At 38.9% G+C, this 72,089-nt stretch overlaps 7 long non-coding RNA genes across 7 annotated transcripts; 6 read left to right on the forward strand and 1 right to left on the reverse strand.

The window, feature by feature from the left end:
* Positions 1–12,470: 12,470 nt before the first annotated feature.
* On the reverse strand, positions 12,471–13,334 carry LOC119647973. Its single transcript, XR_005248997.1, has 3 exons — positions 12,865–13,334; positions 12,607–12,798; positions 12,471–12,534 (listed from the first exon to the last, which is right to left on the reverse strand). It is a non-coding gene; the product is annotated as an uncharacterized LOC119647973 (long non-coding RNA).
* A 4,471-nt stretch (positions 13,335–17,805) lies between these two features.
* On the forward strand, positions 17,806–27,710 carry LOC119647955. Its single transcript, XR_005248973.1, has 6 exons — positions 17,806–18,057; positions 18,119–18,398; positions 18,470–18,598; positions 23,109–24,387; positions 24,504–26,162; positions 26,275–27,710. It is a non-coding gene; the product is annotated as an uncharacterized LOC119647955 (long non-coding RNA).
* Positions 27,711–29,166: 1,456 nt separating this feature from the next.
* LOC119647966 lies at positions 29,167–30,912 on the forward strand. Its single transcript, XR_005248991.1, has 3 exons — positions 29,167–29,327; positions 29,400–29,471; positions 29,524–30,912. It is a non-coding gene; the product is annotated as an uncharacterized LOC119647966 (long non-coding RNA).
* Positions 30,913–32,723: 1,811 nt separating this feature from the next.
* On the forward strand, positions 32,724–33,446 carry LOC119647970. The gene is made up of 3 exons (XR_005248995.1): positions 32,724–33,070; positions 33,143–33,214; positions 33,314–33,446. It is a non-coding gene; the product is annotated as an uncharacterized LOC119647970 (long non-coding RNA).
* Positions 33,447–55,723: 22,277 nt separating this feature from the next.
* On the forward strand, positions 55,724–64,814 carry LOC119647956. Its single transcript, XR_005248974.1, has 5 exons — positions 55,724–55,975; positions 56,037–56,316; positions 56,388–56,516; positions 61,028–64,081; positions 64,194–64,814. It is a non-coding gene; the product is annotated as an uncharacterized LOC119647956 (long non-coding RNA).
* A 951-nt stretch (positions 64,815–65,765) lies between these two features.
* LOC119647964 lies at positions 65,766–68,833 on the forward strand. The gene is made up of 4 exons (XR_005248989.1): positions 65,766–66,990; positions 67,057–67,248; positions 67,321–67,392; positions 67,445–68,833. It is a non-coding gene; the product is annotated as an uncharacterized LOC119647964 (long non-coding RNA).
* A 2,032-nt stretch (positions 68,834–70,865) lies between these two features.
* On the forward strand, positions 70,866–71,475 carry LOC119647968. Its single transcript, XR_005248993.1, has 3 exons — positions 70,866–70,992; positions 71,065–71,136; positions 71,189–71,475. It is a non-coding gene; the product is annotated as an uncharacterized LOC119647968 (long non-coding RNA).
* The last annotated feature ends 614 nt before the right edge of the window (positions 71,476–72,089 follow it).

Genomic DNA, 72,089 nt, shown 5'->3' on the forward strand with positions numbered 1-72,089 from the left:
ATTCAGTTATGAACCTGATAACGACGGTCTGCGGAGCCTCCATGCCCAGGAAGATATCGAGGCGCGGCAAACCTTCCATGTATTGGTGGACAGTGGAAATCGCAGAGCTCCGGAAGGAATGTCACAGGCTCCGCCGCTTAACACAACATCTAGGCGACCGGGAGGAGGCATGTACCGCAATGATGGAGAACAAATCAGCCAAAAGGAGACTCCGCAGCGCAATAAACAAGAGCAAAGCTCGCTGCTGGCAAGACCTGATCGACGAGGTGAATGGGGATCCGTAGGGACTCGGTTACAAACTTGTAACCCGAAAAATCGAGGCTCTGCGGAAACCCTGTTCACTTAAGGCCGAGCAGATGGACCGCATTGTGAGGGCACTCTTCCCTGCACACCCCGTATGGGATGGTGACGTCGGCGCGGAGAGCGCAGAGGACTGTCCACTTTTCTCTGTAAAAGAGTTGGAACAGGCAGTGCTCTCTATGAAAAACAAGAAGGCGCCAGGACCCGAAGGTATTCCAGCAGAGGTGTACAAACTGGTATTCCAACACCGGCCAGACCTACTGCTCGGCGCATTCAACGCTTGCCTGAAAGAGGGCATTTTCCCTGCTCGTTGGAAAGTTGCGAGGCTTGCGCTGATCCCTAAAGGGAAAGGCGATCCCGAACTGCCGTCTTCATACCGCCCGCTCTGTATGCTTGATACTGCTGGGAAAGTGCTCGAAAAGCTCATCAGAAGTAGACTCGCTGAAACGATACGCGCTGCCGGAGATTTATCTCCCCGGCAGTTTGGTTTTAGGGCAGGGAGATCGACAATTGATGCTGTCATGCAGGTCGTGGACGCCGTTCGACGAGCAGAGGCACATAGCCGCCGAACTTGACGGGTGGTGCTCCTCGTAACGCTTGACGTCAGAAACGCCTTCAATTCCGTAAGATGGAAAGACATTCTAGGCACACTAGAGAATACCTTCAACGTGCCGAACTATCTCTTACGGATATTGAGGGACTATCTGAGGAACCGCTCCCTGCTCTATGAAACATTAGAGGGTCAAAGGTGGATGGAGGTCACATCGGGGGTAGCACAGGGATCCATCCTAGGGCCGGACCTCTGGAACGCTACCTATGACAGATGATGTCGCAGCGCTTGTTGCTGGACGCACTGTCGAACAGGCGCAAAGTAGACTCGGCATATTGATGCGACGGGTAAGCGGATGGATAACTACTCATGGTTTTAACCTTGCACTGGAAAAAACCGAAGTAGTCATCCTGACTAAAAAGAGAATTCCGACCCTGCGTCCCATATCGTTCGGCGAGTCGATAATCGAGTCAAAATCGGCGGTAAAGTACCTCGGGTTGACTCTTGACTCAAAGATGAGTTTTTCTGAGCAAATCCAAGCAGCAGCGAACAAGGCTGCGGCTGGAGTTTCGGCGTTAAGTAGGCTAATGGCAAACATTGGGGGTCCTACGTCTAGTAGGCGACGTCTCCTGATGAGCTCAACGCAGTCTGCCCTGCTCTACGGCGCAGAGGTATGGGCTGGCGCTCTTAACAAGGAGGTATATCGTAGACGCCTCGCGCAAGTACAGAGACGGTGAGCTTTACGGGTGGCGGCTGCGTATCGCACAGTCTCTGAACCGGCCGTGATGGTGATCGCGGGAGTTATCCCCGTTGCCCTTCTTGCTGGGGAGCGTCAGGCCATATACAAGCGCAAGGGAGATGAGCCAAGGGAGGTGGTTGCTCGCGAAGAACGGCAACACACTCTAGACGAGTGGCAGCTCTCTTGGCAAAATGAAACTAGAGGCAGATGGACTGCGCGGCTCATCGGCAACTTAGGTGCGTGGCTGAATTGGAAGCATGGTGAGACTGACTATTTCCTTACCCAATTTTTAAGTGGGCATGGAAATTTTCAGTCTTACCTGCACAAGATTGGAAAGGCGCGTTCTCCGGATTGTGTGTTTTGCAATGGAGTTGTGGACGATGCCCACCACACTTTTTTTTCTTGTGGAAGGTGGGATGGGGTTCGTCAGCAGCTCTATTTAAACACAGGGGATCTCTCTCCAGACAACATTGTGGAAGAGATGCTGAGGACTGCTGATAGCTGGAACCGTGTTGCCCATTACGTTCGGGCCCTTCTCGTTGCTAAGAAGATAGAACTCGACCGTTCCTTGGGGTTCCTTGAACTGACAGTTCCCTTCCTCGTCTCCCCTCCCGTTGGTGAAAGGAATTCCCTGATTTGAAGGCTCCGCAAAGCGGGAGAGTTCGGGGGCTGGCCCGAAGTAATGTGACAAACGGTTCCAGGCTAGCTCTCCGACGATGGGGAGGTGTTTAGTTGGTAGTCCGATGACGTACCGAATCGGGAGTCCAACACTGTGTGCGTAAATGCATTCACCTACCCTACCCCCCAAAAAAAAAAACTATCATTGACTCTTACATGAACATTCTGTTTGATTACCTTTTGGCCCCAAGTTATAAAAACTATTTAGACTCTAACTTCCAAGTTAATTAAGATATTACTTTCGTTACGTTCCGCTTGCCGGTGATTGGCTGTGCATTCACCTCACTAGAGGACAAATATGATGTAGGAGCTGGCATTTCCTTGACTCTTACGATCGGTTTACAATAAGTGCAATACGTAAACTGACATCTCATTATGCGCATCGCAAATCCAGGATAAGAGTTTAGCATATGGGAACTCCAAGATCCTGTTATGGCTGCGTGTCGATATCACTCGCAAGCCATGCGGTGTGCACGCAGGACGAGCGCGATAAAAGTTGTTTCATTGGCTGCCAAAACGGAATTTTGAGGAGCTAATTATTTAGGAAATATTTTATGTAATTGTATGTATTGTTTGCAATGTGATTTCATGAAATATTTGCTTTGTTTTTTAGCTAATTTCAGATTTCGTCCCCGTGTTTTCAAGTCACAATGCGAAGGCGATCAAAAACTGACATAATGCTCGTGGTTCGTCCACACCGCGAGGTTTCCGAGATGGTGAATGGGCCCATAGGGCCCATTCTTTCACGTAAACCTTGCAACGTACTAACTTTTACGTAACATGACGTTTCCGTTTAGTGAGGTGAATTCAATAGCCAATCACAACATGTGTATGTGGTTGTATGCATGGAGTTGTTTATTGTATGGTGGGAAATAGGAAAGAAACTTTTTGAGAGAACTTATTAAAGGTGCTCTACGACAAATTGCACTTTGGTTTTAAAAATCCAGCAATTGAAAGTGTTTCGTGGATTCGAATGCCGTTACAATGGATAATACGTCGGGCTGTGTTTTTCTTGAATTTCTGAATTCGTTTGGTTTTCTGGAATCATAAAACTAGTTAACGATTACACAAATTTATCTTCATATATATCCTGTTTCAAGTTCGTTATACAAATCTATTGGGATAATATTCATCATAATAACGTTTACCCTTTGGTTTGTTGTATAAACTTGTGGCATCGAGTCATATTCCCAGAAGTTGAATTCGGCATAATTGTGAAATTAACGGAAGAAAGCTTTTAACAATGCCGTGAGGAGCTTCATATCCGACAAATGCTTAATATGAAATATACAAATTTATTTTATCCGGATCGTATAAACAGTGATAGTTGCCTCAAAAAATTCATCGCGATCCTGAAGAAGTACTTGAAAGAATATAATGAAAGTAAAAATGGTTCTACTGAAACAAGTGTTTATCACTCTTCAACTGTTGAAGTTTCGACGTCATTTGCAATCGTCTCAGATAATTTCAATTTTAATATTTGCAGTAATAGCAATGTAAAAGATAATGGTAATATTTGATGTTGCACATGTGAAAAGTGTTGTCACGTTCACAGCTTTAATTTTGCATTCACAGGTAGTAGTAATATAAAAGCACTCTACTCATTTATGTTATTAATGTGGTAAGAAATAATATTAATGATTATAATTGCCCGAAATTGACCCGCGATTTATTGTATAATATAATACACTGGTTATTGGGAGCTTGAAATATTCGATTTTGTGCTGAATGTTGAACAAGTCGGAAACGGGAAGCTCGGTGCGTCAGGTATGAATGATTTTGTTGATATTTTAAGTAATAATGTTTGGGTACACGATGCTTTCATTTCTATATAACTAGTAGTGGATATCCGCTGACATCTCCTAAGGGGTACCAATTTGACCCAAAAGAAGCAACTTTAACACCCGGCAGGTTTGTTAATAATAGTAAGATTTTAATTTAATTTGAATTATGATATTTGCAGTAATAACCACATTTTATGTAAAAGATTACCATTATCTTGATGTTGCAGACGCGAAAACACAGATTTAATTTGATATTCACAGCTAGCAGCCATATTGTTGCGAGAAGGTTGGCGGACATAACTAACTTCACTAATTTGATAAGCGCTCGACAGCGATGGGCAAGAAGTGGTTGAATAAGATCAACGCTAGTTTCTTATCTGTTTGACATTAGTGGATTAACAAAATTCATGATACCACTTCTAACTTGGAAAAACAAATAACTATAAGGTTTCACAATCTGGGCAAGTTACGGATTTCATATAATACTGCCACTAAGTGCCAAGCATTTAGGCTCTGACGCTGGTGGTGGTGGCCGGTGGTAGGTGAATGGAAGAATCCGTCGAGAACTCCCCGCAATCTCGAGCATGAATGTGGAATGGTATATTTTTGCATAGGTCCAGGACATCAGAGGAAGCCATGAGGGATTTTGGTATAATACATGCATTATGGCATCTACAACCAACCGCTCGAGACGCCAAATTTCTTTGATTTCCAAACAAGTGCCTCATAGTTCACCGTATTCTCCACGTACTTCCGTTCAATGTTGCTGTTTTGGGGTATAGCAATATCAATAATGTGCGCAGAACAACCCGTCTCTGAACTAAAAGGACATCGGGTTTGTTTTAACAATACATACTGTAAACAGGACGATTAGGTAGTGCCTGGGGCTCATATCAGTAAACCGGACATGTTCCCGTGATCATTCCATGTTTGTATGCAAAGCTTCGGTTAATCACTTTACATGCAGCATTGTGTATTGCACCGCCGCCATTATATTGCAACCAGAAATAAGATGGTCCAAAGTCTCCAGTGCCGAACCATATATTCTGCATTGGTCGTTCGCCACCCGTTTTTCATAAACTCGGGTGGCAACCACGCCGACCCGAATAGCACACATAAATCCCTTCGTCTCAGCAAAGAGCTCTCCAGCACACAGCCATCTGTTCGACAAATATAAATTGATAAATGGTTGCGAAAGACCATTGATGTGTTTACCATGCGTTGCCATCGAAATCATTCATCGATCTGTTTCTGGTCTGATTTCACCCCACTTAGGGAATGGAAAGATCGCTCCTTCAAGTAAGTCGGACAAATAAATGAAAATATCATTGTAACAAAAAATTTAAATGATAAAGACCAAAATATTATATTACCACGACATAATTTGATTAAATACGCAAATTCTCAAATAAATATAAATAACCTTACGTTTAAGAACCAAATACTACATTGAAAATAACGTCATACTACCCAATGTAATTAGAAATATAAGCTGTGGGGAATATAGTAATTTGACTTTGTAATATGTTCATCATAAACATTTGGAAAACCTAGAAGAGATAAATTTTAAATTCAAAACAATTACCTGGACAAGCATTATAACAGATATTGCCATCATTACCGCAATATTGATTATTTTGCCAATAATATACTTTTGTTGTAAAACAAAGATAAACAATGCAAATATCATGGTAGATATCAATGAGGATCACGAGGACGCGATTCCCATTATGGAAGGGCAAGTTACGTCATCCATCGTTCCTCACATTTCTAGACTGCTATTGATCCAATGAAGTGATCGTAAAATCTTTGAATAATCATTCCTCCCATCACTTTCTATTAATTGATTCTAATAATCTTTGAGATGAAGATTTCATTCCACATTTTGACCTAATTGATTTCTAATTGATCGGATATGATCCATATTTCGTTCTACTTAAGTGATTTCATTGTCACCCTCACCGATTGATCCATTTAAGTGATTTCACTATCGCTTCACTATCATTATTTAGGAAATATTTAGGAAATATTTATTATTTAGGAAATATTTTATGTAATTGTATGTATTGTTTGCAATGTGATTTTATGAAATATTTCCTTTGTTTTTTAGCTAATTTGAGATTTCGTCCCCGTGTTTTTAAGTCACAATGCGAAGGCTATCAAAAACTGACATAATGCTCGTGGTTCGATGCAAATCTCAAACGGTACGCCCTCCGTCCACACCGCGAGGTTTCCGAGTGATGGTGAATGGGCCTATAGGGCCCATTCCTTCACGTAAACCTTGCAACGTACTAACTTTTACGTAACATGACGTTTCCGTTTAGTGAGGTGAATTCAATAGCCAATCACAACATGTGTATGTGGTTGTATGCATGGAGTTGTTTATTGTATGGTGGGAAATAGGAAAGAAACCTTTTGAAAGAACTTATTAAAGGTGCTCTACGACAAATTGCACTTTGGTTTTAAAAATCCAGCAATTGAAAGTGTTTCGTGGATTCGAATGCCGTTACAATGAATAATACGTCGGGCTGTGTTTTTCTTGAATTTCTGAATTCGTTTGGTTTTCTGGAATCTTCGAACTAATTAACGATTACACATATTTATCTTCATATATATCCTGTTTCAAGTTCGTTATACAAATCTATTGGGATAATATTCATCATAATAACGTTTACCCTCCGGTTTGTTGTATAAACTTGTGGCATCGAGTCATATTCCCAGAAGTTGGATTCGGCATAATTGTGAAATTAACGGAAGAAAGCTTTTAACAATGCCGTGAGGAGCTTCATATCCGACAAATGCTTAATATGAAATATACAAATTTATTTTATCTGGATCGTATAACAGTGATAGTTGCCTCAAAAAATTCATCGCGATCCCGAAGAAATACTTGAAAGAATATTGAAAGTAAAAATGGTTCTACTGAAACAAGTGTTTATCACTCTTCAACTGTTGAAGTTTCGACGTCATTTGCAATCGTCTCAGATAATTTCAATTTTAATATTTGCAGTAATAGCAATGTAAAATAATGGTAATATTTGATGCTGCACATGTGAAAAGTGTTGTCACGTTCACAGCTTTAATTTTGCATTCACAGGTAGTAGTAATATAAAGCACTCTACTCATTTATGTTATTAATGTGGTAAGAAATAATAGAGGAGAAGGTCTAAATTTGGCCCCTGCTGGTATTTTGGTCCCCTACGATTCTACGCGACACAAAACAGCCACAGATAAAAACGCCACTGTGCAACAACCACAATCTTAACAGCTGTTGTTTCATGTATCCATATGTCATTTAAATGACAAATGGTAGAGACAAATTCTAGTTTCTGTTCTTTGTGTTCTTCTAACTTTCTTCCAAGAAGATATTTGTTGTCGGTATTCCTGTAAATGTGGCATGTTTAAATGGTGTTTTGTGCTAAAAAGTTTTTACAGGTTCAGCAGTATTACATATCAAGGTAATGCTGAAGCACGGCTTACTTTTCGTTTTATTTTTTGCTTTTTTTTTGTGTGATTGCATAAGTCTAATATGGCCCCCCGTTCAGTTTCAATTATGGCCTCCGGGGGCCATAATCGATGTTTGAAACACAAAAGTATTAAAGATTGCTGTATTGTTTCCTATAGATGCCCCGGAACAGCATTATGTTAACCGTAGCCAAAAAGAGGAAAACATGGGACCCGGAACAAATGAAAAAAGCTATAGATGCAGTCAGGAGTAAGACGATGGGTTACAAAAAAGCCGTAAAAATGTTTGGCGTACCGAGGACTACATTAAGAAGGTTAGTACACGATCTAGGAGAGTCTGAAAAAATTGTTGAAAAACCGCTAGGCAGGAAAACTGTACTTCCACCTAATATAGAAAAGAACTCGTGGTATATCCTTCTAATGGAAGCGAAATACTATGGTCTAACACGAATAGATGTTCGGCGAATGGCCTATCAGTTAGCTTTGAAAAATAACATACCCAATAATTTTACAAAGGAAATAGCAGGGCGTTCGTGGTTAGACCTTTTTCTACTAAGACACAAGCACGAACTTTCTTTAAGGAAACCATTAGGAACATCTTTTGCCCGTGTTCAAGGCTTTAACCGTGAGGCAGTAAAGGAATTTTTTGAGATTTTGAAGGCGGAAATGGAAAAAATTCGATACCCTCCTGATCGCATTTTCAACGTTGACGAGACCGGGCTGACAATCGTTCAATATAAAGTTCCTCAAATAATTGGGAAGAAAGGCAAAAAACAAATAGGTGCTTTAACTGCTGCGGAACGAGGATCATTGATGAGCGTGGTTTGCTGTATGAATGTTTCCGGGTTTCTTATACCACCCATGATGATTTTCCCCAGAAAAAATTATTCCGATATACTTATGAAAGGAGCTCCGCATGGTGCTATCGGCAAAGTCCACCCATCCGGCTGGATTCAAACGAATTTATTCACCGATTGGTTTCGTCATTTTCTTTCTAAAAAAATCCAACTAAGGAGTCGCCTGTACTGTTAATACTCGACGGGCATACAGCCACACTCGTAACATTGAACTTCTGGAGTTAGCTCATGAGAACTATGTAACAATAGTTACTCTTCCACCTCACACCACGCATAAATTGCAGCCCCTGGATAAAACCTTTATGGGGGCACTAAAAACCTATTATAGTGAAGAAATCCGAAATTTCTTGTTGCATTCCGATCGGTTGCTTAAACCCTACGATATCGCCGAATTTTTTGGTCGAGCCTATCTACGAAGCTCAAACAGGAGAAATCGCTGCAAATGGATTTCGCGCCACCGGAATCTACCCCTTTAATCCGCAGATTTTTTCTGACGCAGATTTTTTACCAGAAGCTCAAGTTTATAACGATGAAAACACTTCCGAAAACCGCCCAGGGAGCAACACACAGGAAAATTTGACTGCATCGCAAAGAGATGAGTTGTTGCATCATCAGTTAAACATCATAGTTTCACCAGAAATTATTCAACCAATACCAAAACCTAAAAATAAAACTTCGAATCGAGGGCGAAAACGTACCACACCAAAAGTACTCACTTCTTCTGCATATAGAACACACCTGGCAGGTACATCAAGTGCTTCAGATGGAAATCAGAATCCTGACAATATCCAAAGTCGTAGCCGTGGAGGGAAAACCACTGTCTCAGATGAAAATCATTTAGACACACAATCCGACAGCTTCGACGAAGGACCTTCAAATGATAAAATACCAACGAGCTTAGATGCAGAATGCTTATTTTGTGATGCAAGGTATTCAAATGACCAACAAGGGGAGGAGTGGATTCAATGCCAGGGATGCAATTTATGGGCTCATTGCGTTTGTGCGGGAAACGAAGGAGATTATTATATTTGCGATTTTTGCCGATAACTTTATTTTATATGTATTTTATCTTGATTTCGTTTTTATTATGTTCATTATTATTTTTTTATTAATGGATTTACTTAATTTTAAGAAAAGAAGGTAATTTATTGTTTATTTTTTACTTAATTGTTAAGTTTTGGAGAATATTTTTTAAAGAATTTTTCATACTTCCAATATGGTCCCCTGGGTGCCATATTACCCACACTTTACATCAAAACCAAAATTTTGAATACGTCGAAATATAGGATTTTGTTAAAAATATATGGAATATATGTTTTTTCCTTACGAATCAATGACCAGGAGAATATTGAAATGCATAGCACATGAAACTTGACATGCCGATCTTCATTTTTCTTTTCATGCTCGAAAAACAAAAGGGGGGGCCACATTTAGACCTTTTCCTCTATTGAATTCACCTCACTAAACGGAAACGTCATGTTACGTAAAAGTTAGTACGTTGCAAGGTTTACGTGAAGGAATGGGCCCTATAGGCCCATTCACCATCACTCGGAAACCTCGCGGTGTGGACGGAGGGCGTACCGTTTGAGATTTGCATCGAACCACGAGCATTATGTCAGTTTTTGATCGCCTTCGCATTGTGACTTAAAAACACGGGGACGAAATCTCAAATTAGCTAAAAAACACAGCAAATATTTCATGAAATCACATTGCAAACAATACATACAATTACATAAAATATTTCCTAAATAATTAGCTCCTCAAAGTTCCGTTTTGGCAGCCAATGGAAAAATTTTTAGCGCGGTCGTCGTGCGTGCACACCGCATGGCTTGCGAGTGATATCGACACGCAGCCATAACAGGATCTTGGAGTTCCCATATGCTAGACTCTTATCCTGGATTTGCGATGCGCATAATGAGATGTCAGTTTACGTATTGCACTTATTGTAAACCCATCGTAGGAGTCAACGAAATGCCAGCTACTACATCATATTTGTCCTCTAGTGAGGTGAATTCACAGCCAATCACAGGCAAGCGGAACGTAACGAGAGTAATCTCTTAATTAACTTGGAAGTTAGAGTCTAAATAGTTTTCATAACTTGGGGCCAAAAGGTAATCAAGCAGAATGTTCATGTAAAAGTCAATGATAGTGAAGCGATAGTGAAATCACTTAAATGGATCAATCGGTGAGGGTGACAATGAAATCACTTAAGTAGAACGAAATATTGATCATATCCGATCAATTAGAAATCAATTAGGTCAAAGTCTGGAATGAAATCTTCATCGCAAAGATTATTGGAATCAATTAATAGAAAGTGATGGGAGGAATGATTATTCAAAGATTTTACGATCACTTCATTGGATCAAGAACAGTCTAGAAATGTGAGGAACGATGGATGACGTAACTTGGCCTTCCATAATGGGAATCGCGTCCTCGTGATCCTCATTGATATCTACCATGATATTTGCATTGTTTATCTTTGTTTTACAACAAAAGTATATTATTGGCAAAATAATCAATATTGCGGTAATGATGGCAATATCTGTTATAATGCTTGTCCAGGTAATTGTTTTGGATTTAAAATTTATCTCTTCTAGGTTTTCCAAATGTTTATGATGAACATATTACAAAGTCAAATTACTATATTCCTCACAGCTTATATTCCTAACTATAATACATTGGGTAGTATGACGTTATTTTCAATGTAGTATATTTGGTTCTTAAAAGTAAGGTTATTTATATTTATTTGAGAATTTGTGTATTTAATCAAATTATGTCGTGGTAATATAATATTTTGGTCTTTATCATTTAAATTTTTTGTTACAATGATATTTTTCATTTATTTGTCCGACTTACTTGAAGGAGCGATCTTTCCATTCCCTAAGTGGGGTGAACTCAGACCAAACACGGATCGATGAATGATTTCGATGGCAACGCATGGTAAACACGTCAATGGTCTTTCGCAACCATTTATCAATTTATATTTGTCAAACAGATGGCTGTGCGCTGGAGAGCTCTTTCCTGAGACGAAGGGATTTATGTGTGCTATTCGGGTCGGCGTGGTCGCCACCCGAGTTTATGAAAAGCGGGTGGCGAACGACCAATGCAGAATATATGGTTCGGCACTGGAGACTTTGGACCATCTTATTTCTGGTTGCACTATAATGGCGGCGGTGCAATACACAATGCTGCGTGTAAAGTGATTAACCAAAGCTTTGCATACAAACATGGAATGATCACGGGAACATGTCCGGTTTACTGATATGAGCCCCAGGCACTACCTAATCGTCCTGTTTACAGTATGTATTGTTAAAACAAACCCGATGTCCTTTTAGTTCAGGGACGGGTCGTTCTGCGCACATTATTGATATTGCTATACCCAAAACAGCAACATTGAACGGAAGTACGTGGAGAATACGATGAACTATGAGGCGCTTGTTTGGAAATCAAAGAAATTTGCCGTCTCGAGCGGTTGGTTGTAGATGCCATAATGCATGTATTGTACCAAAATCCCTCATGGCTTCCTCTGATGTCCTGGAACTATGCAAAAATATACCATTCCACATTCATGCTCGAGATTGCGGGGAGTTCTCGACGGATTCTTCCATACACCTAGCACCGGCCACCACCACCAGCGCTCCCTTATCTTTGAAGTAGGTGGGATGGTCAGAGCCTAAATGCTTGGCACTTAGTGGCAGTATTATATGAAATCCGTAACTTACCCAGATTGTGAAACCTCTAAAAAATAAATAAATAATGAGAAGAGTCTTTTTATAGTTATTTGTTTTTGCAAGTTAGAAGCAGTATCATGAATTTTGTTAATCCACTAATGTCAAACACATAAGAACCTAGCGTTGATCTTATTCAACCACTTCTTGCCCATCGCTGTCGAGCACTTATCAAATTAGTGAAGTTAGTTATGTCCGCCAATCTTCTCGCAACAATATGGCTGCTAGCTGTAAATATCAAATTAAATCTGTGTTTTCGCGTCTGCAACATCAAGATAGTGGTAATCTTTTACATAAAATGTGGCTATTACTGCAAATATCATAATTCAAATTAAAGTAAAATCTTACTATTATTAACAAACCTGCCGGGTGTTAAAGTTGCTTTTTTGGGTCAAATTGGTACCCCTTAGGAGATGTCAACGGATATCCACTACTAGTTATGTAGAAATGAAAGCATCGTGTACCCAAACATTATTACTTAAAATATCAACAAAGTCATTCATACCTGACGTACCGAGCTTCCCGTTTCCGACTTGTTCAACATTCAGCACAAAATCGAATATTTCAAGCTCCCAATAACCAGTGTATTATATTATACAATAAATCGCGGGTCAATTTCGGGCAATTATAATTATTAATATTATTTCTTACCACATTAATAACATAAATGAGTAGAGTGCTTTTATAATACTACTACCTGTGAATGCAAAATTAAAGTTATGAATGTGACAACACTTTTCACATGTGCAACATCAAATATTACCATTATCTTTTACATTGCTATTACTGCAAATATTAAAATTGAAATTATCTGAGACGATTGCAAATGACGTCGAAACTTCAACAGTTGAAGAGTGATAAACACTTGTTTCAGTAGAACCATTTTTACTTTCATTATATTCTTTCAAGTACTTCTTCAGGATCGCGATGAATTTTTTGAGGCAACTATCACTGTTTATACGATCCGGATAAAATAAATTTGTATATTTCATATTAAGCATTTGTCGGATATGAAGCTCCTCACGGCATTGTTAAAAGCTTTCTTCCGTTAATTTCACAATTATGCCGAATTCAACTTCTGGGAATATGACTCGATGCCACAAGTTTATACAACAAACCGGAGGGTAAACGTTATTATGATGAATATTATCCCAATAGATTTGTATAACGAACTTGAAACAGGATATATATGAAGATAAATTTGTGTAATCGTTAATTAGTTTTAAGATTCCAAAAAACCAAACGAATTCAGAACTTCAAGAAAAACACAGCCCGACGTTATTATTGTAACGGCATTCGAATCCACGAAACACTTTCAATTGCTGGATTTTTAAAACCAAAGTGCAATTTGTCGTAGAGCACCTTTAATAAGTTCTCTCAAAAAGTTTCTTTCCTATTTCCCACCATACAATAAACAACTCCATGCATACAACCACATACACATGTTGTGATTGGCTCAATAGCCAGAACTCAATAATTCACCTCACTAAACGGAAACGTCATGTTACGTAAAAGTTAGTACGTTGCAAGGTTTACGTGAAGGAATGGGCCCTATAGGCCCATTCACCATCACTCGGAAACCTCGCGGTGTGGACGGAGGGCGTACCGTTTGAGATTTGCATCGAACCACGAGCATTATGTCAGTTTTTGATCGCCTTCGCATTGTGACTTAAAAACACGGGGACGAAATCTCAAATCAGCTGAGAAACAAAGCAAATATTTCATGAAATCACATTGCAAACAATACATACAATTACATAAAATATTTCCTAAATAATTAGGTCCTCAAAATTCCGTTTTGGCAGCCAATGGAACAACTTTTATCGCGCTCGTCGTGCGTGCACAAAGCATGGCTTGCGAGTGATATCGACACGCAGCCATAACAGGATCTTGGAGTTCCCATATGCTAAACTCTTATCCTGGATTTGCGATGCGCATAATGAGATGTCAGTTTAAGTATTGCACTTATTGTAAACCGGTCGTAAGAGTCAAGGAAATGCCAGCTCCTACATCATATTTGTCCTCTAGTGAGGTGAATTCACAGCCAATCACAGGCAAGCGGAGCGTAACGAGAGTAATCTCTTAATTAACTTGGAAGTTAGAGTCTAAATAGTTTTCATAACTTGGGGCCAAAAGGTAATCAAGCAGAATGTTCATGTAAAAGTCAATGATAGTGAAGCGATAGTGAAATCACTTAAATGGATCAATCGGTGAGGGTGACAATGAAATCACTTAAGTAGAACGAAATATTGATCATATCCGATCAATTAGAAATCAATTAGGTCAAAGTCTGGAATGAAATCTTCATCTCAAAGATTATTGGAATCAATTAATAGAAAGTGATGGGAGGAATGATTACTCAAAGATTTTACGATCACTTCATTGGATCAAGAGCAGTCTAGAAATGTGAGGAACGATGGATGACGTAACTTGCCCTTCCATAATGGGAATCGCGTCCTCGTGATCCTCATTGATATCTACCATGATATTTGCATTGTTTATCTTTGTTTTACAACAAATGTATATATATTGGCAAAATAATCAATATTGCGGTAATGATGGCAATATCTGTTATAATGCTTGTCCAGGTAATTGTTTTGGATTTAAAATTTATCTCTTCTAGGTTTTCCAAATGTTTATGATCAACATATTACAAAGTCAAATTACTATATTCCTCACAGCTTATATTCCTAATTACATTGGGTAGTATGACGTTATTTTCAATGTAGTATATTTGATTCTTAAACGTAAGGTTATTTATATTTATTTGAGAATTTGCGTATTTAATCAAATTATGTCGTGGTAATATAATATTTTGGTCTTTATCATTTAAATTTTTTGTTACAATGATATTTTTCATTTATTTGTCCGACTTACTTGAAGGAGCGATCTTTCCATTCCCTAAGTGGGGTGAACTCAGGCCAAAAACGGATCGATGAATGATTTCGATAGCAACGCATGGTAAACACGTCAATGGTCTTTCGCAACCATTTATCAATTTATATTTGTCGAACAGATGGCTGTGTGCTGGAGAGCTCTTTGCTGAGACGAAGGGGTTTATGTGTGCTATTCGGGTCGGCGTGGTCGCCACCCGAGTTTATGAAAAACGGGTGACGAACGACCAATGCAGAATATATGGTTCGGCACTGGAGACTTTGGACCATCTTATTTCTGGTTGCACTATAATGGCGGCGGTGCAATACACAATGCTGCATGTAAAGTGATTAACCAAAGCTTTGCATACAAACATGGAATGATCACGGGAACATGTCCGGTTTACTGATATGAGCCCCAGGCACTACCTAATCGTCCTGTTTACAGTATGTATTGTTAAAACAAACCCGATGTCCTGTTAGTTCAGAGACGGTCGTTCTGCGCACATTATTGATATTGCTATACCCAAAAACAGCAACATTGAACGGAAGTACGTGGAGAATACGGTGAACTATGAGGCACTTGTTTGGAAATCAAAGAAATTTGGCGTCTCGAGCGGTTGGTTGTAGATGCCATAATGCATGTATTGTACCAAAATCTCTCATGGCTTCCTCTGATGTCCTGGAACTATGCAAAAATATACCATTCCACATTCATGCTCGAGATTGCGGGGAGTTCTCGACGGATTCTTCCATACACCTACCACCGGCCACCACCACCAGCGCTCCTTTATCTTTGAAGTAGGTGGGATGGTCAGAGCCTAAATGCTTGGTACTTAGTGGCAGTATTATATGAAATCCGTAACTTGCCCAGATTGTGAAACCTATAGAAAATAAATAAATAATGAGAAGAGTCTTTTTATAGTTATTTGTTTTTCCAAGTTAGAAGTGGTATCATCAATTTTGTTAATCCACTAATGACAAGCAGATAAGAAACTAGCGTTGATCTTATTCAACCACTTCTTGCCCATCGCTGTCGAGCACTTATCAAATTAGTGAAGTTAGTTATGTCCGCCAATCTTCTCGCAACAATATGGCTGCTAGCTGTAAATATCAAATTAAATCTGTGTTTTCGCGTCTGCAACATCAAGATAGTGGTAATCTTTTACATAAAATGTGGCTATTACTGCAAATATCATAATTCAAATTAAAGTAAAATCTTACTATTATTAACAAACCTGCCGGGTGTCAAAGTTGCTTTTTTGGGTCAAATTGGTACCCCTTAGGAGATGTCAACGGATATCCACTACTAGTTATGTAGAAATGAAAGCATCGTGTACCCAAACATTATTACTTAAAATATCAACAAAATCATTCATACCTGACGTACCGAGCTTCCCGTTTCCGACTTGTTCAACATTCAGCACAAAATCGAATATTTCAAGCTCCCAATAACCAGTGTATTATATTATACAATAAATCGCGGGTCAATTTCGGGCAATTATAATTATTAATATTATTTCTTACCACATTAATAACATAAATGAGTAGAGTGCTTTTATAATACTACTACCTGTGAATGCAAAATTAAAGTTATGAATGTGACAACACTTTTCACATGTGCAACATCAAATATTACCATTATCTTTTACATTGCTATTACTGCAAATATTAAAATTGAAATTATCTGAGACGATTGCAAATGACGTCGAAACTTCAACAGTTGAAGAGTGATAAACACTTGTTTCAGTAGAACCATTTTTACTTTCATTATATTCTTTCAAGTACTTCTTCAGGATCGCGATGAATTTTTTGAGGCAACTATCACTGTTTATACGATCCGGATAAAATAAATTTGTATATTTCATATTAAGCATTTGTCGGATATGAAGCTCCTCACGGCATTGTTAAAAGCTTTCTTCCGTTAATTTCACAATTATGCCGAATTCAACTTCTGGGAATATGACTCGATGCCACAAGTTTATACAACAAACCGGAGGGTAAACGTTATTATGATGAATATTATCCCAATAGATTTGTATAACGAACTTGAAACAGGATATATATGAAGATAAATTTGTGTAATCGTTAATTAGTTTTAAGATTCCAAAAAACCAAACGAATTCAGAACTTCAAGAAAAACACAGCCCGATATTATTCATTGTAACGGCATTCGAATCCACGAAACACTTTCAATTGCTGGATTTTTAAAACCAAAGTGCAATTTGTCGTAGAGCACCTTTAATAAGTTCTCTCAAAAAGTTTCTTTCCTATTTCCCACCATACAATCAACAACTCCATGCATACAACCACATACACATGTTGTGATTGGCTTAATAGCCAGAATTCAATAATTCACCTCACTAAACGGAAACGTCATGTTACGTAAAAGTTAGTACGTTGCAAGGTTTACGTGAAGGAATGGGCCGTATAGGCCCATTCACCATCACTCGGAAACCTCGCGGTGTTGACGCAGGGCGTACCGTTTGAGATTTGCATCGAACCACGAGCATTATGTCAGTTTTTGATCGCCTTCGCATTGTGACTTAAAAACACGGGACGAAATCTCAAATCAGCTGAGAAACAAAGCAAATATTTCATGAAATCACATTGCAAACAATACATACAATTGCATAAAATATTTCCTAAATAATTAGCTCCTCAAAATTCCGTTTTGGCAGCCAATGGAACAACTTTTATCGCGCTCGTGCGTGCACACCGCATGGCTTGCGAGTGATATCGACACGCAGCCATAACAGGATCTTGGAGTTCCAATATGCTAAACTCTTATCCTGGATTTGCGATCCGGATAATGAGATGTCAGTTTACGTATTGCACTTATTGTAAACCGGTCGTAAGAGTCAAGGAAATGCCAGCTCCTACAACATATTTGTCCTCTAGTGAGGTGAATTCACAGCCAATCACAGGCAAGCGGAACGTAACGAGAGTAATCTCTTAATTAACTTGGAAGTTAGAGTCTAAATAGTTTTCATAACTTGGGGCCAAAAGGTAATCAAGCAGAATGTTCATGTAAAAGTCAATGATAGTGAAGCGATAGTGAAATCACTTAAATGGATCAATCGGTGAGGGTGACAATGAAATCACTTAAGTAGAACGAAATATTGATCATATCCGATCAATTAGAAATCAATTAGGTCAAAGTGTGGAATGAAATCTTCATCTCAAAGATTATTGGAATCAATTAATAGAAAGTGATGGGAGGAATGATTATTCAAAGATTTTACGATCACTTCATTGGATCAATAGCAGTCTAGAAATGTGAGGAAGGATGGATGACGTAACTTGCCCTTCCATAATGGGAATCGCGTCCTCGTGATCCTCATTGATATCTACCATGATATTTGCATTGTTTATCTTTGTTTTACAACAAAAGTATATTATTGGCAAAATAATCAATATTGCGGTAATGATGACAATATCTGTTATAATGCTTGTCCAGGTAATTGTTTTGGATTTAAAATTTATCTCTTCTAGGTTTTCCAAATGTTTATGATGAACATATTACAAAGTCAAATTACTATATTCCCCACAGCTTATATTCCTAATTACATTGGGTAGTATGACGTTATTTTCAATGTAGTATATTTGGTTCTTAAACGTAAGGTTATTTATAGAGGAGAAGGTCTAAATTTGGCCCCTGCTGGTATTTTGGTCCCCTACGATTCTACGCGACACAAAACAGCCACAGATAAAAACGCCACTGTGCAACAACCACAATCTTAACAGCTGTTGTTTCATGTATCCATATGTCATTTAAATGACAAATGGTAGAGACAAATTCTAGTTTCTGTTCTTTGTGTTCTTCTAACTTTCTTCCAAGAAGATATTTGTTGTCGGTATTCCTGTAAATGTGGCATGTTTAAATGGTGTTTTGTGCTAAAAAGTTTTTACAGGTTCAGCAGTATTACATATCAAGGTAATGCTGAAGCACGGCTTACTTTTCGTTTTATTTTTTGCTTTTTTTTGTGTGATTGCATAAGTCTAATATGGCCCCCCGTTCGGTTTCAATTATGGCCTCCGGGGGCCATAATCGATGTTTGAAACACAAAAGTATTAAAGATTGCTGTATTGTTTCCTATAGATGCCCCGGAACAGCATTATGTTAACCGTAGCCAAAAAGAGGAAAACATGGGACCCGGAACAAATGAAAAAAGCTATAGATGCAGTCAGGAGTAAGACGATGGGTTACAAAAAAGCCGTAAAAATGTTTGGCGTACCGAGGACTACATTAAGAAGGTTAGTGCACGATCTAGGAGAGTCTGAAAAAATTGTTGAAAAACCGCTAGGCAGGAAAACTGTACTTCCACCTAATATAGAAAAGAAACTCGTGGAGTATATTCTTCTAATGGAAGCGAATACTATGGTCTAACACGAATAGATGTTCGGCGAATGGCCTATCAGTTAGCTTTGAAAAATAACATACCCAATAATTTTACAAAGGAAATAGCAGGGCGTTCGTGGTTAGACCTTTTTCTACTAAGACACAAGCACGAACTTTCTTTAAGGAAACCATTAGGAACATCTTTTGCCCGTGTTCAAGGCTTTAACCGTGACGCAGTAAAGGAATTTTTTGAGATTTTGAAGGCGGAAATGGAAAAAATTCGATACCCTCCTGATCGCATTTTCAACGTTGACGAGACCGGGCTGACAATCGTTCAATATAAAGTTCCTCAAATAATTGGGAAGAAAGGCAAAAAACAAATAGGTGCTTTAACTGCTGCGGAACGAGGATCATTGATGACCGTGGTTTGCTGTATGAATGTTTCCGGGTTTTTTATACCACCCATGATGATTTTCCCCAGAAAAAATTATTCCGATATACTTATGAAAGGAGCTCCGCATGGTGCTATCGGCAAAGTCCACCCATCTGGCTGGATTCAAACGAATTTATTCACCGATTGGTTTCGTCATTTTCTTTCTAAAACAAATCCAACTAAGGAGTCGCCTGTACTGTTAATACTCGACGGGCATACAGCCACACTCGTAACATTGAACTTCTGGAGTTAGCTCATGAGAACTATGTAACAATAGTTACTCTTCCACCTCACACCACGCATAAATTGCAGCCCTGGGATAAAACCTTTATGGGGGCACTAAAAACCTATTATAGTGAAGAAATCCGAAATTTCTTGTTGCATTCCGATCGGTTGCTTAAACCCTACGATATCGCCGAATTTTTTGGTCGAGCCTATCTACGAAGCTCAACAGGAGAAAACGCTGCAAATGGATTTCGCGTCACCGGAACCTACCCCTTTAATCCGCAGATTTTTTCTGACGCAGATTTTTTAGCAGAAGCTCAAGTTTATAACGATGAAAACACTTCCGAAAACCGCCCAGGGAGCAACACACAGGAAAATTTGACTGCATCGCAAAGAGATGAGTTGTTGCATCATCAGTTAAACATCATAGTTTCACCAGAAATTATTCAACCAATACCAAAACCTAAAAATAAAACTTCGAATCGAGGGCGAAAAACGTACCACACCAAAAGTACTCACTTCTTCTGCATATAGAACACACCTGGCAGGTACATCAAGTGCTTCAGATGGAAATCAGAATCCTGACAATATCCAAAGTCGTAGCCGTGGAGGGAAAACCACTGTCTCAGATGAAAATCATTTAGACACACAATCCGACAGCTTCGACGAAGGACCTTCAAATGATAAAATACCAACGAGCTTAGATGCAGAATGCTTATTTTGTGATGCAAGGTATTCAAATGACCAACAAGGGGAGGAGTGGATTCAATGCCAGGGATGCAATTTATGGGCTCATTGCGTTTGTGCGGGAAACGAAGGAGATTATTATATTTGCGATTTTTGCCGATAACTTTATTTTATATGTATTTTATCTTGATTTCGTTTTTATTATGTTCATTATTATTTTTTTATTAATGGATTTACTTAATTTTAAGAAAAGAAGGTAATTCATTGTTTATTTTTTACTTAATTGTTAAGTTTTGGAGAATATTTTTTAAAGAATTTTTCATACTTCCAATATGGTCCCCTGGGTGCCATATTACCCACACTTTACATCAAAACCAAAATTTTGGATACGTCGAAATATACGATTTTGTTAAAAATATATGGAATTTTATCATGTTTTTTCCTTACGAATCAATGACCAGGAGAATATTGAAATGCATAACACATGAAACTTGACATGCCGATCTTCATTTTTCTTTTCATGCTCGAAAAACAAAAGGGGGGGCCACATTTAGACCTTTTCCTCTATTAAACATTTGTCGGATATGAAGCTCCTCACGGCATTGTTAAAAACTTTCTTCCGTTAATTTCATAATTATGCCGAATTCAACTTCTGGGAATATGACTCGATGCCACAAGTTTATACAACAAACCGGAGGGAAAACGTTATTATGATGAATATTATCGCAATAGATTTGTATAACGAACTTGAAACAGGATATATATGAAGATAAATTTGTGTAATCGTTAATTAGTTTGAAGATTCCAGAAAACCAAACGAATTCAGAAATTCAAGAAAAACACAGCCCAACGTATTATTCATTGTAACGGTATTCGAATCCACGAAACACTTTCAATTGCTGGATTTTTAAAACCAAAGTGCAATTTGTCGTAGAGCACCTTTAATAAGTTCTCTCAAAAAGTTTCTTTCCTATTTCCCACCATACAATAAACAACTCCATGCATACAACCACATACACATGTTGTGGTTGGCTATTGAATTCACCTCACTAAACGGAAACGTTTATAAGTCCAATGCGAAGGCGATTAAAAACTGACATAATGCTCGTGATTCGATGCAAATCTCAAACGGTACGCCCTCCGTCCACACCCCGAGGTTTCCGAGTGATGGTGAATGGGCCTATAGGGCCCATTCTTTCACGTAAACCTTGCAACGTACTAACTTTTAAGTCACGTAGTCGCGTAAAAGTATAGGCCCATTCACCGTCACTCGAAAACCTCGCGGTGTCGACGGAGGGCGTACCGTTTGAGATTGGCATCGAACCATGAGCATTATGTCAGTTTTTGATCGCCTTCGCATTGTGTCTTAAAAACACGGGAACGAAATCTCAAATCAGCTGAGAAACAAACGAAATATTTCATGAAATCACATTGCAAACAATACATACAATTACATAAAATATTTCCTAAATAATTAGCTCCTCAAAATTCCGTTTTGGCAGCCAATGGAACAACTTTTATCGCGCTCGTCGTGCGTGCACACCGGATGGCTAGCCAGTGATATCGACACGCAGCCATAACAGGATCTTGTAGTTCCCATATCCTAAACTCTTATCCTGGATTTGCGATGCGCATAATGAGATGTCGGTTTACGTATTGCACTTATTGTAAACCGGTCGTAAGAGTCAAGGAAATGCCAGCTCCTACATCATATTTGTCCTCTAGTGAGGTGAATTCACAGCCAATCACAGGCAAGCGGAACGTAACGAGAGTAATCTCTTAATTAGCTTGGAAGTTAGAGTCTAAATAGTTTTCATAACTTGGGGCCAAAAGGTAATCAAGCAGAATGTTCATGTAAAAGTCAATGATAGTGAAGCGATAGTGAAATCACTTAAATGGATCAATCGGTGAGGGTGACAATGAAATCACTTAAGTAGAACGAAATATTGATCATATCCGATCAATTAGAATCAATTAGGTCAAAGTGTGGAATGAAATCTTCATCTCAAAGATTATTGGAATCAATTAATAGAAAGTGATGGGAGGAATGATTATTCAAAGATTTTACGATCACTTCATTGGATCAAGAGCAGTCTAAAAATGTGAGGAACGATGGATGACGTAACTTGCCCTTCCATAATGGGAATCGCGTCCTCGTGATCCTCATTGATATCTACCATGATATTTGCATTGTTTATCTTTGTTTTACAACAAAAGTATATTATTGGCAAAATAATCAATATTGCGGTAATGATGGCAATATCTGTTATAATGCTTGTCCAGGTAATTGTTTTGGATTTAAAATTTATCTCTTCTAGGTTTTCCAAATGTTTATGATCAACATATTACAAAGTCAAATTACTATATTCCCCACAGCTTATATTCCTAATTACATTGGGTAGTATGACGTTATTTTCAATGTAGTATATTTGATTCTTAAACGTAAGGTTATTTATATTTATTTGAGAATTTGTGTATTTAATCAAATTATGTCGTGGTAATATAATATTTTGGTCTTTATCATTTGAATTTTTTGTAACAATGATATTTTTCATTTATTTGTCCGACTTACTTGAAGGAGCGATCTTTCCATTCCCTAAGTGGGGTGAACTCAGACCAAAAACGGATCGATGAATGATTTCGATGGCAACGCATGCTAAACACGTCAATGGTCTTTGGCAACCATTTATCAATTTATATTTGTCGAACAGATGGCTGTGTGCTGGAGAGCTCTTTGCTGAGACGAAGGGATTTATGTGTGCTATTCGGGTCGGCGTGGTCGCCACCCGAGTTTATGAAAAACGGGTGGCGAACGACCAATGCAGAATATATGGTTCGGCACTGGAGACTTTGGACCATCTTATTTCTGGTTGCACTATAATGGCGGCGGTGCAATACACAATGCTGCATGTAAAGTGATTAACCAAAGCTTTGCATACAAACATGGAATGATGACGGGAACATGTCCGGTTTACTGATATGAGCCCCAGGCACTACCTAATCGTCCTGTTTACAGTATGTATTGTTAAAACAAACCCGATGTCCTGTTAGTTCAGAGACGGGTCGTTCTGCGCACATTATTGATATTGCTATACCCAAAAACAGCAACATTGAACGGAAGTACGTGGAGAATACGGTGAACTATGAGGCACTTGTTTGGAAATCAAAGAAATTTGGCGTCTCGAGCGGTTGGTTGTAGATGCCATAATGCATGTATTGTACCAAAATCCCTCATGGCTTCCTCTGATGTCCTGGAACTATGCAAAAATATACCATTCCACATTCATGCTCAAGATTGCGGGGAGTTCTCGACGGATTCTTCCATACACCTACCACCGGCCACCACCACCAGCGCTCCTTTATCTTTGAAGTAGGTGGGATGGTCAGAGCCTAAATGCTTGGTACTTAGTGGCAGTATTATATGAAATCCGTAACTTGCCTAGATTGTGAAACCTCTAGAAAATAAATAAATAATGAGAAGAGTCTTTTTATAGTTATTTGTTTTTCCAAGTTAGAAGTGGTATCACGAATTTTTTTAATCCACTAATGTGAAGCAGATAAGAAACTAGCGTTGATCTTATTCAACCACTTCTTGCCCATCGCTGTCGAGCACTTATCAAATTAGTGAAGTTAGTTATGTCCGCCAATCTTCTCGCAACAATATGGCTGCTAGCTGTGAATATCAAATTAAATCTGTGTTTTCGCGTCTGCAACATCAAGATAATGGTAATCTTTTACATAAAATGTGGCTATTACTGCAAATATCATAATTCAAATTAAATTAAAATCTTACTAGCCGGGTGTTAAAGTTGCTTCTTTTGGGTCAAATTGGTACCCCTTAGGAGATGTCAACGGATATCCACTACTAGTTATGTAGAAATGAAAGCATCGTATACCCAAACATTATTACTTAAAATATCAACAAGATCATTCATACCTGACGTACCGAGCTTCCCGTTTCCGACTTGTTCAACATTCAGCACAAAATCGAATATTTCAAGCTCGCAATAACCAGTTTATTATATTATACAATAAATCGCGGGTCAATTTCGGGCAATTATAATTATTAATATTATTTCTTACCACATTAATAACATAAATGAGTAGAGTGCTTTTATAATACTACTACCTGTGAATGCAAAATTAAAGCTATGAACGTGACAACACTTTTCACATGTGCAACATCAAATATTACCATTATCTTTTACATTGCTATTACTGCAAATATTAAGATTGAAATTATCTGAGACGATTGCAAATGACGTCGAAACTCCAACAGTTGAATAGTGATAAACACTTGTTTCAGTAGAACCATTTTTACTTTCATTATATTCTTTCAAGTACTTCTTCGGGATCGCGATGAATTTTTTGAGGCAAGTCGACTGATATCAACTAACACTGTTTATACGATCCGGATAAAATAAGTTTGTATATTTCATATGAAGCATTTGTCGGATATGAAGCTCCTCACGGCATTGTTAAAAGCTTTCTTCCGTTAATTTCACAATTATGCCGAATTCAACTTCTGGGAATATGACTCGATGCCACAAGTTTATACAACAAACCGGAGGGAAAACGTTATTATGATGAATATTATCCCAATAGATTTGTATAACGAACTTGAAACAGGATATATATGAAGATAAATTTGTGTAATCGTTAATTAGTTTGAAGATTCCAGAAAACCAAACGAATTCAGAAATTCAAGAAAAACACAGCCCGACGTATTATTCATTGTAACGGTATTCGAATCCACGAAACACTTTCAATTGCTGGATTTTTAAAACCAAAGTGCAATTTGTCGTAGAGCACCTTTAATAAGTTCTCTCAAAAAGTTTCTTTCCTATTTCCCACCATACAATAAACAACTCCATGCATACAACCACATACACATGTTGTGATTGGCTATTGAATTCACCTCACTAAACGGAAACGTTTTTAAGTCCAATGCGAAGGCGATTAAAAACTGACATAATGCTCGTGGTTCGATGCAAATCTCAAACGGTACGCCCTCCGTCCACACCGCAAGGTTTCCGAGTGATGGTGAATGGGCCTATAGGGCCCATTCTTTCACGTAAACCTTGCAACGTACTAACTTTTAACTTTTAAGTCACCACATTAAGTCATTAGGAAATATGTGTTGTATATTTCCCTGTCGACTCATTAGTAAATAAGACGTAGTATTTAAGGTGGTGTAGAAACGGAGATCAGCAGTTCCTCGAGTACTACCAGAGCGTAAGCACTCTGGCTCTCGTGAATGAATAAAAAAGGATAAAACAAATATCGTTTCATTTGTTAACCCATTTGTCAACTGTTACTTGTTAACTGGCGCCCAACAAAGGATTTGAACCTATCCTATTCCTTGATTAATTTTTTCACGGCAAAGTTATAGCCGGTATAAGAGAGAGTGTATAGCAGTGATAAGTGGCATTCTGGCGAGCAATTAGAGACAGTTAAGTGTTAGTTATAGTTACCTGTGAAAATATGTCGGTGCTAATCCTGTAAGTAATTTTTTTTTTGTAAAACCTTGTAGCTAATATTATCTACTTTGCTCTTATTTTTCTATTCTCTTTTGAAATTTCGTAAACTTCGAAAAAATGTCACTGAGAGCAGATGCCATTACTGACCTTATAATCCGAATCACTACGGAGATTGTATCTAAAATGCAATTTGAAGTGCAAGGGCAAATCAATGCATTAGCCATTGAAAGTCAAAAGATTTCAGCGGAAGCAGATGCCGCTTTAGAAACGCGATTTCAGTTTGCACTCCAATCGCAAAAAAAAGAATTATCTTCCCAATTTCATTCTGCTATTCCTTCTAAAGTAACTGTGTAACTAGTAGTGGATATCCGCTGACATCTCCTAAGGGGTACCAATTTGACCCAAAAGAAGCAACTTTAACACCCGGCAGGTTTGTTAATAATAGTAAGATTTTAATTTAATTTGAATTATGATATTTGCAGTAATAACCACATTTTATGTAAAAGATTACCATTATCTTGATGTTGCAGACGCGAAAACACAGATTTAATTTGATATTCACGGCTAGCAGCCATATTGTTGCGAGAAGGTTGGCGGACATAACTAACTTCACTAATTTGATAAGCGCTCGACAGCGATGGGCAAGAAGTGGTTGAATAAGATCAACGCTAGTTTCTTATCTGTTTGACATTAGTGGATTAACAAAATTCATGATACTGCTTCTAACTTGCAAAAACAAATAACTATAAAAAGACTCTTCTCATTATTTATTTATTTTCTAGAGGTTTCACAATCTGGGCAAGTTACGGATTTCATATAATACTGCCACTAAGTGCCAACCATTTAGGCTCTGACCATCCCACCTACTTCAAAGATCAAGGAGCGCTGGTGGTGGTGGTCGGTGGTAGGTGTATGGAAGAATCCGTCGGGAACTCCCCGCAATCTCGAGCATGAATGTGGAATGATATATTTTTGCATAGTTCCAGGACATCAGAGGAAGCCATGAGGGATTTTGCTACAATACATGCATTATGGCATCTACAACTAACCGCTCGAGACGCCAAATTTCTTTGATTTCCAAACAAGTGCCTCATAGTTCACCGTATTCTCCACGTACTTCCGTTCAATGTTGCTGTTTTGGGGTATAGCAATATCAATAATGTGCGCAGAACGACCCGTCTCTGAACTAAAAGGACATCGGGTTTGTTTTAACAATACATACTGTAAACAGGACGATTAGGTAGTGCCTGGGGCTCATATCAGTAAACCGGACATGTTCCCGTGATCATTCCATGTTTGTATGCAAAGCTTTGGTTAATCATTTTACATGCAGCATTGTGTATTGCACCGCCGCCATTATAGTGCAACCAGAAATAAGATGGTCTAAAGTCTCCAGTGCCGAACCATATATTCTGCATTGGTCGTTCACCACCCTTTTTCATAAACTCGGGTGGCGACCACGCCGACCCGAATAGCACACATAAATCCCTTCGTCTCAGCAAAGAGCTCTCCAGCACACAGCCATCTGTTCGACAAATATAAATTGATAACTGGTTGCCAAAGACCATTGACGTGTTTACCATGCGTTGCCATCGAAATCATTCATCGATCCGTTTTTGGTCTGAGTTCACCCCACTTAGGGAATGGAAAGATCGCTCCCTCAAGTAAGTCGGACAAATAAATGGAAAACATTTCTAGACTGCTATTGATCGAATGAAGTGATCGTAAAATCTTTGAATAATCATTCCTCCCATCACTTTCTATTAATTGATTCCAATAATCTTTGAGATGAAGATTTCATTCTACACTTTGACCTAATTGATTTCTAATTGATCGGATATGATCCATATTTCGTTCTACTTAAGTGATTTCATTGTCACCGTCACCGATTGATCCATTTAAGTGATTTCACTATCGCTTCACTATCATTGACTTTTACATGAACATTCTGCTTGATTACCTTTTGGCCCCAAGTTATGAAAACTATTTAGACTCTAACTTCCAAGTTAATTAAGAGATTACTCTCGTTACGTTCCGCTTGCCTGTGATTGGCTGTGAATTCACCTCACTAGAGGACAAATATGATGTAGGACCTGGCATTTCCTTGACTCTTACGACCGGTTTACAATAAGTGCAATACGTAAACTGACATCTCATTATCCGCATCGCAAATCCAGGATAAGAGTTTAGCATATGGGAACTCCAAGATCCTGTTATGGCTGCGTGTCGATATCACTCGCAAGCCATGCGGTGTGCACGCACGACGAGCGCGATAAAAGTTGTTCCATTGGCTGCCAAAACGGAATTTTGAGGAGCTAATTATTTAGGAAATATTTTATGTAATTGTATGTATTGTTTGCAATGTGATTTCATGAAATATTTGCTTTGTTTCTCAGCTGATTTGAGATTTCGTTCCCGTGTTTTTAAGTCACAATGCGAAGGCGATCAAAAACTGACATAATGCTCGTGGTTCGATGCAAATCTCAAACGGTACGCCCTCCGTCCACACCGCGAGGTTTCCGAGTGACGGTGAATGGGCCTATACTTTTACGCGACTACGTGACTTAAAAGTTAGTACGTTGCAAGGTTTACGTGAAAGAATGGGCCCTATAGGCCCATTAACCATCACTCGGAAATTAACGGAAGAAAGCTTTTAACAATGCCGTGAGGAGCTTCATATCCGACAAATGCTTAATATGAAATATACAAATTTATTTTATCCGGATCGTATAAACAGTGTTAGTTGATATCAGTCGACTTGCCTCAAAAAATTCATCGCGATCCTGAAGAAGTACTTGAAGGAATATAATGAAAGTAAAAATGGTTCTACTGAAACAAGTCTTCAACTGTTGAAGTTTCGACGTCATTTGCAATCGTCTCAGATAATTTCAATTTTAATATTTGCAGTAATAGCAATGAAAAAGATAATGGTAATATTTGATATTGCACATGTGAAAAGTGTTGTCACGTTCACAGCTTTAATTTTGCATTCACAGGTAGTAGTTATAAAAGCACTCTACTCATTTATGTTATTAATGTGGTAAGAAATAATATTAATAATTATAATTGCCCGAAATTGACCCGCGATTTATTGTATAATATAATACACTGGTTATTGGGAGCTTGAAATATTCGATTTTGTGCTGAATGTTGAACAAGTCGGAAACGGGAAGCTCGGTGCGTCAGGTATGAATGATTTTGTTGATATTTTAAGTAATAATGTTTGGGTACACGATGCTTTCATTTCTACGTAACTAGTAGTGGATATCCGTTGACATCTCCTAAGGGGTACCAATTTGACCCAAAAGAAGCAACTTTAACACCCGGCAGGTTTGTTAATAATAGTAAGATTTTAATTTAATTTGAATTATGATATTTGCAGTAATAGCCACATTTTATGTAAGAGATTACCATTATCTTGATGTTGCAGACGCGAAAACACAGATTTAATTTGATATTCACAGCTAGCAGCCATATTGTTGCGAGAAGATTGGCGGACATAACTAACTTCACTAATTTGATAAGTGCTCGACAGCGATGGGCAAGAAGTGGTTGAATAAGATCAACGCTAGTTTCTTATCTGTTTGACATTAGTGGATTAACAAAATTCATGAAACCACTTCTAACTTGCAAAAACAAATAACTATAAAAAGACTCTTCTCATTATTTATTTTCTAGAGGTTTCACAATCTGGGCAAGTTACGGATTTCATATAATACTGCCACTAAGTGCCAAGCATTTAGGCTCTGACCATCCCACCTACTTCAAAGATAAAGGAGCGCTGGTGGTGGTGGCCGGTGGTAGGTGAATGGAAGAATCCGTCGAGAACTCCCCGCAATCTCGAGCATGAATGTGGAATGGTATATTTTTGCATAGTTCCAGGACATCAGAGGAAGCCATGAGGGATTTTGGTACAATACATGTATTATGGCATCTACAACAAACCGCTCGAGACGCCAAATTTCTTTGATTTCCAAACAAGTGCCTCATAGTTCACCGTATTCTCCACGTACTTCCGTTCAATGTTGCTGTTTTGGGGTATAGCAATATCAATAATGTGCGCAGAACGACCCGTCTCTGAACTAACAGGACATCGGGTTTGTTTTAACAATACATACTGTAAACAGGACGATTAGGTAGTGCCTGGGGCTCATATCAGTAAACCGGACATGTTCCCGTGATCATTCCATGTTTGTATGCAAAGCTTTGGTTAATCACTTTACATGCAGCATTGTGTATTGCACCGCCGCCATTATAGTGCAACCTGAAATAAGATGGTCCAAAGTCTCCAGTGCCGAACCATATATTCTGCATTGGTCGTTCGCCACCCGTTTTTCATAAACTCGGGTGGCGACCACGCCGACCCGAATAGCACACATAAATCCCTTCGTCTCAGCAAAGAGCTCTCCAGCACACAGCCATCTGTTCGACAAATATAAATTGATAAATGGTTGCCAAAGACCATTGACGTGTTTACCATGCGTTGCCATCGAAATCATTCATCGATCCGTTTTTGGTCTGAGTTCACCCCACTTAGGGAATGGAAAGATCGCTCCTTCAAGTAAGTCGGACAAACAAATGAAAAATATCATTGTAACAAAAAATTTAAATGATAAAGACCAAAATATTATATTACCACGACATAATTTGATTAAATACGCAAATTCTCAAATAAATATAAATAACCTTACGTATAAGAACCAAATATACTACATTGAAAATAACGTCATACTACCCAATGCAATTAGGAATATAAGCTGTGGGGAATATAGTAATTTGACTTTGTAATATGTTCATCATAAACATTTGGAAAACCTAGAAGAGATCAATTTTAAATCCAAAACAATTACCTGGACAAGCATTATAACAGATATTGCCATCATTACCGCAATATTGATTATTTTGCCAATAATATACTTTTGTTGTAAAACAAAGATAAACAATGCAAATATCATGGTAGATATCAATGAGGATCACGAGGACGCGATTCCCATTATGGAAGGGCAAGTTACGTCATCCATCGTTCCCCGCATTTCTAGACTGCTATTGATCCAATGAAGTGATCGTAAAATCTTTGAATAATCATTCCTCCCATCACTTTCTATTAATTGATTCCAATAATCTTTGAGATGAAGATTTCATTCCACACTTTGACCTAATTGATTTCTAATTGATCGGATATGATCAATATTTCGTTCTACTTAAGCGATTTCATTGTCACCCTCACCGATTGATCCATTTAAGTGATTTCACTATCGCTTCACTATCATTGACTTTTACATGAACATTCTGTTTGATTATCTTTTGGCCCCAAGTTATAAAAACTATTTAGACTCTAACTTCAAAGTTAATTAAGATATTACTCTCGTTACGTTCCGCTTGCCTGTGATTGGCTGTGAATTCACCTCACTAGAGGACATATATGATGTAGGAGCTGGCATTTCCTTGACTCTTATGACCGGTTTACATTAAGTGGAATACGTAAACTGACATCTCATTATGCGCATCGCAAATCCAGGATAAGAGTTTAGCATATGGGAACTCCAAAATCCTGTTATGGCTGCGTGTCGATATCACTCGCAAGCCATGCGGTGTGCACGCACGACGAGAGCGATAAAAGTTGTTCCATTGGCTGCCAAAACGGAATTTTGAGGAGCTAATTATTTAGGAAATATTTTATGTAATTGTATGTATTGTTTGCAATGTGATTTCATGAAATATTTGCTTTGTTTTTTAGCTGATTTGAGATTTCGTCCCCGCGTTTTCAAGTCACAATGCGAAGGCGATCAAAAACTGACATAATGCTCGTGGTTCGATGCAAATCTCAAACGGTACGCCCTCCGTCCACACCGCGAGGTTTCCGAGAGATGGTGAATGGGCCTATAGGGCCCATTCTTTCACGTAAACCTTGCAACGTACTAACTTTTACGTAACATGACGTTTCCGTTTAGTGAGGTGAATTCAATAGCCAATCACAACATGTGTATGTGGTTGTATGCATGGAGTTGTTTATTGTATGGTGGGAAATAGGAAAGAAACTTTTTGAGAGAACTTATTAAAGGTGCTCTACGACAAATTGCACTTTGGTTTTAAAAATCCAGCAATTGAAAGTGTTTCGTGGATTCGAATGCCGTTACAATGAATAATACGTCGGGCTGTGTTTTTCTTGAATTTCTGAATTCGTTTGGTTTTTTGGAATCTTAAAACTAATTAACGATTACACATATTTATCTTCATATATATCCTGTTTCAAGTTCGTTATACAAATCTATTGGGATAATATTCATCATAATAACGTTTACCCTCCGGTTTGTTGTATAAACTTGTGGCATCGAGTCATATTCCCAGAAGTTGAATTCGGCATAATTGTGAAATTAACGGAAGAAAGCTTTTAACAATACCGTGAGGAGCTTCATATCCGACAAAGCTTAATATGAAATATACAAATTTATTTTATCCGGATCGTATAAACAGTGTTAGTTGATATCAGTCGACTTGCCTCAAAAAATTCATCGCGATCCTGAAGAAGTACTTCAAAGAATATAATGAAAGTAAAAATGGTTCTACTGAACAAGTGTTTATCACTCTTCAACTGTTGAAGTTTCGACGTCATTTGCAATCGTCTCAGATAATTTCAATTTTAATATTTGCAGTAATAGCAATGTAAAAGATAATGGTAATATTTGATGTTGCACATGTGAAAAGTGTTGTCACGTTCACAGCTTTAATTTTGCATTCACAGGTAGTAGTAATATAAAAGCACTCTACTCATTTATGTTATTAATGTGGTAAGAAATAATATTAATAATTATAATTGCCCGAAATTGACCCGCGATTTATTGTATAATATAATGCCCTGGTTGCGCTTGAAATATTCGATTTTGTGCTGAATGTTGAACAAGTCGGAAACGGGAAGCTCGATGCGTCAGGTATGAATGATTTTGTTGATATTTTAAGTAATAATGTTTGGGTACACGATGCTTTCATTTCTACATAACTAGTAGTGGATATCCGTTGACATCACCTAAGGGGTACCAATTTGACCCAAAAGAAGCAACTTTAACACCCAGCAGGTTTGTTAATAATAGTAAGATTTTAATTTAATTTGAATTATGATATTTGCAGTAATAGCCACATTTTATGTAAAAGATTACCATATCTTGATGTTGCAGACGCGAAAACACAGATTTAATTTGATATTCACAGTTAGCAGCCATATTGTTGCGAGAAGATTGGCGGACATAACTAACTTCACTAATTTGATAAGTGCTCGACAGCGATGGGCAAGAAGTGGTTGAATAAGATCAACGCTAGTTTCTTATGTTTGACATTAGTGGATTAACAAAATTCATGATACCACTTCTAACTTGGAAAAACAAATAACTATAAAAAGACTCTTCTCATTATTTATTTTCTAGGCAAGTTACGGATTTCATATAATACTGCCACTAAGTGCCAAGCATTTACTCTGACCATCCCACCTACTTCAAAGATAAAGGAGCGCTGGTGGTGGTGGCCGGTGGTAGGTGAATGGAAGAATCCGTCGAGAACTCCCCGCAATCTCGAGCATGAATGTGGAATGGTATATTTTTGCATAGTTCCAGGACATTAGAGGAAGCCATGAGGGATTTTGGTACAATACATGCATTATGGCATCTACAACCAACCGCTCGAGACGCCAAATTTCTTTGATTTCCAAACAAGTGCCTCATATTTCACCGTATTCTCCACGTATTTCCGTTCAATGTTGCTGTTTTGGGGTATAGCAATATCAATAATGTGCGCAGAACGACCCGCCTCTGAACTAACAGGACATCGGGTTTGTTTTAACAATACATACTGTAAACAGGACGATTAGGTAGTGCCTGGGGCTCATATCAGTAAACCGGACATGTTCCCGTGATCATTCCATGTTTGTATGCAAAGCTTTGGTTAATCACTTTACATGCAGGATTGTGTATTGCACCGCCGCCATTATATTGCAACCAGAAATAAGATGGTCCAAAGTCTCCAGTGCCGAACCATATATTCTGCATTGGTCGTTCGCCACCCGTTTTTCATAAACTCGGGTGGCGACCACGCCGACCCGAATAGCACACATAAATCCCTTCGTCTCAGCAAAGAGCTCTCCAGCACACAGCCATCTGTTCGACAAATATAAATTGATAAATGGTTGCCAAAGACCATTGACGTGTTTACCATGCGTTGCCATCGAAATCATTCATCGATCCGTTTTTGGTCTGAGTTCACCCCACTTAGGGAATGGAAAGATCGCTCCTTCAAGTAAGTCGGACAAACAAATGAAAAATATCATTGTAACAAAAAATTTAAATGATAAAGACCAAAATATTATATTACCACGACATAATTTGATTAAATACACAAATTCTCAAATAAATATAAATAACCTTACGTATAAGAACCAAATATACTACATTGAAAATAACGTCATACTACCCAATGTAATTAGGAATATAAGCTGTGGGGAATATAGTAATTTGACTTTGTAATATGTTCATCATAAACATTTGGAAAACCTAGAAGAGATAAATTTTAAATCCAAAACAATTACCTGGACAAGCATTATAACAGATATTGCCATCATTACCGCAATATTGATTATTTTGCCAATAATATACTTTTGTTGTAAAACAAAGATAAACAATGCAAATATGGTAGATATCAATGAGGATCACGAGGACGCGATTCCCATTATGGAAGGGCAAGTTACGTCATCCATCGTTCCTCACATTTCTAGACTGCTATTGATCCAATAAAGTGATCGTAAAGTCTTTGAATAATCATTCCTCCCATCACTTTCTATTAATTGATTCCAATAATCTTTGCGATGAAGATTTCATTCCACACTTTGACCTAATTGATTTCTAATTGATCGGATATGATCAATATTTCGTTCTACTTAAGTGATTTCATTGTCACCCTCACCGATTGATCCATTTAAGTGATTTCATTATCGCTTCACTATCCACTCCCTCAGGGATCGTCAACGATCCTTGATGGGTCGATTACGATACGGGGAGTGGCATCCCCGAGTTGCCCGAGCAAGTAGTTCTGACCCCCTAGCTGGCATAATACTTGCGTCCTAGGTAGTAGCCTCGAGAAAGTTTCTCGGTGAAGAGCGAACTGCTAATGACCGATACACGCTGGGACACACTGGGAGTCCCCGGAGCCGTCGACAACTCCCTGTCGACGTCGATGGGGTGATGTGAGCCTAGCTCTGCCAAGGTGGTAGTTGTGGCGTGTATCAGGAGCCAGCCCCTTCGGGACCCTGGTCGGGTAGTGTGCATTGAACCGGTGTTAGTGGACCGCGTTGCCCCGAGCGAGTGCTGATCCGTCCGTGAATTCCGGGATCAGCTAAGCGTAGGTCAGACCTCAGGGAACTGGGGTAGGGGCTGTGTCCCCGAGGGTATACCCGTTCCTGACTATTGCGGCCCGCTCCCTTGCACACGATGCGCTGGTAAACAACTCAAATGAAGAAAAAACGAACAAAACGAGGAGATAGTGGAAATGGAGAGTGAGCTGACTGCGTTTATTCGCAGCACGAAAATGCGCCGTTCGCCCCAGCGCCCAGCGAAGGACGCAACAAGGGCTGAAATACCCGACGAGACATCGGGACGCGCAGACGGAGAGAAAGGCTTGGAAAGTGATGCAGCACCTGCAACACAGATAGGAGGAACCCAGACCATACAGCACAGTGCTGTAATTGGGGAAAGAGGCACAGTGGAAACTGCCGAAACTAATAAAATGGTTTCGAATATAAGCCGAGTGGGAGGACTGTCGATTACTCTGGCACAAGCGGAAGAGGAAAGACTTATTAAAAAATGCATGGCAGTTGTGAAGCACATGCGATCTTCGACGTTCCTTCAGAAAAAGGCCGGTAAGGGGGTGAAAAACGGGCTAATGGAACTGGAAGAGCTCCTGGACAGGATTTCATACTATAGGCGAACATGGAAAGTAAGACAAAATCCGCAGGAAGCAGAAACAACCGCGCTTCCCGAGGAGAACACCACGAGTACCAAACGGATCGCTGACAGCCCATTGCAGAGCGAACTTGGTAAAAAACGAAAGGAGGAAGGGACATCTGAAGGAGACTTCACTCAGGTACTCTCCAGGGCTGGAAAGAAGAAGGCGAAGAGGATCAAAAGACAACAACACGTCGCGCCATCAGAAAAACCTCTGCCTAAAACTAAGGCGGACACGAAGGACGGAGTGCCAAAAGAAAAGGTGGGGAGACGAAGGAGGACTAGACCGCCAGCTTTGCTTATTAAGCCGACGGGAGGCAAGACTTTTGCGGAAGTCCTCAGTGAAATCCGTTACAAAATCAAACCCGAAGACAACGGAGCGGAGGTGTCTTCCATACGTAAAAGGAAGGGTGGTGGAGTCTTAATCGAACTAGGCCCGAAGACTATAAATAAAGTCACGTTCTGTGAAGCAGTCAAGGGGCTTCTAGGAGAAAAAGCTTTGGTTTCTAGCCTGGAACCCATGTGTGCTTTAGAAATCCGAGACCTTGACTGTCTCACGGAAAAGAACGAGGTAGAAGAGGCCATCAAACGCGAATGCCCGGAGATAACCAATGTCCGGATTGGTAACACCCCCGCAAACTCCCGAGGCCAAAAACTCGCTGTGGTGGAAGTTGCCGAGCAATACGCGAGAAAGCTTCTAAACAGCGGGAAAATAAGAATTGGTTGGGTAGTGTGTAGGATACGAATTCAGGCCGCCCCAACCAAATGTTACAGATGTTTGGACTATGGGCACACATCTGCAATCTGTCGGAGACCTGACAGAAGGGCAACATGCCGTAAATGCGGTCAGGATGGCCATAAAGCGAACAGCTGCAATGAAAAGGAAAGCTGCGTCCTATGCAGGGACCGTGGCGCGACTGATGAGAGCATTGCGCACACTGCGGGATCGGGGCGGTGTCCAGTTTTCAGAGCAGAACTGGAAAGAGCTAGGATACGGTCAACATGATTCGCATCCTACAAATCAATTTGCACCGGAGTGCAACCGCTCACGAGTTTCTAGCGCAGTTCGCTGCGGAGACCAAAGCTGATTTAGTACTCATCAGTGAGCAGTACCGAAACAAGGGCCCAGTTTCATGGCACCCAGACATATCAGGTACCGCTGCCATCTGGGTTCGGGACGGCACCCTCCTGGGGGTTCTTGCCCAAGGCCGAGAGGACGGCTTTGTCTGGATTCGGTGTTCAGGGATAACGTTTTTTAGTGTCTATCTTACGCCGAATGAGACGATGCCGGACTTTCGTCGGAGGCTTGAGGCTTTGGAGGACGCTATCTTAAGCACGGATGGGCGGATCCTGGTCAGAGGTGACTTCAATGCTAGGGCAATTGAATGGGGCATGCCTCACGCAGATTCCAGAGGGAAACGAATTCTGGAAATGGCGGCGAGAACAGGACTGGTAGTTCTAAACCACAAATCCACCCTAACGTTCCGGCGTCCGGGCTGCGAAGGAAGCATTCCAGACGTAACCTTCGCATCGGAATCACTGGTGTCGCTGGTGGACGGGTGGCGAGTTCTGGAAGATTTTTCGGCAAGTGACCACCAATACATTGCTTTCGAAGTGGTGGACACGAACTCTCGGTGTGCGCCACCCCAGCGATCTTTCTGTGTATGGAACGTCGCGAAAGTGAACACCGGGAAGTTTGTCGAAACTCTGGGAACAGGTGGGGCCACGCTGAAGAGTACTCCTGGGGGCGGTGGCGCCGCTGCTGACACTGTCGTAAATTCAGTTATGAACCTGATAACGACGGTCTGCGGAGCCTCCATGCCCAGGAAGATATCGAGGCGCGGCAAACCTTCCATGTATTGGTGGACAGTGGAAATCGCAGAGCTCCGGAAGGAATGTCACAGGCTCCGCCGCTTAACACAACATCTAGGCGACCGGGAGGAGGCATGTACCACAATGATGGAGAACAAATCAGCCAAAAGGAGACTCCGCAGCGCAATAAACAAGAGCAAAGCTCGCTGCTGGCAAGACCTGATCGACGAGGTGAATGGGGATCCGTAGGGACTCGGTTACAAACTTGTAACCCGAAAAATCGAGGCTCTGCGGAAACCCTGTTCACTTAAGGCCGAGCAGATGGACCGCATTGTGAGGGCACTCTTCCCTGCACACCCCGTATGGGATGGTGACGTCGGCGCGGAGAGCGCAGAGGACTGTCCACTTTTCTCTGTAAAAGAGTTGGAACAGGCAGTGCTCTCTATGAAAAACAAGAAGGCGCCAGGACCCGAAGGTATTCCAGCAGAGGTGTACAAACTGGTATTCCAACACCGGCCAGACCTACTGCTCGGCGCATTCAACGCTTGCCTGAAAGAGGGCATTTTCCCTGCTCGTTGGAAAGTTGCGAGGCTTGCGCTGATCCCTAAAGGGAAAGGCGATCCCGAACTGCCGTCTTCATACCGCCCGCTCTGTATGCTTGATACTGCTGGGAAAGTGCTCGAAAAGCTCATCAGAAGTAGACTCGCTGAAACGATACGCGCTGCCGGAGATTTATCTCCCCGGCAGTTTGGTTTTAGGGCAGGGAGATCGACAATTGATGCTGTCATGCAGGTCGTGGACGCCGTTCGACGAGCAGAGGCACATAGCCGCCGAACTCGACGGGTGGTGCTCCTCGTAACGCTTGACGTCAGAAACGCCTTCAATTCCGTAAGATGGAAAGACATTCTAGGCACACTAGAGAATACCTTCAACGTGCCGAACTATCTCTTACGGATATTGAGGGACTATCTGAGGAACCGCTCCCTGCTCTATGAAACATTAGAGGGTCAAAGGTGGATGGAGGTCACATCGGGGGTAGCACAGGGATCCATCCTAGGGCCGGACCTCTGGAACGCTACCTATGACAGATGATGTCGCAGCGCTTGTTGCTGGACGCACTGTCGAACAGGCGCAAAGTAGACTCGGCATATTGATGCGACGGGTAAGCGGATGGATAACTACTCATGGTTTTAACCTTGCACTGGAAAAAACCGAAGTAGTCATCCTGACTAAAAAGAGAATTCCGACCCTGCGTCCCATATCGTTCGGCGAGTCGATAATCGAGTCAAAATCGGCGGTAAAGTACCTCGGGTTGACTCTTGACTCAAAGATGAGTTTTTCTGAGCAAATCCAAGCAGCAGCGAACAAGGCTGCGGCTGGAGTTTCGGCGTTAAGTAGGCTAATGGCAAACATTGGGGGTCCTACGTCTAGTAGGCGACGTCTCCTGATGAGCTCAACGCAGTCTGCCCTGCTCTACGGCGCAGAGGTATGGGCTGGCGCTCTTAACAAGGAGGTATATCGTAGACGCCTCGCGCAAGTACAGAGACGGTGAGCTTTACGGGTGGCGGCTGCGTATCGCACAGTCTCTGAACCGGCCGTGATGGTGATCGCGGGAGTTATCCCCGTTGCCCTTCTTGCTGGGGAGCGTCAGGCCATATACAAGCGCAAGGGAGATGAGCCAAGGGAGGTGGTTGCTCGCGAAGAACGGCAACACACTCTAGACGAGTGGCAGCTCTCTTGGCAAAATGAAACTAGAGGCAGATGGACTGCGCGGCTCATCGGCAACTTAGGTGCGTGGCTGAATTGGAAGCATGGTGAGACTGACTATTTCCTTACCCAATTTTTAAGTGGGCATGGAAATTTTCAGTCTTACCTGCACAAGATTGGAAAGGCGCGTTCTCCGGATTGTGTGTTTTGCAATGGAGTTGTGGACGATGCCCACCACACTTTTTTTTCTTGTGGAAGGTGGGATGGGGTTCGTCAGCAGCTCTATTTAAACACAGGGGATCTCTCTCCAGACAACATTGTGGAAGAGATGCTGAGGACTGCTGATAGCTGGAACCGTGTTGCCCATTACGTTCGGGCCCTTCTCGTTGCTAAGAAGATAGAACTCGACCGTTCCTTGGGGTTCCTTGAACTGACAGTTCCCTTCCTCGTCTCCCCTCCCGTTGGTGAAAGGAATTCCCTGATTTGAAGGCTCCGCAAAGCGGGAGAGTTCGGGGGCTGGCCCGAAGTAATGTGACAAACGGTTCCAGGCTAGCTCTCCGACGATGGGGAGGTGTTTAGTTGGTAGTCCGATGACGTACCGAATCGGGAGTCCAACACTGTGTGCGTAAATGCATTCACCTACCCTACCCCCCAAAAAAAAAAACTATCATTGACTCTTACATGAACATTCTGTTTGATTACCTTTTGGCCCCAAGTTATAAAAACTATTTAGACTCTAACTTCCAAGTTAATTAAGATATTACTTTCGTTACGTTCCGCTTGCCGGTGATTGGCTGTGCATTCACCTCACTAGAGGACAAATATGATGTAGGAGCTGGCATTTCCTTGACTCTTACGACGGTTTACAATAAGTGCAATACGTAAACTGACATCTCATTATGCGCATCGCAAATCCAGGATAAGAGTTTAGCATATGGGAACTCCAAGATCCTGTTATGGCTGCGTGTCGATATCACTCGCAAGCCATGCGGTGTGCACGCAGGACGAGCGCGATAAAAGTTGTTTCATTGGCTGCCAAAACGGAATTTTGAGGAGCTAATTATTTAGGAAATATTTTATGTAATTGTATGTATTGTTTGCAATGTGATTTCATGAAATATTTGCTTTGTTTTTTAGCTAATTTCAGATTTCGTCCCCGTGTTTTTAAGTCACAATGCGAAGGCGATCAAAAACTGACATAATGCTCGTGGTTCGTCCACACCGCGAGGTTTCCGAGAGATGGTGAATGGGCCCATAGGGCCCATTCTTTCACGTAAACCTTGCAACGTACTAACTTTTACGTAACATGACGTTTCCGTTTAGTGAGGTGAATTCAATAGCCAATCACAACATGTGTATGTGGTTGTATGCATGGAGTTGTTTATTGTATGGTGGGAAATAGGAAAGAAACTTTTTGAGAGAACTTATTAAAGGTGCTCTACGACAAATTGCACTTTGGTTTTAAAAATCCAGCAATTGAAAGTGTTTCGTGGATTCGAATGCCGTTACAATGGATAATACGTCGGGCTGTGTTTTTCTTGAATTTCTGAATTCGTTTGGTTTTCTGGAATCATAAAACTAGTTAACGATTACACAAATTTATCTTCATATATATCCTGTTTCAAGTTCGTTATACAAATCTATTGGGATAATATTCATCATAATAACGTTTACCCTTTGGTTTGTTGTATAAACTTGTGGCATCGAGTCATATTCCCAGAAGTTGAATTCGGCATAATTGTGAAATTAACGGAAGAAAGCTTTTAACAATGCCGTGAGGAGCTTCATATCCGACAAATGCTTAATATGAAATATACAAATTTATTTTATCCGGATCGTATAAACAGTGATAGTTGATATCAGTCGACATGCCTCAAAAAATTCATCGCGATCCTGAAGAAGTACTTGAAAGAATATAATGAAAGTAAAAATGGTTCTACTGAAACAAGTGTTTATCACTCTTCAACTGTTGAAGTTTCGACGTCATTTGCAATCGTCTCAGATAATTTCAATTTTAATATTTGCAGTAATAGCAATGTAAAAGATAATGGTAATATTTGATGTTGCACATGTGAAAAGTGTTGTCACGTTCACAGCTTTAATTTTGCATTCACAGGTAGTAGTAATATAAAAGCACTCTACTCATTTATGTTATTAATGTGGTAAGAAATAATATTAATGATTATAATTGCCCGAAATTGACCCGCGATTTATTGTATAATATAATACACTGGTTATTGGGAGCTTGAAATATTCGATTTTGTGCTGAATGTTGAACAAGTCGGAAACGGGAAGCTCGGTGCGTCAGGTATGAATGATTTTGTTGATATTTTAAGTAATAATGTTTGGGTACACGATGCTTTCATTTCTATATAACTAGTAGTGGATATCCGCTGACATCTCCTAAGGGGTACCAATTTGACCCAAAAGAAGCAACTTTAACACCCGGCAGGTTTGTTAATAATAGTAAGATTTTAATTTAATTTGAATTATGATATTTGCAGTAATAACCACATTTTATGTAAAAGATTACCATTATCTTGATGTTGCAGACGCGAAAACACAGATTTAATTTGATATTCACAGCTAGCAGCCATATTGTTGCGAGAAGGTTGGCGGACATAACTAACTTCACTAATTTGATAAGCGCTCGACAGCGATGGGCAAGAAGTGGTTGAATAAGATCAACGCTAGTTTCTTATCTGTTTGACATTAGTGGATTAACAAAATTCATGATACCACTTCTAACTTGGAAAAACAAATAACTATAAGGTTTCACAATCTGGGCAAGTTACGGATTTCATATAATACTGCCACTAAGTGCCAAGCATTTAGGCTCTGACGCTGGTGGTGGTGGCCGGTGGTAGGTGAATGGAAGAATCCGTCGAGAACTCCCCGCAATCTCGAGCATGAATGTGGAATGGTATATTTTTGCATAGGTCCAGGACATCAGAGGAAGCCATGAGGGATTTTGGTATAATACATGCATTATGGCATCTACAACCAACCGCTCGAGACGCCAAATTTCTTTGATTTCCAAACAAGTGCCTCATAGTTCACCGTATTCTCCACGTACTTCCGTTCAATGTTGCTGTTTTGGGGTATAGCAATATCAATAATGTGCGCAGAACAACCCGTCTCTGAACTAAAAGGACATCGGGTTTGTTTTAACAATACATACTGTAAACAGGACGATTAGGTAGTGCCTGGGGCTCATATCAGTAAACCGGACATGTTCCCGTGATCATTCCATGTTTGTATGCAAAGCTTCGGTTAATCACTTTACATGCAGCATTGTGTATTGCACCGCCGCCATTATATTGCAACCAGAAATAAGATGGTCCAAAGTCTCCAGTGCCGAACCATATATTCTGCATTGGTCGTTCGCCACCCGTTTTTCATAAACTCGGGTGGCAACCACGCCGACCCGAATAGCACACATAAATCCCTTCGTCTCAGCAAAGAGCTCTCCAGCACACAGCCATCTGTTCGACAAATATAAATTGATAAATGGTTGCGAAAGACCATTGATGTGTTTACCATGCGTTGCCATCGAAATCATTCATCGATCTGTTTCTGGTCTGATTTCACCCCACTTAGGGAATGGAAAGATCGCTCCTTCAAGTAAGTCGGACAAATAAATGAAAAATATCATTGTAACAAAAAATTTAAATGATAAAGACCAAAATATTATATTACCACGACATAATTTGATTAAATACGCAAATTCTCAAATAAATATAAATAACCTTACGTTTAAGAACCAAATATACTACATTGAAAATAACGTCATACTACCCAATGTAATTAGAAATATAAGCTGTGGGGAATATAGTAATTTGACTTTGTAATATGTTCATCATAAACATTTGGAAAACCTAGAAGAGATAAATTTTAAATCCAAAACAATTACCTGGACAAGCATTATAACAGATATTGCCATCATTACCGCAATATTGATTATTTTGCCAATAATATACTTTTGTTGTAAAACAAAGATAAACAATGCAAATATCATGGTAGATATCAATGAGGATCACGAGGACGCGATTCCCATTATGGAAGGGCAAGTTACGTCATCCATCGTTCCTCACATTTCTAGACTGCTATTGATCCAATGAAGTGATCGTAAAATCTTTGAATAATCATTCCTCCCATCACTTTCTATTAATTGATTCTAATAATCTTTGAGATGAAGATTTCATTCCACATTTTGACCTAATTGATTTCTAATTGATCGGATATGATCCATATTTCGTTCTACTTAAGTGATTTCATTGTCACCCTCACCGATTGATCCATTTAAGTGATTTCACTATCGCTTCACTATCATTATTTAGGAAATATTTAGGAAATATTTTATTATTTAGGAAATATTTTATGTAATTGTATGTATTGTTTGCAATGTGATTTTATGAAATATTTCCTTTGTTTTTTAGCTAATTTGAGATTTCGTCCCCGTGTTTTTAAGTCACAATGCGAAGGCTATCAAAAACTGACATAATGCTCGTGGTCGATGCAAATCTCAAACGGTACGCCCTCCGTCCACACCGCGAGGTTTCCGAGTGATGGTGAATGGGCCTATAGGGCCCATTCCTTCACGTAAACCTTGCAACGTACTAACTTTTACGTAACATGACGTTTCCGTTTAGTGAGGTGAATTCAATAGCCAATCACAACATGTGTATGTGGTTGTATGCATGGAGTTGTTTATTGTATGGTGGGAAATAGGAAAGAAACCTTTTGAAAGAACTTATTAAAGGTGCTCTACGACAAATTGCACTTTGGTTTTAAAAATCCAGCAATTGAAAGTGTTTCGTGGATTCGAATGCCGTTACAATGAATAATACGTCGGGCTGTGTTTTTCTTGAATTTCTGAATTCGTTTGGTTTTCTGGAATCTTCGAACTAATTAACGATTACACATATTTATCTTCATATATATCCTGTTTCAAGTTCGTTATACAAATCTATTGGGATAATATTCATCATAATAACGTTTACCCTCCGGTTTGTTGTATAAACTTGTGGCATCGAGTCATATTCCCAGAAGTTGGATTCGGCATAATTGTGAAATTAACGGAAGAAAGCTTTTAACAATGCCGTGAGGAGCTTCATATCCGACAAATGCTTAATATGAAATATACAAATTTATTTTATCTGGATCGTATAAACAGTGATAGTTGCCTCAAAAAATTCATCGCGATCCTGAAGAAATACTTGAAAGAATATAATGAAAGTAAAAATGGTTCTACTGAAACAAGTGTTTATCACTCTTCAACTGTTGAAGTTTCGACGTCATTTGCAATCGTCTCAGATAATTTCAATTTTAATATTTGCAGTAATAGCAATGTAAAAGATAATGGTAATATTTGATGCTGCACATGTGAAAAGTGTTGTCACGTTCACAGCTTTAATTTTGCATTCACAGGTAGTAGTAATATAAAAGCACTCTACTCATTTATGTTATTAATGTGGTAAGAAATAATAGAGAGAAGGTCTAAATTTGGCCCCTGCTGGTATTTTGGTCCCCTACGATTCTACGCGACACAAAACAGCCACAGATAAAAACGCCACTGTGCAACAACCACAATCTTAACAGCTGTTGTTTCATGTATCCATATGTCATTTAAATGACAAATGGTAGAGACAAATTCTAGTTTCTGTTCTTTGTGTTCTTCTAACTTTCTTCCAAGAAGATATTTGTTGTCGGTATTCCTGTAAATGTGGCATGTTTAAATGGTGTTTTGTGCTAAAAAGTTTTTACAGGTTCAGCAGTATTACATATCAAGGTAATGCTGAAGCACGGCTTACTTTTCGTTTTATTTTTTGCTTTTTTTTGTGTGATTGCATAAGTCTAATATGGCCCCCCGTTCGGTTTCGAATTATGGCCTCCGGGGGCCATAATCGATGTTTGAAACACAAAAGTATTAAAGATTGCTGTATTGTTTCCTATAGATGCCCCGGAACAGCATTATGTTAACCGTAGCCAAAAAGAGGAAAACATGGGACCCGGAACAAATGAAAAAAGCTATAGATGCAGTCAGGAGTAAGACGATGGGTTACAAAAAAGCCGTAAAAATGTTTGGCGTACCGAGGACTACATTAAGAAGGTTAGTGCACGATCTAGGAGAGTCTGAAAAAATTGTTGAAAAACCGCTAGGCAGGAAAACTGTACTTCCACCTAATATAGAAAAGAAACTCGTGGAGTATATTCTTCTAATGGAAGCGAAATACTATGGTCTAACACGAATAGATGTTCGGCGAATGGCCTATCAGTTAGCTTTGAAAAATAACATACCCAATAATTTTACAAAGGAAATAGCAGGGCGTTCGTGGTTAGACCTTTTTCTACTAAGACACAAGCACGAACTTTCTTTAAGGAAACCATTAGGAACATCTTTTGCCCGTGTTCAAGGCTTTAACCGTGAGGCAGTAAAGGAATTTTTTGAGATTTTGAAGGCGGAAATGGAAAAAATTCGATACCCTCCTGATCGCATTTTCAACGTTGACGAGACCGGGCTGACAATCGTTCAATATAAAGTTCCTCAAATAATTGGGAAGAAAGGCAAAAAACAAATAGGTGCTTTAACTGCTGCGGAACGAGGATCATTGATGAGCGTGGTTTGCTGTATGAATGTTTCCGGGTTTTTTATACCACCCATGATGATTTTCCCCAGAAAAAATTATTCCGATATACTTATGAAAGGAGCTCCGCATGGTGCTATCGGCAAAGTCCACCCATCCGGCTGGATTCAAACGAATTTATTCACCGATTGGTTTCGTCATTTTCTTTCTAAAACAAATCCAACTAAGGAGTCGCCTGTACTGTTAATACTCGACGGGCATACAGCCACACTCGTAACATTGAACTTCTGGAGTTAGCTCATGAGAACTATGTAACAATAGTTACTCTTCCACCTCACACCACGCATAAATTGCAGCCCCTGGATAAAACCTTTATGGGGGCACTAAAAACCTATTATAGTGAAGAAATCCGAAATTTCTTGTTGCATTCCGATCGGTTGCTTAAACCCTACGATATCGCCGAATTATTTGGTCGAGCCTATCTACGAAGCTCAACAGGAGAAATCGCTGCAATGGATTTCGCGCCACCGGAATCTACCCCTTTAATCCGCAGATTTTTTCTGACGCAGATTTTTTACCAGAAGCTCAAGTTTATAACGATGAAAACACTTCCGAAAACCGCCCAGGGAGCAACACACAGGAAAATTTGACTGCATCGCAAAGAGATGAGTTGTTGCATCATCAGTTAAACATCATAGTTTCACCAGAAATTATTCAACCAATACCAAAACCTAAAAATAAAACTTCGAATCGAGGGCGAAAACGTACCACACCAAAAGTACTCACTTCTTCTGCATATAGAACACACCTGGCAGGTACATCAAGTGCTTCAGATGGAAATCAGAATCCTGACAATATCCAAAGTCGTAGCCGTGGAGGGAAAACCACTGTCTCAGATGAAAATCATTTAGACACACAATCCGACAGCTTCGACGAAGGACCTTCAAATGATAAAATACCAACGAGCTTAGATGCAGAATGCTTATTTTGTGATGCAAGGTATTCAAATGACCAACAAGGGGAGGAGTGGATTCAATGCCAGGGATGCAATTTATGGGCTCATTGCGTTTGTGCGGGAAACGAAGGAGATTATTATATTTGCGATTTTGCCGATAACTTTATTTTATATGTATTTTATCTTGATTTCGTTTTTATTATGTTCATTATTATTTTTTTATTAATGGATTTACTTAATTTTAAGAAAGAAGGTAATTTATTGTTTATTTTTTACTTAATTGTTAAGTTTTGGAGAATATTTTTTAAAGAATTTTTCATACTTCCAATATGGTCCCCTGGGTGCCATATTACCCACACTTTACATCAAAACCAAAATTTTGAATACGTCGAAATATAGGATTTGTTAAAAATATATGGAATTATATGTTTTTTCCTTACGAATCAATGACCAGGAGAATATTGAAATGCATACACATGAAACTTGACATGCCGATCTTCATTTTTCTTTTCATGCTCGAAAACAAAAGGGGGGGGCCACATTTAGACCTTTTCCTCTATTGAATTCACCTCACTAAACGGAAACGTCATGTTACGTAAAAGTTAGTACGTTGCAAGGTTTACGTGAAGGAATGGGCCCTATAGGCCCATTCACCATCACTCGGAAACCTCGCGGTGTGGACGGAGGGCGTACCGTTTGAGATTTGCATCGAACCACGAGCATTATGTCAGTTTTTGATCGCCTTCGCATTGTGACTTAAAAACACGGGACGAAATCTCAAATTAGCTAAAAACACAGCAAATATTTCATGAAATCACATTGCAAACAATACATACAATTACATAAAATATTTCCTAAATAATTAGCTCCTCAAAGTTCCGTTTTGGCAGCCAATGGAAAAATTTTTAGCGCGGTCGTCGTGCGTGCACACCGCATGGCTTGCGAGTGATATCGACACGCAGCCATAACAGGATCTTGGAGTTCCCATATGCTAGACTCTTATCCTGGATTTGCGATGCGCATAATGAGATGTCAGTTTACGTATTGCACTTATTGTAAACCCGGTCGTAGAGTCAACGGAAATGCCAGCTACTACATCATATTTGTCCTCTAGTGAGGTGAATTCACAGCCAATCACAGGCAAGCGGAACGTAACGAGAGTAATCTCTTAATTAACTTGGAAGTTAGAGTCTAAATAGTTTTCATAACTTGGGGCCAAAAGGTAATCAAGCAGAATGTTCATGTAAAAGTCAATGATAGTGAAGCGATAGTGAAATCACTTAAATGGATCAATCGGTGAGGGTGACAATGAAATCACTTAAGTAGAACGAAATATTGAATCATATCCGATCAATTAGAAATCAATTGTTCAAAGTCTGGAATGAAATCTTCATCGCAAAGATTATTGGAATCAATTAATAGAAGTGATGGGAGGAATGATTATTCAAAGATTTTACGATCACTTCATTGGATCAAGAACATCTAGAAATGTGAGGAACGATGGATGACGTACTTGGCCTTCCATAATGGGAATCGCGTCCTCGTGATCCTCATTGATATCTACCATGATATTTGCATTGTTTATCTTTGTTTACAACAAAAGTATATTATTGGCAAAATAATCAATATTGCGGTAAATGATGGCAATATCTGTTATAATGCTTGTCCAGGTAATTGTTTTGGATTTAAAATTTATCTCTTCTAGGTTTTCCAAATGTTTATGATGAACATATTACAAAGTCAAATTACTATATTCCTCACAGCTTATATTCCTAACTATAATACATTGGTAGTATGACGTTATTTCAATGTAGTATATTTGGTTCTTAAAAAGTAAGGTTATTTAATTTATTTGAGAATTTGTGTATTTAATCAAATTATGTCGTGGTAATATAATATTTTGGTCTTATCATTTAAATTTTTTGTTACAATGATATTTTTCATTTATTTGTCCGACTTACTTGAAGGAGCGATCTTTCCATTCCCTAAGTGGGGTGAACTCAGACCAAACACGGATCGATGAATGATTTCGATGGCAACGCATGGTAAACACGTCAATGGTCTTTCGCAACCATTTATCAATTTATATTTGTCAAACAGATGGCTGTGCGCTGGAGAGCTCTTTCCTGAGACGAAGGGATTTATGTGTGCTATTCGGGTCGGCGTGGTCGCCACCCGAGTTTATGAAAAGCGGGTGGCGAACGACCAATGCAGAATATGGTTCGGCACTGGAGACTTTGGACCATCTTATTTCTGGTTGCACTATAATGGCGGCGGTGCAATACACAATGCTGCGTGTAAAGTGATTAACCAAAGCTTTGCATACAAACATGGAATGATCACGGGAACATGTCCGGTTTACTGATATGAGCCCCAGGCACTACCTAATCGTCCTGTTTACAGTATGTATTGTTAAAACAAACCCGATGTCCTTTTAGTTCAGGGACGGGTCGTTCTGCGCACATTATTGATATTGCTATACCCCAAAACAGCAACATTGAACGGAAGTACGTGGAGAATACGATGAACTATGAGGCGCTTGTTGGAAATCAAAGAAATTTGCCGTCTCGAGCGGTTGGTTGTAGATGCCATAATGCATGTATTGTACCAAAATCCCTCATGGCTTCCTCTGATGTCCTGGAACTATGCAAAAATATACCATTCCACATTCATGCTCGAGATTGCGGGGAGTTCTCGACGGATTCTTCCATACACCTAGCACCGGCCACCACCACCAGCGCTCCCTTATCTTTGAAGTAGGTGGGATGGTCAGAGCCTAAATGCTTGGCACTTAGTGGCAGTATTATATGAAATCCGTAACTTACCCAGATTGTGAAACCTCTAAAAAATAAATAAATAATGAGAAGAGTCTTTTTATAGTTATTTGTTTTTGCAAGTTAGAAGCAGTATCATGAATTTTGTTAATCCACTAATGTCAAAACACATAAGAACCTAGCGTTGATCTTATTCAACCACTTCTTGCCCATCGCTGTCGAGCACTTATCAAATTAGTGAAGTTAGTTATGTCCGCCAATCTTCTCGCAACAATATGGCTGCTAGCTGTAAATATCAAATTAAATCTGTGTTTTCGCGTCTGCAACATCAAGATAGTGGTAATCTTTTACATAAAATGTGGCTATTACTGCAAATATCATAATTCAAATTAAAGTAAAATCTTACTATTATTAACAAACCTGCCGGGTGTTAAAGTTGCTTTTTTGGGTCAAATTGGTACCCCTTAGGAGATGTCAACGGATATCCACTACTAGTTATGTAGAAATGAAAGCATCGTGTACCCAAACATTATTACTTAAAATATCAACAAAGTCATTCATACCTGACGTACCGAGCTTCCCGTTTCCGACTTGTTCAACATTCAGCACAAAATCGAATATTTCAAGCTCCCAATAACCAGTGTATTATATTATACAATAAATCGCGGGTCAATTTCGGGCAATTATAATTATTAATATTATTTCTTACCACATTAATAACATAAATGAGTAGAGTGCTTTTATAATACTACTACCTGTGAATGCAAAATTAAAGTTATGAATGTGACAACACTTTTCACATGTGCAACATCAAATATTACCATTATCTTTTACATTGCTATTACTGCAAATATTAAAATTGAAATTATCTGAGACGATTGCAAATGACGTCGAAACTTCAACAGTTGAAGAGTGATAAACACTTGTTTCAGTAGAACCATTTTTACTTTCATTATATTCTTTCAAGTACTTCTTCAGGATCGCGATGAATTTTTTGAGGCAACTATCACTGTTTATACGATCCGGATAAAATAAATTTGTATATTTCATATTAAGCATTTGTCGGATATGAAGCTCCTCACGGCATTGTTAAAAGCTTTCTTCCGTTAATTTCACAATTATGCCGAATTCAACTTCTGGGAATATGACTCGATGCCACAAGTTTATACAACAAACCGGAGGGTAAACGTTATTATGATGAATATTATCCCAATAGATTTGTATAACGAACTTGAAACAGGATATATATGAAGATAAATTTGTGTAATCGTTAATTAGTTTTAAGATTCCAAAAAACCAAACGAATTCAGAACTTCAAGAAAAACACAGCCCGACGTATTATTCATTGTAACGGCATTCGAATCCACGAAACACTTTCAATTGCTGGATTTTTAAAACCAAAGTGCAATTTGTCGTAGAGCACCTTTAATAAGTTCTCTCAAAAAGTTTCTTTCCTATTTCCCACCATACAATAAACAACTCCATGCATACAACCACATACACATGTTGTGATTGGCTCAATAGCCAGAACTCAATAATTCACCTCACTAAACGGAAACGTCATGTTACGTAAAAGTTAGTACGTTGCAAGGTTTACGTGAAGGAATGGGCCCTATAGGCCCATTCACCATCACTCGGAAACCTCGCGGTGTGGACGGAGGGCGTACCGTTTGAGATTTGCATCGAACCACGAGCATTATGTCAGTTTTTGATCGCCTTCGCATTGTGACTTAAAAACACGGGGACGAAATCTCAAATCAGCTGAGAAACAAAGCAAATATTTCATGAAATCACATTGCAAACAATACATACAATTACATAAAATATTTCCTAAATAATTAGGTCCTCAAAATTCCGTTTTGGCAGCCAATGGAACAACTTTTATCGCGCTCGTCGTGCGTGCACAAAGCATGGCTTGCGAGTGATATCGACACGCAGCCATAACAGGATCTTGGAGTTCCCATATGCTAAACTCTTATCCTGGATTTGCGATGCGCATAATGAGATGTCAGTTTAAGTATTGCACTTATTGTAAACCGGTCGTAAGAGTCAAGGAAATGCCAGCTCCTACATCATATTTGTCCTCTAGTGAGGTGAATTCACAGCCAATCACAGGCAAGCGGAGCGTAACGAGAGTAATCTCTTAATTAACTTGGAAGTTAGAGTCTAAATAGTTTTCATAACTTGGGGCCAAAAGGTAATCAAGCAGAATGTTCATGTAAAAGTCAATGATAGTGAAGCGATAGTGAAATCACTTAAATGGATCAATCGGTGAGGGTGACAATGAAATCACTTAAGTAGAACGAAATATTGATCATATCCGATCAATTAGAAATCAATTAGGTCAAAGTCTGGAATGAAATCTTCATCTCAAAGATTATTGGAATCAATTAATAGAAAGTGATGGGAGGAATGATTACTCAAAGATTTTACGATCACTTCATTGGATCAAGAGCAGTCTAGAAATGTGAGGAACGATGGATGACGTAACTTGCCCTTCCATAATGGGAATCGCGTCCTCGTGATCCTCATTGATATCTACCATGATATTTGCATTGTTTATCTTTGTTTTACAACAAATGTATATTATTGGCAAAATAATCAATATTGCGGTAATGATGGCAATATCTGTTATAATGCTTGTCCAGGTAATTGTTTTGGATTTAAAATTTATCTCTTCTAGGTTTTCCAAATGTTTATGATCAACATATTACAAAGTCAAATTACTATATTCCTCACAGCTTATATTCCTAATTACATTGGGTAGTATGACGTTATTTTCAATGTAGTATATTTGATTCTTAAACGTAAGGTTATTTATATTTATTTGAGAATTTGCGTATTTAATCAAATTATGTCGTGGTAATATAATATTTTGGTCTTTATCATTTAAATTTTTTGTTACAATGATATTTTTCATTATTTGTCCGACTTACTTGAAGGAGCGATCTTTCCATTCCCTAAGTGGGGTGAACTCAGGCCAAAAACGGATCGATGAATGATTTCGATAGCAACGCATGGTAAACACGTCAATGGTCTTTCGCAACCATTTATCAATTTATATTTGTCGAACAGATGGCTGTGTGCTGGAGAGCTCTTTGCTGAGACGAAGGGGTTTATGTGTGCTATTCGGGTCGGCGTGGTCGCCACCCGAGTTTATGAAAAACGGGTGACGAACGACCAATGCAGAATATATGGTTCGGCACTGGAGACTTTGGACCATCTTATTTCTGGTTGCACTATAATGGCGGCGGTGCAATACACAATGCTGCATGTAAAGTGATTAACCAAAGCTTTGCATACAAACATGGAATGATCACGGGAACATGTCCGGTTTACTGATATGAGCCCCAGGCACTACCTAATCGTCCTGTTTACAGTATGTATTGTTAAAACAAACCCGATGTCCTGTTAGTTCAGAGACGGGTCGTTCTGCGCACATTATTGATATTGCTATACCCAAAAACAGCAACATTGAACGGAAGTACGTGGAGAATACGGTGAACTATGAGGCACTTGTTTGGAAATCAAAGAAATTTGGCGTCTCGAGCGGTTGTTGTAGATGCCATAATGCATGTATTGTACCAAAATCTCTCATGGCTTCCTCTGATGTCCTGGAACTATGCAAAAATATACCATTCCACATTCATGCTCGAGATTGCGGGGAGTTCTCGACGGATTCTTCCATACACCTACCACCGGCCACCACCACCAGCGCTCCTTTATCTTTGAAGTAGGTGGGATGGTCAGAGCCTAAATGCTTGGTACTTAGTGGCAGTATTATATGAAATCCGTAACTTGCCCAGATTGTGAAACCTATAGAAAATAAATAAATAATGAGAAGAGTCTTTTATAGTTATTTGTTTTTCCAAGTTAGAAGTGGTATCATCAATTTTGTTAATCCACTAATGACAAGCAGATAAGAAACTAGCGTTGATCTTATTCAACCACTTCTTGCCCATCGCTGTCGAGCACTTATCAAATTAGTGAAGTTAGTTATGTCCGCCAATCTTCTCGCAACAATATGGCTGCTAGCTGTAAATATCAAATTAAATCTGTGTTTTCGCGTCTGCAACATCAAGATAGTGGTAATCTTTTACATAAAATGTGGCTATTACTGCAAATATCATAATTCAAATTAAAGTAAAATCTTACTATTATTAACAAACCTGCCGGGTGTCAAAGTTGCTTTTTTGGGTCAAATTGGTACCCCTTAGGAGATGTCAACGGATATCCACTACTAGTTATGTAGAAATGAAAGCATCGTGTACCCAAACATTATTACTTAAAATATCAACAAAATCATTCATACCTGACGTACCGAGCTTCCCGTTTCCGACTTGTTCAACATTCAGCACAAAATCGAATATTTCAAGCTCCCAATAACCAGTGTATTATATTATACAATAAATCGCGGGTCAATTTCGGGCAATTATAATTATTAATATTATTTCTTACCACATTAATAACATAAATGAGTAGAGTGCTTTTATAATACTACTACCTGTGAATGCAAAATTAAAGTTATGAATGTGACAACACTTTTCACATGTGCAACATCAAATATTACCATTATCTTTTACATTGCTATTACTGCAAATATTAAAATTGAAATTATCTGAGACGATTGCAAATGACGTCGAAACTTCAACAGTTGAAGAGTGATAAACACTTGTTTCAGTAGAACCATTTTTACTTTCATTATATTCTTTCAAGTACTTCTTCAGGATCGCGATGAATTTTTTGAGGCAACTATCACTGTTTATACGATCCGGATAAAATAAATTTGTATATTTCATATTAAGCATTTGTCGGATATGAAGCTCCTCACGGCATTGTTAAAAGCTTTCTTCCGTTAATTTCACAATTATGCCGAATTCAACTTCTGGGAATATGACTCGATGCCACAAGTTTATACAACAAACCGGAGGGTAAACGTTATTATGATGAATATTATCCCAATAGATTTGTATAACGAACTTGAAACAGGATATATATGAAGATAAATTTGTGTAATCGTTAATTAGTTTTAAGATTCCAAAAAACCAAACGAATTCAGAACTTCAAGAAAAACACAGCCCGACGTATTATTCATTGTAACGGCATTCGAATCCACGAAACACTTTCAATTGCTGGATTTTTAAAACCAAAGTGCAATTTGTCGTAGAGCACCTTTAATAAGTTCTCTCAAAAAGTTTCTTTCCTATTTCCCACCATACAATCAACAACTCCATGCATACAACCACATACACATGTTGTGATTGGCTTAATAGCCAGAATTCAATAATTCACCTCACTAAACGGAAACGTCATGTTACGTAAAAGTTAGTACGTTGCAAGGTTTACGTGAAGGAATGGGCCGTATAGGCCCATTCACCATCACTCGGAAACCTCGCGGTGTTGACGCAGGGCGTACCGTTTGAGATTTGCATCGAACCACGAGCATTATGTCAGTTTTTGATCGCCTTCGCATTGTGACTTAAAAACACGGGACGAAATCTCAAATCAGCTGAGAAACAAAGCAAATATTTCATGAAATCACATTGCAAACAATACATACAATTGCATAAAATATTTCCTAAATAATTAGCTCCTCAAAATTCCGTTTTGGCAGCCAATGGAACAACTTTTATCGCGCTCGTGCGTGCACACCGCATGGCTTGCGAGTGATATCGACACGCAGCCATAACAGGATCTTGGAGTTCCAATATGCTAAACTCTTATCCTGGATTTGCGATCCGGATAATGAGATGTCAGTTTACGTATTGCACTTATTGTAAACCGGTCGTAAGAGTCAAGGAAATGCCAGCTCCTACAACATATTTGTCCTCTAGTGAGGTGAATTCACAGCCAATCACAGGCAAGCGGAACGTAACGAGAGTAATCTCTTAATTAACTTGGAAGTTAGAGTCTAAATAGTTTTCATAACTTGGGGCCAAAAGGTAATCAAGCAGAATGTTCATGTAAAAGTCAATGATAGTGAAGCGATAGTGAAATCACTTAAATGGATCAATCGGTGAGGGTGACAATGAAATCACTTAAGTAGAACGAAATATTGATCATATCCGATCAATTAGAAATCAATTAGGTCAAAGTGTGGAATGAAATCTTCATCTCAAAGATTATTGGAATCAATTAATAGAAAGTGATGGGAGGAATGATTATTCAAAGATTTTACGATCACTTCATTGGATCAATAGCAGTCTAGAAATGTGAGGAAGGATGGATGACGTAACTTGCCCTTCCATAATGGGAATCGCGTCCTCGTGATCCTCATTGATATCTACCATGATATTTGCATTGTTTATCTTTGTTTTACAACAAAAGTATATTATTGGCAAAATAATCAATATTGCGGTAATGATGACAATATCTGTTATAATGCTTGTCCAGGTAATTGTTTTGGATTTAAAATTTATCTCTTCTAGGTTTTCCAAATGTTTATGATGAACATATTACAAAGTCAAATTACTATATTCCCCACAGCTTATATTCCTAATTACATTGGGTAGTATGACGTTATTTTCAATGTAGTATATTTGGTTCTTAAACGTAAGGTTATTTATAGAGGAGAAGGTCTAAATTTGGCCCCTGCTGGTATTTTGGTCCCCTACGATTCTACGCGACACAAAACAGCCACAGATAAAAACGCCACCGTGCAACAACCACAATCTTAACAGCTGTTGTTTCATGTATCCATATGTCATTTAAATGACAAATGGTAGAGACAAATTCTAGTTTCTGTTCTTTGTGTTCTTCTAACTTTCTTCCAAGAAGATATTTGTTGTCGGTATTCCTGTAAATGTGGCATGTTTAAATGGTGTTTTGTGCTAAAAAGTTTTTACAGGTTCAGCAGTATTACATATCAAGGTAATGCTGAAGCACGGCTTACTTTTCGTTTTATTTTTTGCTTTTTTTTGTGTGATTGCATAAGTCTAATATGGCCCCCCCGTTCGGTTTCAATTATGGCCTCCGGGGGCCATAATCGATGTTTGAAACACAAAAGTATTAAAGATTGCTGTATTGTTTCCTATAGATGCCCCGGAACAGCATTATGTTAACCGTAGCCAAAAAGAGGAAAACATGGGACCCGGAACAAATGAAAAAAGCTATAGATGCAGTCAGGAGTAAGACGATGGGTTACAAAAAAGCCGTAAAAATGTTTGGCGTACCGAGGACTACATTAAGAAGGTTAGTGCACGATCTAGGAGAGTCTGAAAAAATTGTTGAAAAACCGCTAGGCAGGAAAACTGTACTTCCACCTAATATAGAAAAGAAACTCGTGGAGTATATTCTTCTAATGGAAGCGAAATACTATGGTCTAACACGAATAGATGTTCGGCGAATGGCCTATCAGTTAGCTTTGAAAAATAACATACCCAATAATTTTACAAAGGAAATAGCAGGGCGTTCGTGGTTAGACCTTTTTCTACTAAGACACAAGCACGAACTTTCTTTAAGGAAACCATTAGGAACATCTTTTGCCCGTGTTCAAGGCTTTAACCGTGAGGCAGTAAAGGAATTTTTTGAGATTTTGAAGGCGGAAATGGAAAAAATTCGATACCCTCCTGATCGCATTTTCAACGTTGACGAGACCGGGCTGACAATCGTTCAATATAAAGTTCCTCAAATAATTGGGAAGAAAGGCAAAAAACAAATAGGTGCTTTAACTGCTGCGGAACGAGGATCATTGATGAGCGTGGTTTGCTGTATGAATGTTTCCGGGTTTTTTATACCACCCATGATGATTTTCCCCAGAAAAAATTATTCCGATATACTTATGAAAGGAGCTCCGCATGGTGCTATCGGCAAAGTCCACCCATCTGGCTGGATTCAAACGAATTTATTCACCGATTGGTTTCGTCATTTTCTTTCTAAAACAAATCCAACTAAGGAGTCGCCTGTACTGTTAATACTCGACGGGCATACAGCCACACTCGTAACATTGAACTTCTGGAGTTAGCTCATGAGAACTATGTAACAATAGTTACTCTTCCACCTCACACCACGCATAAATTGCAGCCCCTGGATAAAACCTTTATGGGGGCACTAAAAACCTATTATAGTGAAGAAATCCGAAATTTCTTGTTGCATTCCGATCGGTTGCTTAAACCCTACGATATCGCCGAATTTTTTGGTCGAGCCTATCTACGAAGCTCAACAGGAGAAATCGCTGCAAATGGATTTCGCGTCACCGGAACCTACCCCTTTAATCCGCAGATTTTTTCTGACGCAGATTTTTTAGCAGAAGCTCAAGTTTATTACCATTAAAACACTTCCGAAAACCGCCCAGGGAGCAACACACAGGAAAATTTGACTGCATCGCAAAGAGATGAGTTGTTGCATCATCAGTTAAACATCATAGTTTCACCAGAAATTATTCAACCAATACCAAAACCTAAAAATAAAACTTCGAATCGAGGGCGAAAACGTACCACACCAAAAGTACTCACTTCTTCTGCATATAGAACACACCTGGCAGGTACATCAAGTGCTTCAGATGGAAATCAGAATCCTGACAATATCCAAAGTCGTAGCCGTGGAGGGAAAACCACTGTCTCAGATGAAAATCATTTAGACACACAATCCGACAGCTTCGACGAAGGACCTTCAAATGATAAAATACCAACGAGCTTAGATGCAGAATGCTTATTTTGTGATGCAAGGTATTCAAATGACCAACAAGGGGAGGAGTGGATTCAATGCCAGGGATGCAATTTATGGGCTCATTGCGTTTGTGCGGGAAACGAAGGAGATTATTATATTTGCGATTTTTGCCGATAACTTTATTTTATATGTATTTTATCTTGATTTCGTTTTTATTATGTTCATTATTATTTTTTTATTAATGGATTTACTTAATTTTAAGAAAAGAAGGTAATTTATTGTTTATTTTTTACTTAATTGTTAAGTTTTGGAGAATATTTTTTAAAGAATTTTTCATACTTCCAATATGGTCCCCTGGGTGCCATATTACCCACACTTTACATCAAAACCAAAATTTTGAATACGTCGAAATATAGGATTTTGTTAAAAATATATGGAATTTTATCATGTTTTTTCCTTACGAATCAATGACCAGGAGAATATTGAAATGCATAGCACATGAAACTTGACATGCCGATCTTCGTTTTTCTTTTCATGCTCGAAAAACAAAAGGGGGGGCCACATTTAGACCTTTTCCTCTATTAAACATTTGTCGGATATGAAGCTCCTCACGGCATTGTTAAAAACTTTCTTCCGTTAATTTCATAATTATGCCGAATTCAACTTCTGGGAATATGACTCGATGCCACAAGTTTATACAACAAACCGGAGGGAAAACGTTATTATGATGAATATTATCGCAATAGATTTGTATAACGAACTTGAAACAGGATATATATGAAGATAAATTTGTGTAATCGTTAATTAGTTTGAAGATTCCAGAAAACCAAACGAATTCAGAAATTCAAGAAAAACACAGCCCAACGTATTATTCATTGTAACGGTATTCGAATCCACGAAACACTTTCAATTGCTGGATTTTTAAAACCAAAGTGCAATTTGTCGTAGAGCACCTTTAATAAGTTCTCTCAAAAAGTTTCTTTCCTATTTCCCACCATACAATAAACAACTCCATGCATACAACCACATACACATGTTGTGGTTGGCTATTGAATTCACCTCACTAAACGGAAACGTTTATAAGTCCAATGCGAAGGCGATTAAAAACTGACATAATGCTCGTGATTCGATGCAAATCTCAAACGGTACGCCCTCCGTCCACACCCCGAGGTTTCCGAGTGATGGTGAATGGGCCTATAGGGCCCATTCTTTCACGTAAACCTTGCAACGTACTAACTTTTAAGTCACGTAGTCGCGTAAAAGTATAGGCCCATTCACCGTCACTCGAAAACCTCGCGGTGTCGACGGAGGGCGTACCGTTTGAGATTGGCATCGAACCATGAGCATTATGTCAGTTTTTGATCGCCTTCGCATTGTGTCTTAAAAACACGGGAACGAAATCTCAAATCAGCTGAGAAACAAACGAAATATTTCATGAAATCACATTGCAAACAATACATACAATTACATAAAATATTTCCTAAATAATTAGCTCCTCAAAATTCCGTTTTGGCAGCCAATGGAACAACTTTTATCGCGCTCGTCGTGCGTGCACACCGGATGGCTAGCCAGTGATATCGACACGCAGCCATAACAGGATCTTGTAGTTCCCATATCCTAAACTCTTATCCTGGATTTGCGATGCGCATAATGAGATGTCGGTTTACGTATTGCACTTATTGTAAACCGGTCGTAAGAGTCAAGGAAATGCCAGCTCCTACATCATATTTGTCCTCTAGTGAGGTGAATTCACAGCCAATCACAGGCAAGCGGAACGTAACGAGAGTAATCTCTTAATTAGCTTGGAAGTTAGAGTCTAAATAGTTTTCATAACTTGGGGCCAAAAGGTAATCAAGCAGAATGTTCATGTAAAAGTCAATGATAGTGAAGCGATAGTGAAATCACTTAAATGGATCAATCGGTGAGGGTGACAATGAAATCACTTAAGTAGAACGAAATATTGATCATATCCGATCAATTAGAATCAATTAGGTCAAAGTGTGGAATGAAATCTTCATCTCAAAGATTATTGGAATCAATTAATAGAAAGTGATGGGAGGAATGATTATTCAAAGATTTTACGATCACTTCATTGGATCAAGAGCAGTCTAAAAATGTGAGGAACGATGGATGACGTAACTTGCCCTTCCATAATGGGAATCGCGTCCTCGTGATCCTCATTGATATCTACCATGATATTTGCATTGTTTATCTTTGTTTTACAACAAAAGTATATTATTGGCAAAATAATCAATATTGCGGTAATGATGGCAATATCTGTTATAATGCTTGTCCAGGTAATTGTTTTGGATTTAAAATTTATCTCTTCTAGGTTTTCCAAATGTTTATGATCAACATATTACAAAGTCAAATTACTATATTCCCCACAGCTTATATTCCTAATTACATTGGGTAGTATGACGTTATTTTCAATGTAGTATATTTGATTCTTAAACGTAAGGTTATTTATATTTATTTGAGAATTTGTGTATTTAATCAAATTATGTCGTGGTAATATAATATTTTGGTCTTTATCATTTGAATTTTTTGTAACAATGATATTTTTCATTTATTTGTCCGACTTACTTGAAGGAGCGATCTTTCCATTCCCTAAGTGGGGTGAACTCAGACCAAAAACGGATCGATGAATGATTTCGATGGCAACGCATGCTAAACACGTCAATGGTCTTTGGCAACCATTTATCAATTTATATTTGTCGAACAGATGGCTGTGTGCTGGAGAGCTCTTTGCTGAGACGAAGGGATTTATGTGTGCTATTCGGGTCGGCGTGGTCGCCACCCGAGTTTATGAAAAACGGGTGGCGAACGACCAATGCAGAATATATGGTTCGGCACTGGAGACTTTGGACCATCTTATTTCTGGTTGCACTATAATGGCGGCGGTGCAATACACAATGCTGCATGTAAAGTGATTAACCAAAGCTTTGCATACAAACATGGAATGATGACGGGAACATGTCCGGTTTACTGATATGAGCCCCAGGCACTACCTAATCGTCCTGTTTACAGTATGTATTGTTAAAACAAACCCGATGTCCTGTTAGTTCAGAGACGGGTCGTTCTGCGCACATTATTGATATTGCTATACCCAAAAACAGCAACATTGAACGGAAGTACGTGGAGAATACGGTGAACTATGAGGCACTTGTTTGGAAATCAAAGAAATTTGGCGTCTCGAGCGGTTGGTTGTAGATGCCATAATGCATGTATTGTACCAAAATCCCTCATGGCTTCCTCTGATGTCCTGGAACTATGCAAAAATATACCATTCCACATTCATGCTCAAGATTGCGGGGAGTTCTCGACGGATTCTTCCATACACCTACCACCGGCCACCACCACCAGCGCTCCTTTATCTTTGAAGTAGGTGGGATGGTCAGAGCCTAAATGCTTGGTACTTAGTGGCAGTATTATATGAAATCCGTAACTTGCCTAGATTGTGAAACCTCTAGAAAATAAATAAATAATGAGAAGAGTCTTTTTATAGTTATTTGTTTTTCCAAGTTAGAAGTGGTATCACGAATTTTTTTAATCCACTAATGTGAAGCAGATAAGAAACTAGCGTTGATCTTATTCAACCACTTCTTGCCCATCGCTGTCGAGCACTTATCAAATTAGTGAAGTTAGTTATGTCCGCCAATCTTCTCGCAACAATATGGCTGCTAGCTGTGAATATCAAATTAAATCTGTGTTTTCGCGTCTGCAACATCAAGATAATGGTAATCTTTTACATAAAATGTGGCTATTACTGCAAATATCATAATTCAAATTAAATTAAAATCTTACTAGCCGGGTGTTAAAGTTGCTTCTTTTGGGTCAAATTGGTACCCCTTAGGAGATGTCAACGGATATCCACTACTAGTTATGTAGAAATGAAAGCATCGTATACCCAAACATTATTACTTAAAATATCAACAAGATCATTCATACCTGACGTACCGAGCTTCCCGTTTCCGACTTGTTCAACATTCAGCACAAAATCGAATATTTCAAGCTCGCAATAACCAGTTTATTATATTATACAATAAATCGCGGGTCAATTTCGGGCAATTATAATTATTAATATTATTTCTTACCACATTAATAACATAAATGAGTAGAGTGCTTTTATAATACTACTACCTGTGAATGCAAAATTAAAGCTATGAACGTGACAACACTTTTCACATGTGCAACATCAAATATTACCATTATCTTTTACATTGCTATTACTGCAAATATTAAGATTGAAATTATCTGAGACGATTGCAAATGACGTCGAAACTCCAACAGTTGAATAGTGATAAACACTTGTTTCAGTAGAACCATTTTTACTTTCATTATATTCTTTCAAGTACTTCTTCGGGATCGCGATGAATTTTTTGAGGCAAGTCGACTGATATCAACTAACACTGTTTATACGATCCGGATAAAATAAGTTTGTATATTTCATATGAAGCATTTGTCGGATATGAAGCTCCTCACGGCATTGTTAAAAGCTTTCTTCCGTTAATTTCACAATTATGCCGAATTCAACTTCTGGGAATATGACTCGATGCCACAAGTTTATACAACAAACCGGAGGGAAAACGTTATTATGATGAATATTATCCCAATAGATTTGTATAACGAACTTGAAACAGGATATATATGAAGATAAATTTGTGTAATCGTTAATTAGTTTGAAGATTCCAGAAAACCAAACGAATTCAGAAATTCAAGAAAAACACAGCCCGACGTATTATTCATTGTAACGGTATTCGAATCCACGAAACACTTTCAATTGCTGGATTTTTAAAACCAAAGTGCAATTTGTCGTAGAGCACCTTTAATAAGTTCTCTCAAAAAGTTTCTTTCCTATTTCCCACCATACAATAAACAACTCCATGCATACAACCACATACACATGTTGTGATTGGCTATTGAATTCACCTCACTAAACGGAAACGTTTTTAAGTCCAATGCGAAGGCGATTAAAAACTGACATAATGCTCGTGGTTCGATGCAAATCTCAAACGGTACGCCCTCCGTCCACACCGCAAGGTTTCCGAGTGATGGTGAATGGGCCTATAGGGCCCATTCTTTCACGTAAACCTTGCAACGTACTAACTTTTAACTTTTAAGTCACCACATTAAGTCATTAGGAAATATGTGTTGTATATTTCCCTGTCGACTCATTAGTAAATAAGACGTAGTATTTAAGGTGGTGTAGAAACGGAGATCAGCAGTTCCTCGAGTACTACCAGAGCGTAAGCACTCTGGCTCTCGTGAATGAATAAAAAAGGATAAAACAAATATCGTTTCATTTGTTAACCCATTTGTCAACTGTTACTTGTTAACTGGCGCCCAACAAAGGATTTGAACCTATCCTATTCCTTGATTAATTTTTTCACGGCAAAGTTATAGCCGGTATAAGAGAGAGTGTATAGCAGTGATAAGTGGCATTCTGGCGAGCAATTAGAGACAGTTAAGTGTTAGTTATAGTTACCTGTGAAAATATGTCGGTGCTAATCCTGTAAGTAATTTTTTTTTTGTAAAACCTTGTAGCTAATATTATCTACTTTGCTCTTATTTTTCTATTCTCTTTTGAAATTTCGTAAACTTCGAAAAAATGTCACTGAGAGCAGATGCCATTACTGACCTTATAATCCGAATCACTACGGAGATTGTATCTAAAATGCAATTTGAAGTGCAAGGGCAAATCAATGCATTAGCCATTGAAAGTCAAAAGATTTCAGCGGAAGCAGATGCCGCTTTAGAAACGCGATTTCAGTTTGCACTCCAATCGCAAAAAAATGAATTATCTTCCCAATTTCATTCTGCTATTCCTTCTAAAGTAACTGTGTAACTAGTAGTGGATATCCGCTGACATCTCCTAAGGGGTACCAATTTGACCCAAAAGAAGCAACTTTAACACCCGGCAGGTTTGTTAATAATAGTAAGATTTTAATTTAATTTGAATTATGATATTTGCAGTAATAACCACATTTTATGTAAAAGATTACCATTATCTTGATGTTGCAGACGCGAAAACACAGATTTAATTTGATATTCACGGCTAGCAGCCATATTGTTGCGAGAAGGTTGGCGGACATAACTAACTTCACTAATTTGATAAGCGCTCGACAGCGATGGGCAAGAAGTGGTTGAATAAGATCAACGCTAGTTTCTTATCTGTTTGACATTAGTGGATTAACAAAATTCATGATACTGCTTCTAACTTGCAAAAACAAATAACTATAAAAAGACTCTTCTCATTATTTATTTATTTTCTAGAGGTTTCACAATCTGGGCAAGTTACGGATTTCATATAATACTGCCACTAAGTGCCAACCATTTAGGCTCTGACCATCCCACCTACTTCAAAGATCAAGGAGCGCTGGTGGTGGTGGTCGGTGGTAGGTGTATGGAAGAATCCGTCGGGAACTCCCCGCAATCTCGAGCATGAATGTGGAATGATATATTTTTGCATAGTTCCAGGACATCAGAGGAAGCCATGAGGGATTTTGCTACAATACATGCATTATGGCATCTACAACTAACCGCTCGAGACGCCAAATTTCTTTGATTTCCAAACAAGTGCCTCATAGTTCACCGTATTCTCCACGTACTTCCGTTCAATGTTGCTGTTTTGGGGTATAGCAATATCAATAATGTGCGCAGAACGACCCGTCTCTGAACTAAAAGGACATCGGGTTTGTTTTAACAATACATACTGTAAACAGGACGATTAGGTAGTGCCTGGGGCTCATATCAGTAAACCGGACATGTTCCCGTGATCATTCCATGTTTGTATGCAAAGCTTTGGTTAATCATTTTACATGCAGCATTGTGTATTGCACCGCCGCCATTATAGTGCAACCAGAAATAAGATGGTCTAAAGTCTCCAGTGCCGAACCATATATTCTGCATTGGTCGTTCACCACCCTTTTTCATAAACTCGGGTGGCGACCACGCCGACCCGAATAGCACACATAAATCCCTTCGTCTCAGCAAAGAGCTCTCCAGCACACAGCCATCTGTTCGACAAATATAAATTGATAACTGGTTGCCAAAGACCATTGACGTGTTTACCATGCGTTGCCATCGAAATCATTCATCGATCCGTTTTTGGTCTGAGTTCACCCCACTTAGGGAATGGAAAGATCGCTCCCTCAAGTAAGTCGGACAAATAAATGGAAAACATTTCTAGACTGCTATTGATCGAATGAAGTGATCGTAAAATCTTTGAATAATCATTCCTCCCATCACTTTCTATTAATTGATTCCAATAATCTTTGAGATGAAGATTTCATTCTACACTTTGACCTAATTGATTTCTAATTGATCGGATATGATCCATATTTCGTTCTACTTAAGTGATTTCATTGTCACCGTCACCGATTGATCCATTTAAGTGATTTCACTATCGCTTCACTATCATTGACTTTTACATGAACATTCTGCTTGATTACCTTTTGGCCCCAAGTTATGAAAACTATTTAGACTCTAACTTCCAAGTTAATTAAGAGATTACTCTCGTTACGTTCCGCTTGCCTGTGATTGGCTGTGAATTCACCTCACTAGAGGACAAATATGATGTAGGACCTGGCATTTCCTTGACTCTTACGACCGGTTTACAATAAGTGCAATACGTAAACTGACATCTCATTATCCGCATCGCAAATCCAGGATAAGAGTTTAGCATATGGGAACTCCAAGATCCTGTTATGGCTGCGTGTCGATATCACTCGCAAGCCATGCGGTGTGCACGCACGACGAGCGCGATAAAAGTTGTTCCATTGGCTGCCAAAACGGAATTTTGAGGAGCTAATTATTTAGGAAATATTTTATGTAATTGTATGTATTGTTTGCAATGTGATTTCATGAAATATTTGCTTTGTTTCTCAGCTGATTTGAGATTTCGTTCCCGTGTTTTTAAGTCACAATGCGAAGGCGATCAAAAACTGACATAATGCTCGTGGTTCGATGCAAATCTCAAACGGTACGCCCTCCGTCCACACCGCGAGGTTTCCGAGTGACGGTGAATGGGCCTATACTTTTACGCGACTACGTGACTTAAAAGTTAGTACGTTGCAAGGTTTACGTGAAAGAATGGGCCCTATAGGCCCATTAACCATCACTCGGAAATTAACGGAAGAAAGCTTTTAACAATGCCGTGAGGAGCTTCATATCCGACAAATGCTTAATATGAAATATACAAATTTATTTTATCCGGATCGTATAAACAGTGTTAGTTGATATCAGTCGACTTGCCTCAAAAAATTCATCGCGATCCTGAAGAAGTACTTGAAGGAATATAATGAAAGTAAAAATGGTTCTACTGAAACAAGTCTTCAACTGTTGAAGTTTCGACGTCATTTGCAATCGTCTCAGATAATTTCAATTTTAATATTTGCAGTAATAGCAATGAAAAAGATAATGGTAATATTTGATATTGCACATGTGAAAAGTGTTGTCACGTTCACAGCTTTAATTTTGCATTCACAGGTAGTAGTATTATAAAAGCACTCTACTCATTTATGTTATTAATGTGGTAAGAAATAATATTAATAATTATAATTGCCCGAAATTGACCCGCGATTTATTGTATAATATAATACACTGGTTATTGGGAGCTTGAAATATTCGATTTTGTGCTGAATGTTGAACAAGTCGGAAACGGGAAGCTCGGTGCGTCAGGTATGAATGATTTTGTTGATATTTTAAGTAATAATGTTTGGGTACACGATGCTTTCATTTCTACGTAACTAGTAGTGGATATCCGTTGACATCTCCTAAGGGGTACCAATTTGACCCAAAAGAAGCAACTTTAACACCCGGCAGGTTTGTTAATAATAGTAAGATTTTAATTTAATTTGAATTATGATATTTGCAGTAATAGCCACATTTTATGTAAGAGATTACCATTATCTTGATGTTGCAGACGCGAAAACACAGATTTAATTTGATATTCACAGCTAGCAGCCATATTGTTGCGAGAAGATTGGCGGACATAACTAACTTCACTAATTTGATAAGTGCTCGACAGCGATGGGCAAGAAGTGGTTGAATAAGATCAACGCTAGTTTCTTATCTGTTTGACATTAGTGGATTAACAAAATTCATGAAACCACTTCTAACTTGCAAAAACAAATAACTATAAAAAGACTCTTCTCATTATTTATTTTCTAGAGGTTTCACAATCTGGGCAAGTTACGGATTTCATATAATACTGCCACTAAGTGCCAAGCATTTAGGCTCTGACCATCCCACCTACTTCAAAGATAAAGGAGCGCTGGTGGTGGTGGCCGGTGGTAGGTGAATGGAAGAATCCGTCGAGAACTCCCCGCAATCTCGAGCATGAATGTGGAATGGTATATTTTTGCATAGTTCCAGGACATCAGAGGAAGCCATGAGGGATTTTGGTACAATACATGTATTATGGCATCTACAACAAACCGCTCGAGACGCCAAATTTCTTTGATTTCCAAACAAGTGCCTCATAGTTCACCGTATTCTCCACGTACTTCCGTTCAATGTTGCTGTTTTGGGGTATAGCAATATCAATAATGTGCGCAGAACGACCCGTCTCTGAACTAACAGGACATCGGGTTTGTTTTAACAATACATACTGTAAACAGGACGATTAGGTAGTGCCTGGGGCTCATATCAGTAAACCGGACATGTTCCCGTGATCATTCCATGTTTGTATGCAAAGCTTTGGTTAATCACTTTACATGCAGCATTGTGTATTGCACCGCCGCCATTATAGTGCAACCTGAAATAAGATGGTCCAAAGTCTCCAGTGCCGAACCATATATTCTGCATTGGTCGTTCGCCACCCGTTTTTCATAAACTCGGGTGGCGACCACGCCGACCCGAATAGCACACATAAATCCCTTCGTCTCAGCAAAGAGCTCTCCAGCACACAGCCATCTGTTCGACAAATATAAATTGATAAATGGTTGCCAAAGACCATTGACGTGTTTACCATGCGTTGCCATCGAAATCATTCATCGATCCGTTTTTGGTCTGAGTTCACCCCACTTAGGGAATGGAAAGATCGCTCCTTCAAGTAAGTCGGACAAACAAATGAAAAATATCATTGTAACAAAAAATTTAAATGATAAAGACCAAAATATTATATTACCACGACATAATTTGATTAAATACGCAAATTCTCAAATAAATATAAATAACCTTACGTATAAGAACCAAATATACTACATTGAAAATAACGTCATACTACCCAATGCAATTAGGAATATAAGCTGTGGGGAATATAGTAATTTGACTTTGTAATATGTTCATCATAAACATTTGGAAAACCTAGAAGAGATCAATTTTAAATCCAAAACAATTACCTGGACAAGCATTATAACAGATATTGCCATCATTACCGCAATATTGATTATTTTGCCAATAATATACTTTTGTTGTAAAACAAAGATAAACAATGCAAATATCATGGTAGATATCAATGAGGATCACGAGGACGCGATTCCCATTATGGAAGGGCAAGTTACGTCATCCATCGTTCCCCGCATTTCTAGACTGCTATTGATCCAATGAAGTGATCGTAAAATCTTTGAATAATCATTCCTCCCATCACTTTCTATTAATTGATTCCAATAATCTTTGAGATGAAGATTTCATTCCACACTTTGACCTAATTGATTTCTAATTGATCGGATATGATCAATATTTCGTTCTACTTAAGCGATTTCATTGTCACCCTCACCGATTGATCCATTTAAGTGATTTCACTATCGCTTCACTATCATTGACTTTTACATGAACATTCTGTTTGATTATCTTTTGGCCCCAAGTTATAAAAACTATTTAGACTCTAACTTCAAAGTTAATTAAGATATTACTCTCGTTACGTTCCGCTTGCCTGTGATTGGCTGTGAATTCACCTCACTAGAGGACATATATGATGTAGGAGCTGGCATTTCCTTGACTCTTATGACCGGTTTACATTAAGTGGAATACGTAAACTGACATCTCATTATGCGCATCGCAAATCCAGGATAAGAGTTTAGCATATGGGAACTCCAAAATCCTGTTATGGCTGCGTGTCGATATCACTCGCAAGCCATGCGGTGTGCACGCACGACGAGAGCGATAAAAGTTGTTCCATTGGCTGCCAAAACGGAATTTTGAGGAGCTAATTATTTAGGAAATATTTTATGTAATTGTATGTATTGTTTGCAATGTGATTTCATGAAATATTTGCTTTGTTTTTTAGCTGATTTGAGATTTCGTCCCCGCGTTTTCAAGTCACAATGCGAAGGCGATCAAAAACTGACATAATGCTCGTGGTTCGATGCAAATCTCAAACGGTACGCCCTCCGTCCACACCGCGAGGTTTCCGAGAGATGGTGAATGGGCCTATAGGGCCCATTCTTTCACGTAAACCTTGCAACGTACTAACTTTTACGTAACATGACGTTTCCGTTTAGTGAGGTGAATTCAATAGCCAATCACAACATGTGTATGTGGTTGTATGCATGGAGTTGTTTATTGTATGGTGGGAAATAGGAAAGAAACTTTTTGAGAGAACTTATTAAAGGTGCTCTACGACAAATTGCACTTTGGTTTTAAAAATCCAGCAATTGAAAGTGTTTCGTGGATTCGAATGCCGTTACAATGAATAATACGTCGGGCTGTGTTTTTCTTGAATTTCTGAATTCGTTTGGTTTTTTGGAATCTTAAAACTAATTAACGATTACACATATTTATCTTCATATATATCCTGTTTCAAGTTCGTTATACAAATCTATTGGGATAATATTCATCATAATAACGTTTACCCTCCGGTTTGTTGTATAAACTTGTGGCATCGAGTCATATTCCCAGAAGTTGAATTCGGCATAATTGTGAAATTAACGGAAGAAAGCTTTTAACAATACCGTGAGGAGCTTCATATCCGACAAAGCTTAATATGAAATATACAAATTTATTTTATCCGGATCGTATAAACAGTGTTAGTTGATATCAGTCGACTTGCCTCAAAAAATTCATCGCGATCCTGAAGAAGTACTTCAAAGAATATAATGAAAGTAAAAATGGTTCTACTGGAACAAGTGTTTATCACTCTTCAACTGTTGAAGTTTCGACGTCATTTGCAATCGTCTCAGATAATTTCAATTTTAATATTTGCAGTAATAGCAATGTAAAAGATAATGGTAATATTTGATGTTGCACATGTGAAAAGTGTTGTCACGTTCACAGCTTTAATTTTGCATTCACAGGTAGTAGTAATATAAAAGCACTCTACTCATTTATGTTATTAATGTGGTAAGAAATAATATTAATAATTATAATTGCCCGAAATTGACCCGCGATTTATTGTATAATATAATGCCCTGGTTGCGCTTGAAATATTCGATTTTGTGCTGAATGTTGAACAAGTCGGAAACGGGAAGCTCGATGCGTCAGGTATGAATGATTTTGTTGATATTTTAAGTAATAATGTTTGGGTACACGATGCTTTCATTTCTACATAACTAGTAGTGGATATCCGTTGACATCACCTAAGGGGTACCAATTTGACCCAAAAGAAGCAACTTTAACACCCAGCAGGTTTGTTAATAATAGTAAGATTTTAATTTAATTTGAATTATGATATTTGCAGTAATAACCACATTTTATGTAAAAGATTACCATAATCTTGATGTTGCAGACGCGAAAACACAGATTTAATTTGATATTCACAGTTAGCAGCCATATTGTTGCGAGAAGATTGGCGGACATAACTAACTTCACTAATTTGATAAGTGCTCGACAGCGATGGGCAAGAAGTGGTTGAATAAGATCAACGCTAGTTTCTTATGTGTTTGACATTAGTGGATTAACAAAATTCATGATACCACTTCTAACTTGGAAAAACAAATAACTATAAAAAGACTCTTCTCATTATTTATTTTCTAGGCAAGTTACGGATTTCATATAATACTGCCACTAAGTGCCAAGCATTTACGCTCTGACCATCCCACCTACTTCAAAGATAAAGGAGCGCTGGTGGTGGTGGCCGGTGGTAGGTGAATGGAAGAATCCGTCGAGAACTCCCCGCAATCTCGAGCATGAATGTGGAATGGTATATTTTTGCATAGTTCCAGGACATTAGAGGAAGCCATGAGGGATTTTGGTACAATACATGCATTATGGCATCTACAACCAACCGCTCGAGACGCCAAATTTCTTTGATTTCCAAACAAGTGCCTCATATTTCACCGTATTCTCCACGTATTTCCGTTCAATGTTGCTGTTTTGGGGTATAGCAATATCAATAATGTGCGCAGAACGACCCGCCTCTGAACTAACAGGACATCGGGTTTGTTTTAACAATACATACTGTAAACAGGACGATTAGGTAGTGCCTGGGGCTCATATCAGTAAACCGGACATGTTCCCGTGATCATTCCATGTTTGTATGCAAAGCTTTGGTTAATCACTTTACATGCAGGATTGTGTATTGCACCGCCGCCATTATATTGCAACCAGAAATAAGATGGTCCAAAGTCTCCAGTGCCGAA

Source organism: Hermetia illucens, chromosome 2, assembly GCF_905115235.1.
Source record: "Hermetia illucens chromosome 2, iHerIll2.2.curated.20191125, whole genome shotgun sequence".
In the NCBI taxonomy this organism is placed as follows: domain Eukaryota; kingdom Metazoa; phylum Arthropoda; class Insecta; order Diptera; family Stratiomyidae; genus Hermetia; species Hermetia illucens.